Genomic DNA, 60,948 nt, shown 5'->3' with positions numbered 1-60,948 from the left:
AAACTTAGCCCAGCCACCCAAGCTTGGACGGGCTTTAAGAATTGGAACGTGAACGTGAAGAAGAAGCCTATCAAATGACTTAGCGGCCTGAACGTTTTAAACCCGGTCCGCCTCAAGCAATATTTTAAATTAAACTAGTAAAAGTTGATCTGTCAAAACTTATTTTAATTTATTTAAATAATTTTTAAAATAATTTTTTTAAAAAAACCTTTAGATAAATTCAAATCAATTCTCTAACCTTTGGATTAATGACATAATTTACCCCTAAAATATTAGGGTCGTGACAAAAAAAACCTATTGTACCTTTCATTTGTTTGTTAGTCTGACATATTAGAAATCTTGATTTCAAGATTTTTTATTTAAAAATATATTAAAAAAATTTTAATTTTTTTTAAATATTAGTATATTAAAATATCAAAAAACACTAAAAAAATATTAATTTAATATTTTTTTGAACTAAATACACTTTTAAAATATAAAATCAAATATAATTTACTGTGAAATTATAAATTATTTGGGTTGTGTTAAAAGAAGCCTATCATGCCTCTTGCTAATCTAGTATGTCATAAACTCATGCTTTTGTGTGAGGATTTATTTATTAATTATCCATGGTTGGTTTATTCTTCCTTCCATTAGATAGGATAAAGTATGAAACTCAAGCATGTTGACTTTCAAGCTTTGTGATTGAGTTGGATATTTTGTTTATGTACTGTAAAAAAAAACATTTATATTTTCTTCCATTAATTAGGATTCTTTTATCGTTGATTTTATTGAAAATGGATATATACATAATTTTTTCCTATTTTAAATGTTAGCCATTGAATACTGTTATAGCCAGAGATTATCTATAAGATGTGGATTTTAAAATATTTTAAACTGATATCTGAACATTTGATGACTTAGTAAAAAAATCTTAAATTAAAAACAAAATTATACAATAATCATAATTACAATAAAGCCAAAAGAAAATCCATCAAAACCAAAGTAAAAGAAGGTTAGGATCTCCTAAAACAAAGACGCAAAAAATATCTAATCGATCAAAAGTTGAGGCAAAAAAATGGGAAGTTCGTTCTGTTTTTTATGTGGCTGTGTAGACCAAGCAAGCGTTGGTGTTATTGAAAGGTGGGGTCGTTTTGAGCGATTAGCTCAACCAGGTTTCCACTTCTTTAACTGTTTTGTTGGTCAATGTTTAGCCGGTGTTCTGTCTACCAGAATCCACTCTCTTGATGTTCGATGCGAAACCAAAACCAAGGTTTTTTCTTATGTTTTGTTTTGTTTGGTTTGGTTTCTTGGTGATTAAGGAATGTAAGATTTGTGGGTTTTGTTTTGTTTTGCGTTTTTTGGACGTGGGTTTGTGTTTTGTTGCATTTTGTGTATGATTATGGGGTTTTATTGGATTTTTTTTTTTAGTGATTCAGGGATGGAGAATTTGTGGGTTCTGCCTGGATTTGTGTTTCTTGGATTTTTGCATGTGCGTTTTGAGGGGTTTATAGGGTTTAATATATTAGTATTATAATATTATTAATGGAGTTTGAGTGCTTCATCCCTTGATTAAATTGCTCTGATCTGTTTAGCGTGATCAAATTGTTGAATATGTGACATGTTTTGCCTGCGATGGTGTTTGGTTGGTGAGAAAAGCTTGTAGAAGTTAAAGAGATCAGGAATTGAGTCACAAAAGAGATTAGAAATTGAGTTTTCAGGGTTTGTATTGTTTTGGTTATGAATGAGATTATTAGGTGATGAAATAAAATTTTGCCTTTGTTTTTTCTGTTGTATGATTTAATGTAGTTCTCTAATGGCTTGTTTTGAGTTGAGATTTTGTATTCTCTGTTAGAGAAAAGGCTTACATGGCTTTATGTTAATGCAGGACAATGTCTTTGTGCATTTGGTTTGCTCGATTCAGTATCGAGTAGTCAAGGAAAATGCTGATGATGCATTCTATGAGCTCGCAAATCCCAGGGAGCAGATTCAGGCTTATGTGTTTGATGGTAATTCATTTTCGTAACCTGGGATATAGATTTTTATTATCCAAAAATGTCTCTGTGTTACTGTTCTTTTTTTGGTTTTTTAGTTTTTTTCATTGTGGCATATTTCTTGTTTCTTAAGTGGTTCGAGCTCTCGTTCCAAGAATGACATTGGATGATCTTTTTGAGCAGAAGAGTGAGGTTGCCAAAGCTGTCTTGGAGGAATTGGAGAAGGTAAGTGGATACCTATCACTTATGTTGAATCCAATACTTTAGAAAGTTTGTGGCGGTGATTCTTTGGATTATTCGAACGCACTCTTCCTGATACATTAGTCTTCTTCTTTTTTAGATCAGTTTTTTTCTTAGTATTGCCAAAGTCATGTCACTGCTATTGTTCTTATCTTATGTACATAATGGATCAGGTGATGGGAACCTATGGCTACAGCATAGAGCACATTCTGATGGTTGACATCATACCTGATGATACTGTTCGCAAGGCAATGAACGAGATCAATGCAGGTACTCATCTTCTATACATTCTCCCCTTGCTTTATTGCATAAAGTTGTTTTCAATATAATTTCTTGGATATCATGTGAAAGATATAGCTGATTTTTGGAAGGACATGGATAACCAAGATAAGTTGCCTACTCGACTTCTACTTTTAGCGCTGAGTTTGCAAGATGTAATAGACCAACTATAACTGAAAGTTCCATAACCATTAACCACTGTGAATTAATTTTTGTTCTGACTCGTGTCCATGTAACCAGATGGTGTGTATTCCTGCTAGTGGTTACCATTCTAACAACATCCTGATTATTGTTTAATGAAATTTGTCATCAACACATGTAAAGTTTTTTCTCGGTAATGTCGTTAAAATTTAAATTTTTGGTGATGTTTGATTTTGGGCAAGCCTTCAGTTCCATGAATCCAATACTGGGGTCAAATATTGCTTGCTTGCTTGCTGTTGATGGCAGTTAATTATGGCCTCAACTTCATCTGCAAACAAATAACTATCGCATATCGATTCTGTATTGCAGCTCAACGACTTCAGCTTGCTAGTGTATACAAAGGCGAAGCTGAAAAGGTGTTCCTAGTCAAAAAAGCTGAGGCTGAGGCTGAAGCCAAGTACCTTGGTGGGGTTGGTGTGGCCAGACAGAGGCAGGCAATCACAGATGGTTTGAGAGAGAACATACTAGAGTTCTCACACAAGGTGGAGGGAACGTCAGCTAAGGAAGTGATGGATCTCATCATGATCACGCAGTACTTTGACACCATCAAAGACCTCGGCAACTCATCAAAGAACACCACTATTTTTATTCCTCATGGCCCTGGTCATGTAAGGGATATTAGTGACCAAATTCGCAATGGGATGATGGAGGCATCCAGTGCTCAAATTGATCAGCAGTGAACCCATTTCCTGGGCATCATCCGAAGCACGTTTTCTTGAACTTGACGGCAACTCTGGTACAATATTATTTAAGTAAATAAGATGAGAGAAAATATACGTGGGGATGATATTTTGTGTTTAACAATCCTTTCAGCATTATCAAATCGCAATTTTCTTTACTTTCTTTCTTGTTTTTTCTTTTCCCAGAAGGATGTTGCAAATTTGTTGATTGCAAGCTAGGTTTAGTGTCTATATGGTCACAAGTCCCTCTTCTCTTGAGTTTTCCCATCTTTCATTAAACAATTGTATTTTAGATGATTTTGACATGAGGGTATCAAAATTAGTAAAAACATCAATTTTATTTTATTTTTTTAAAATATTAACTTTATGTTTTTCTTAGACGAAAATCATCTTAAAAAACACCCCATTTACCATAGATAGGATGAAAACAATAAAAAAAAAAAAAAGAGTTCGAGAAGAAATACACGTTAAGTCATAATGGAAAAAAAAGGTGAAAGAAACATTAAAAAAAAAACGAGGGCAATTTTTTCTAGAGATGTCTTCAATTGATTTAGGATTTAGTCCAATCATGATTGCCTTTCCAAAATTATTTTGTTCCATTTCATTGCAGCTTTTTCTTCGTGAAAATTTATCAAAAAGTGAAATTCTTATTCACAATTAGAGACACAATCACTGAAGATCTAAACCTAAATTTGCTCGTCAAAGAGGAGATTGTTACAGTTATTGAACCTCATCTGATTGAGTGTAACACCTGGTCATTGATCTGGTGAATTGATTTATCTATTAAAAAATTATTTTTTAAAATTCAAATTTTTTTTTTAATCAATTAGGTTTTAATCGAGTTGATATAATTACTAATTGACTCACTAGATCAATTAGATCAAACTAAATTAATTTCAAACTAGATTAATTATATGTTTTTTTTTATATTTAGTTTAATCTAATAATGAATGGAACCAGGTTAATAACAATGGAAATTATTGTGATTTGCTTGATCAAGTTAAAAAAAAAAAAACCGATAATAACCTGATTTAGGATCTAAAACCTAAATTTGCTCTGCAAGAGCATACTTGCCCCAATGCATGCGCCGAATGAAGTACGAAATGGGTACAAAAGAGCACGAACATGTGCAGAAGCTTCTAGCCAACGTGATCCAAATGTATCCATCATCCATGCTCCAATAAATCTTAAGAAATCAGCAACTTCAAAACTTAAAATCTCTTAAAATTCAATAATCATTTCTTTTTATTCAATAATCTTAAAAGCAAGTTTTTAAACTCGGCCGATAGTCGACTCGATCAAAAACTCAGGTCACGAGTTTTGCCTGGATCATCAGGTCACACAGATCAACCCCAATATTTTTTTATAAATCAAAACGACGTTATTTTAATTAAAAAAATAAATAATTAATATATTGCAATAAGATTTTTGACCGAGTTGCAACCAGATCAACCTATCATGTCGCCGGGTTATTAAATTTTTTTATTTTTTTAAAAATCTAATCCAATTCTAGTTTTGAGTTAATCAGATCTTGAATTGATCTACCGAGTTTAAAATTATAATTAAAAATATGATCATGTGAGCAACCTCATAAACCAACACATATCCATACATGTACACGCACGAGCACACAGATACGCAAAAATCACAGATACACTATCGATATCTCTTCTATTTAATTTTTTTAAATATAGAAATCAATATGATTTTTTCTCGGAGAAAATAAAAATAAATTATACAACGAAACATACATAAAATACAAACTAACTAACATTGATCCATGCATACATGTCCCCTCCAAGGATGCATTACCAATTAAGCGGAATCTTTGAACCCACAACTTGTTTATATTACACTCTTCCCCATTTCTGAACAAATTCTGACCCCCACGTTCTCTAATTATTATTTTTCTCTCCACTTGTTAATTTTAATTATCTAATTGCACCCAAGCCAACAAATTAATTAATTAATAGCTTAGAAAATATTTCAAAGAATAAGTTGCAGCATCTGCCTTGGAGAATCAGACAGAGAGGACCTCTTACAGTGCATGAGGGCCAGAAGACAAAAAAAAATGTAAATGGGGATTGATTTGTTTTCTGTGCGTCTTGGAAGGGAGCAGCTTGATTTGGATCTGGATGTTTGTTTAGCCTTTTGGGGACAAAAACTGGACCTCTTGCGATGTAGCTGACCAGTTTTGCTGTAGTGTCCATGTTCATAGCCGGCCATTGAAGACCTCTTCGTTGTGGAAAATCAAGATAATTAGGGTTCGGAATGTGTCTGTGAAGGTGACTGCTGCTACTTTTATGAGACAAAGGTTGCCATGATTAGACTGTACAGGTCCTCAAGATTCAAAATATGTTTCGCCTAAGAGTGATGGGCTCGATCCTTGTCAAATCAGGGAGAACATAAGATATTTGTTCAACTATTTCTTGATGGTGAAAGGATAAATATGCTTCCTAACTATTCTTTCGATCTCATTTGAGTTCCTCAACAAATAAATTTCCCAATTGAGTCCCCCATCTAGTTGATGCTGCCCAATCATTGAAATCCAAGCTAAATTTAGGATTATATATAATGGGATGGAAGGAGTTAATTAGGTAACGTATGATTGAATGAGGACTCAATTGGAAAACAATCCTTTGATGGGAGGCTCAATCAAGAATGGGGTAAAAGTTAGGGGGCCATATGTGTCCTTTTCTTCTACATTGTTTTGCCAGTCTTGCTGTCGGCTCTCAATCCTGTTTGTTGGGTTAAGATTTTTTATTGTTTTATTTTTAATGGAGCAACCACTCTTCTCACCCGGTAAAAAATAGGTTAATTCATGCAGAATTAGGATATTTATGAGAATTTTTACTTTTAGAGGTTAAGAATTTTGTTATTATTAGTGTTTAGATGCCATTGATTGTCAATATTTGGAGGAAAAAAAAAATTCAAGCATAGGTATAAAATCCAGTTCATTCTATCTATAAATTCAAGGCTTTAATTATAATTTAAATTGATTAGCTCGGGTAAATATAGTTAAATGTAAAATGATATTTTGTTAATATTTTTTTAAAAAATTTTAGATAACATTATTTTAACTCTTTTAAAGAACAAACTGATGAATTTTCTTTTGATTTTAATCAGGTGAATCAAACCATAAATTAATTAAATTTAATTAAATCAATTACCACTTAATTTTACATAAAATCTAGTCAGAATTAAATTCCGGGTCAGCAGAATACTAGGTTGACCCTTTAATATTTTCAAGACTCCACAAATTAAAAACACTTTGCTTGAGCCATCCAACACCTCCAAGAGCCATATAATATTTATCTGATTAGATTCCCAGTAACTTAGAAACTCTAGAGTCCCTAGACAATCCGTACACAAGAGGACCATCAACAAACTGTATACGTTGTTTTTGTTCCATTCTGATAATTCATCAACAAGCTTGTCGCTGGCTTGCTTCCAGGTACTAACATGGGTGTCTTGTTGGATTTGTCTCTAAAAAATCTCAACAACACCTAATTCATTGCCGCAAATTTCTAATTATTGTTCACTACATCAGAGGACAGAACAGCTAATCAATGAATTAATCCTTGTAATTAATTGACGAGCTAGGGAATCTCATGCCAGATCTCATTAAAAATGTTACAACTATCTCAGAATTATAGCCCTAAAATATAATACTATCTGAAGGGGGTGCCAAGAAGCTCCCTCATAATCTTTTTTTATCAGTAGGAAGTTTGATAATCACATTACAGGCAAGCTTATAAGTTGCAATCATGGGTCATGGCAATGTGGTGATTTTGATTGCTACAAGTCTGGGACCAGTGAAAAGATGCCCATAATTTTGTGTCTCGAAAAATTATTGAACCTTATCTTAGTTGATGCGCCTTTTCGTTGTCATAGTATTTTTAACCTAGCCACTTGGATTGACAGTCCCTTTACCATCCAGCCTTGATTGTACTATATATATAGGTCCCTCTCTCTTGACCAAGACATCATCAACTCAACAGAGTTCAGCTTTAGAAACCCTAATCCTCTAGTCATATCCAAAGCTTGAATCAGAAGAAGAAGAAGAAAGAAAGATAACATGGGTTACTGGTCTGCTGAGAATGCTACTAATGCCTACCTCAAAACTTTGAGAATGGTAAGTCCAAGAACATTTTTTGCACTTGTCATTAATTGTAGTTTCAGTTCGTTATCTGTAGAAGTATTTATAGCAATATTTTCTAACTGGGATTCTGAATTGATCTGATGCAGGGCCAAAGGGCAAACGAGCCAGATGTAGCTGAATTCATTTCGGCACTAGCGGCTGGTAACAATGCACAGCTAATGGTTGTAGCATGTGCCAATGCTGCTGCCACCACTTCATTAGCCTTGGTAGCTGCAGCTCATCAAACTGGTGGCCGTGTGGTTTGCATCCTTCCTGGACATCAAGAATTACAATTGTCTAAGAAGATCCTGGGCTCTGATGCCTGTCATGTTGAGTTTGTTATTGGAGAAGCTCAAAGTCTACTATTAACCCACTACAGTGAGGCAGATTTTGTGCTTATTGATTGCAACCTTGAGAACCATGAAGCTATTCTTGGATCAGTACAAGCTAGAAAGAAAAGAAATGGAGCTGTTGTTGTGGGGTATAATGCTTTTAGCAAGGGATCATGGCGGTCTGGTGGGTCGAAAACACAGTTGTTGCCGATTGGAGGAGGATTGCTAGTGACCAGAATTTCTGCCAGTGCCAAGATTGCTGATGGCTGTGGTTATGGAAAGAGGAGTCATTGGGTTGTTAAGGTAGATGAATGTACAGGTGAAGAGCATGTTTTCAGGGTCAGATTTCCACAAGGAAAGCAGATTGAAGCTTAATTTTCTCTTTTAGTGCTCCAATTAGTTCTAATCTAGATAATCATCAAGATGTAAATACGTACCAAGTTACTGTACTGTAATGCTCAATTACTCAAATTTTGAGAATGGAAAACATAACTCAACAGGGACTGAATGTTCGAAAGAAAGATGGACTAGAACATGACCAAAACTAGTGAGCCTAGCAGAATTACCTAAAAATCTCTACTGTGCTGTAAACCTATAGATCATGATGTTCTCATAAATATCCCCAGGATTAACAATCTGGGAAGGGAAACGAGGGTGATTGACTGCATCAGGAAATCCTTGAGTCTCTAAGCAAATACCAGCATACCGAGCATAAACAAATCCACCTTTTCCCTTAACATTATCCAACATGTTACTTGTATAAAACTGCACTCCAGGCTGATTAGTCCACAGCTCCAACTTCCTCCCAGAAACACCTTCTTGCACCACAGCAACCTTCATGAGGTGTCCAGGATTAACGTTATCTAGAACATAGTTGATGTCATATCCATCAGGCAGTTGAGTGAACATGCTACCAATCTCACGGGGTTTGTGGAAATCATAAGGTGAATCTTTAACGGCGACAATCTCTCCGGTCGGAATGAGTTCTTCATCAACTGGAGTGATTTCGGATGCTAAAAGTTGGATTGTATGAGATAAGATGTCACCACTGCTGTGTCCACCAAGATTCCAGTAAGCATGCAGAGCCAAGTTCACTGGGGTACGCTTGTTTAGAGGCATAGCCCGCATTTTCACCGCTAGCTTGTTTGTTTCAACTAGCATGTATGTCACAGACACAGCAACATCACCAGGAAAACCTACTCAAAATCCACAACCAATCAATCAATGCAAGTATTACATAATTAAGAACAGATACAAAGTAATAGCAAAGGCATATGAGATTGCATTCTTGCTATATATGCATATAGCAGCCGATCCGGCTGGAGACTGATTAGGAAGGTTTTCTTTCAAAAGGTTTTGAAAGTTAACCTTGTTAAGCTTGAATGACTCTACAGGGCACCGTTAACTACGGATTGACCGAAAAACACACGACTCGAGCCTTGGATCAAGTGAGATCCTGGGCCGGGGCCGAGTGTAGTATCTATGTAAGAAACAATGTACTTTCTCACGTATACTCTCCAAACACTAGTTCTTGTAAAAATTAAGCTGTCGTGGCTGTAATTTAATTTACTCATCCAATTTCCCAACAACTTAATTCTTTAAACAAATTGCATTTGATTAAGAAACATTACCTTCCTCTCCATCGAAGCTGTTGTAGGTGAACGTTACGTGGTTATCATCATGGCTGCCTACACCCCATATAACTTCACTAAAACCTTTTGGGCCACCTGAAAAATATATTAAACAATGAATTAGCAAATGTATACTCTCTAAAGTAATTAGATTATAAACAATTCTAAAAAAAAATACTGAAATTAAACAATGAATTAGCATATATATATATATATATATGCACCATGTAGCATGTTCCTTCCATCATTAGGGACCAACTTATAATCAGTTCCATCCAAAGTAAATTGAGCTCTTCCAATTCTATTAGCAACACGTCCAACTATAGCTCCAAAGTAGGTGGTATCATTCTGCAATATAATGTAGATATTCAATCATAATAAAATGAAAAATCCAATCAATATATATATATGAATGAATGAAATAATATTTCTTTGGTGGAAATATGAAATTAATAATAAATATAGAGAAAAAACATCAATGGCATAACTGAAAAAAGCTAAAAGACCTCGCAAAGTAAATAAATTAATGAGTTTTACCTTGTAATCATCAACTGAATCAAATCCAAGAACAATATCATCTAATTTTCCTGAAAAAGAAAAAAAATCAGACAAAATTTATATTATTGTCAATATCACTATCATGAAATCTAATATAGATAATAAATATGAAATAAAAAAAATCAAACCATTTTTATCTGGAAGAATGACTGAGATCACCGTGGCACCATAATTAGTCAATTTAACAGAGAAATCTCCCATTTTCAATTCATAAATTCCAATATCTTCGTTCACAGCTTCAACGTCATTAGCAAAGAACAAAATAAGGTAAACAAAGCAAGAGAATAAAAAAATATTAGCCATTGTTGTAAATCACTGTTAGAAGAAAGAAAGAATTACATCTGAGTAAGTGGGTGAGTGTGTGTCTATATATATAGGGATGTAAGGATGTAGATGACGAGGATAGGTGTGGTTAGAATTAAATTTCGAAGATAAATCTGTTCAGATTTTTTCGGTTTAGATTTTGAAGATAATTCTTTCAGATTTTTTGGTTTAAGATTTACTTCAAAGATTCTCAAATTTCTTTTTATAGTTATTTATAAAAAAAATCAAATTTATTTCTATTGTAAAGTTACTCGGGAATGCATTATTCACACACACAAAAAAAAAATGTAATTTTTTTTTAAAATTTTGTACAAGATCAGTAAGGATACATAATAATAATAATGCAACTCGGCCATGCTCTAGGTTATTGGTTGGCTAGATTAATTTGGATCAATCAAGACAATGTATTTTAATATTTTTTATTTAAAAAATATTATTGTGAAAAAATAAATTAAAAAGTGAATTTTTATTTTAATTGGGGGTCATGAGTCAACTCTTAAATATAATTTTTTTTTATTTGGTTTAAGCTCAATTTTAAATCAATCTCCAAAACCGAATCTAATTTAATAACTATAAAGTAGTTCAACACTTCAAAATGTTGGGTGATTCCGGTACCCCAATGCGCGGACCGGTGGTGTACTGATAGTTGCTCATATGGAGGGGAAGCACACTGTGACACAATATTTTACGTGGTTCGGCAAATCCGCCTACATCCACGGGAGAGGTTCATTTTATTAGAGATAGAGAAAGGATACAATAAATACATGTAGAGGAGGAGGATTACATCCACTCTACTCAACTCATCAACTCTCTTGCTGCATTTGCAGCTGCTGCAATGGCAGCAAGGTTGCTGCCATTGCAGCCCCTCACTTTCTCTCTTCTTCTCTACATTTCTTACAACTCTCACTCTCTCTTCTTCTTCAACAAAGGTGGCTGCCAATAGTCAATGGTTGGTGCCAACCATTTGCTGCACATGCAATGGCAACCAACCTAACAATCACCCCCTTTGCCATTCATGTGGGGCAACTGTCCTCTTGCTTCTTCAGCACAGGCTTGCATCTTGCAGCTCTTCCAAGCTTACCATTCTGAGAGCGTCTGTGGCCGAGTTTACAGGTACTCGCCAAACCTTTCAATCATCAGAGTTACCAAAGCACACCTTTTCTCACACAAAAGGATCACTACAACCAGATGGTCTGCCACTTCACATCTGAAGAGTGTTAACGCTTGTCTCTGGTACACAACATTCCCCTTCGAGCGTATCAACCATGCTCGGTCCGGAATGATTCATCAAGCCTTATATCAAGGCTTACAACACCCCCTCAAACGGAAATTTCTATTTCCAAGTGCGACAGTCATTATCTGAGTATCTCAATATGATCACGAGCTCACCACTCTTCCAAGAGTCTACTCATCCAGGAGTTGCGCCTGCCCTCTGTTCCACCCTAGGAACCACGCCTTACTTCTCCGTGAGTCTCTCGCTCTTAGTCGTAAGAGTCCAGGTAGCTCTCCACCTTCACCTATGGGGGCAGCCCATTAAAGGTTGATCCATATCTGTCTTCATACTCTGAGTATTACAATGCCATTACCGAGCTCACCACCTTGACAAGAGTCAACTCATTCTCGGAACCTGCGCATGCCCTTCTGCTTCTTCATAGCAGCCGCGTCTTAGTGCTCCACAAGTCACACACTTATTGTCCAAGGCAAATGTCTTCTAGCTCATTGATCTTTAGCATGGGGGCAATATCCATGAAAGTCAATCCTGCATTTGTCTCCATACTCATCATAGCCACTTCATTGGCTATACACATGTCCACTCATATCTAGCCATCACATTGGCTATGGGGCGTTCTGAATTGGGCCTACATCGTGGCCCACACACCTTCTCCTTAGGTGTCTCCGCTCGTCGTCATGCGGCGGTCTAAAACTGGGGCTTCTATCACGGCCCTCACACACCTTCCATCTAAGGTGTCTTCACCTTTCATAGGTGGTCGCATCCTCCTTCAGCTGAGATGCTTCAAAGTGGCTCCAAAATTCTCTACCACCATGTGCACTATGGGAGAGATAGCTGCCACTAATCACATAGAAAGAGAAACTTGCGGTATACTCCTCGCAATCCTCCACCTCGATTTCTATGTTTGGAGCTTCTATGCCTTTCTGCTTGACAGCTCCACCTACACCAACTCTCTTTGGTGTCTTCGCCTTTCGTCATAAGCGGTCGCCTTTTATCACAGGCGTTTGCACCCCTTTAATTAGATGCCTCTGCAACAGCTCTCTTTCCATCCTTGCATGCATTGGAAAGGTCTTCGCCTGTTGTCTTCATTAAGAGCACAAGAGACTTCCTGTTGTACAAACTTTAACAGTCTCTGCTCTGAGCTTCATCTGGGAACTCTTCTTCTCCTTGCACCTGTTGTCTCATTATAGTACCTCGTTGGATCCTACGGGTACTCGTGCACAATCTCTGCGTGCCCTCGTGCAATTTCTGTTCTCCAGATTTCTCCCTATTCCTTGCGTATGTTTGACAGTAGCTCATCCTGTCACAACACCTGTCCAAGGCAAAATAGGGTGCCAATCTTTATCCCCTTGTTGTATTTCTCTTCTATTATCAGAGTCTTCATCAATTCTCCCTCGAGAAATCACAGTCACCGAATCTAACTTCATTGGAGAAATCACCACTTCATCAGATCCTTGAACATACGGAACCCAACTGTTCCTTTGTGCTATCGTCTTGCTAGTCTTCAACCGTTTCATTACAAACTGCTATATATACGAAAATAGTACCGTATGGATAATCCTTCCACTAAGCAAGTTCCTAGGAAAGATTGGAGGGGTCACATTGGTCCCGCTTAAAACCCAATCTCCTAGACAGAACTTCTCAGGCCATATCTATCCATCGTACTGTCTTTTCGTATATACAACCATTTGCTAGCTTTGTTGCGGCTTTCCTTTACAAGTGATCTAGAATATACTGGTTTAATACATGATTTCTCAACATCTGGCGAGACTACCAGTGCTTAGATTCGTCAAGATTGGTCTTCGTCAATTTCACTCTACACCTCAAATTGTCCATATAACCGGGTGTCCAGAGTGTCCCAATTTTGCCTTCCCTCAAGTCAGTTAAAATTCTCCCCACTTAGCAGTTTAGCACATGTAATTGGGTAAACATGTGCACCTTTTTCTTCTTCTCTTCAACGACCACCATGATGACCTTCAGATGCCTCCTGATCGGGCAATCTCTCTTTAATAATTCACCACCACCACTTTCGGTCTCAAATCTCAATGATCGGACCGTACCATTGCATCCGGAACGATCAAATTAGCTGGAAACAAGTCTGAAATCGTTCAAATCGCACTTCAGACGGCTAAGATTTGATCAAAACAATTCTGGCCTGATCAACGGCTCTGATTCAATCTCAGATCCGGTTGCACATAGGATCAGCTACACTGAATCCTGTCCCTCGGCTCGCGGCTCGGCTCGGCTCCAATTCGGCTCGGCTCACTCGGCTCGGCTCGCGACTGATGATGTGGCAGGTGGGTCCCACTTTGCTGACGTGTCTGTGACTGGTCGATGATGTGTCTGTTGACCGTCGCTGAAGTGTCTGCTGACTGTCGCTGACGTGTCTGTTGACTGGCGCTGACGTGGCACGCTGACTGGGCAGTCTCTTCGCCGGCTCGTGCGGCTGTTTTCCGACGTCCGATTTTGACGCCGTTTTCACCAGTGGCTTCGTCTCGGCCTCCTCTACACGGTGGTATGGTCGAAACATAATTTTGACAACTTTAATTTTTGAGCAAAAATCAAACACCACTTTAAACCATCAGCTCTGATACCAATTGTTGGGTGATTCCGGCACCCCAATGCGCGGACCGGTGGTGTACTGATAGTTGCTCATATGGAGGGGAAGCACACTGTGACACAATATTTTACGTGGTTCGGCAAATCCGCCTACATCCACGGGAGAGGTTCATTTTATTAGAGATAGAGAAAGGATACAATAAATACATGTAGAGGAGGAGGATTACATCCACTCTACTCAACTCATCAACTCTCTTGCTGCATTTGCAGCTGCTGCAATGGCAGCAAGGTTGCTGCCATTGCAGCCCCTCACTTTCTCTCTTCTTCTCTACATTTCTTACAACTCTCACTCTCTCTTCTTCTTCAACAAAGGTGGCTGCCAATAGTCAATGGTTGGTGCCAACCATTTGCTGCACATGCAATGGCAACCAACCTAACACAAAATGATTAGAATCATTCCATTAGAATGAACAAAAAGCGTTGATAATGGCATTTATAAGATTGCTTGACACAAGTAATTAATGAAGCATTGCACAGTTTTTATTGTTTTAATAAGGTGATTAAAATGTTGGAGGAAATAATTAACTATAGATAATTACTAAATAGTTAGAAATCAATTCAATGAGGATGCTACAAATTTGTGTGTAATATTGAAATAACTTATGATTTTTAAATTTATTTTTATTTTCACAGACATAATATTTTGATTTTGATTTTTTAACTCAGTTACAATTGTGTTCTTAGCAAACAACAGTAAAATTAAAAATACAAATTCATTTTGATTTGTTTTTCAATCTAAGCTTAACTAGCTGGCTTGTGTTAAATTGCAAGCCAGATAAAAAAAATAAAATTGTGAAGGTATTTTTAGCATGTAATCTAGCACTAAGAAAAAATTTCACTGTCTATTGAAAATCTAATGTTTGTATGTTTAATAAAAAAAAAATAAAGAACTATATATACACATGGATAAATATTAAAAACAATTGTTAATATTATTTAAAAATTAAATCAAATAGATATAGATTAAAATATTTTATTTTGTTTCTCATGTAGCCTTCAAACTTTTTTATCTGCAGATATGGCAATATATATATATATATATATTATTGCATACCACCGAGCGTGTAATGATGATTAGCTGTGGACAAGGCACAATCTAATCCTTTGAAGATAGCTTGCTATTTTATATATTCATTCTAAATTGAGTTTTAATTAATCTATATTTATTTATATTTATTACAAAATTTTCAAATCGTTCACGTACAATCTTGTCTTTCTATTAATATTTTCGTCAAATTTTCTTCAAATTGAATCCATTTGAGCACGTTAAATATATATGCTCATTGGAATGAAAATACTAATATCCATCACATTTTCTTGCAATAAACATCATCTTCGTGAATAAAATATGCATGCTACAAAATGGACAAAAATATCTATTGAGAGATGTAGAAAACACTTGGGACCTAATTGATGAAATTTATAGAATTGGGATGCAATTGACAACAATGTATTTAAGTTTAAGACCTCATTGAGGTTTCCATCTCTGGTCTACAAGAAAATCACCATCCCATGACACTTGCGACAAAGCTAGCTAGTCCTCAGCAAGAGGATATTGCAATAAAACAATGAACAAAAGTTCAGTGAGTGGTTAATGCCACTGCCATTTTTCAGCTTGCAATTTCCTATTTGAAAACTTCCCAGGCAATGGTAAAAGAAAACACTCATGGATACTAGAGACAGCTACTGCAGCTACCTAGTTCATGAACAACTGCTTCCATAGATGGTCTTTCCATGGGAGACTCGAGAGTGCAAAGCCAAGCAATTCTTGCAAGCTTAGCTGCTTCGTATTCAAAGAATCGGCCATGGTGATTGGGGTCAATATAATCTTGGAATCTGCATGCATCTGCTCCAAGACGCACCAAGTTACTCACCTTTTGCTTCCCTGAGAGAACTTGGAAAACGATTACTCCAAATGCATACACGTCACTTTTGTCTGTGAACCGGCCTGTGGTAGTGTACTCAGGAGCTAGGTACCCCATGGCAGCACTGGTCTTGAGTGCTGAGAACACGATGTCATTCGTAAGAAGGTTCTGAAAGCCAGAATCTGCGAGCAACGGATTGCATCGCTGGTCGATGAGGACCTTTTCAGCAGTAATGTTTTGGTGGATCAGAGAAGGTTTGTTTGCGTTGTACCCATGCAAATATGCTATACCTGTTCATGTAATGAAAAACAGGATCAAAATAAAATCTCCATCAAAAAATCCAATATGAACTTTAAATATCATAAACAGAATTCAGCACCATTTGATTTGTTTTCTATTCCGTAAAATCTGTTATATGACAAGATAGCACCTATAGCGAGAGAATTATACAGTTTCTGGACAATATTCAAGCCTTCTTAGCTCATGGAGACAGAACAAAGTCATTGGCTTCCAGATCTCATCCGACCTAATCTGTCCTAGCTTGGTATTACCTTCAGACAGATAAAGTAAATAATTTCTTCTGGTGGGTTTCCGGTCCCTGAGGGTGGCCGCCCGCACAATGAGCAAAAATATCATTTGCAGATAAATTCCTCCAATACTAACTCATTAATTTTGACTATAAAATGCACTGGCAATGCGCGAGGGACCAGAAGGGATTAGAAACTGAAGTAAAATGAAATATAGCAAATCTTTGATCTGTTCTTCCTAGAATCTTCATAAGACATTTTGATTATCCTTCGTAACCAGCCTAGTATAGTTTAATAATCCTTTCCATGATTTCTCAAACGTTTGAAACTTCAAACCTTCAAAAGTGACAGAAAAAGATTCAGAAATATTGAGTCACAGAAATCACAAGGGAAAACTGACCTCTGGCAATACCCCTGACAATTGAAACTCTGGTGGACCATTCAAGCACATGGCCATCCCCATCCTTCACATCAAGATATCTCAGCAAATTACCATTGGGAACAAAATCATAAATGAGAAAGCACTCCCCTCGGCCCCTTGAACAGCAGAATCCTCTCAACCTCACTAAATTCTCATGCCTCAGTGATGTCAAAGTATTCAACCCCTTCAAGAACTCAGCTTCCTCCGACTTGCAGCTGCTTTTACTAATGCTTTTAATGGCAACCGTGGATCCATCTCTTAAAATTCCTCTGTAGGTTGCAGAAAAGTTAATCTTACCTAACAAATTCACCTTGGAAAAGTACTGTGTGGCTGTCTCCACCTCTTCCAAGTTGAACCTGAAGCTCTGGAAGACATCCTGTGCGTTCCCGCTTAAAGTCCTGCCATCAGCCAAAGGGTCCCATCCATTAGGATACTCAAGACTGATTAGAGGAGAGCCATTCTTCCTGTATACCCCCTTTGCCTGGTCAGTACTAAGGCGGCTATCAGAAATTTCATATGAGCTAGCAAGCTTCTGTTTCCGGCGGCGATACTGAATAAATGTCAGAATTCCTATGGCTGCCAGTAAAATAGTCACAACAAATGTAACAACAGCAGCTGATGCATGATGGGCCTTGGACTGGTTCGAACACTGACTTTGGTTGCAAGGCAACCGCAAATTTGCTGTTTCTGGGATCTCTCTTGGCAGGCCATTTACTTTTGTTCCATAGGGTTCAGGTCTGCTTGGCATAAGACCCGATGCATTGCAAGCTTTCAGAGACATAAACCCAGCTCCACATAATCCCAAGTTGTTTTCATACAAGAATCCATCATCCAATCTCTTAAGAGCTGCATCAAACAGTTAAACACAACATTGAATCAGATTAGGTCATTTCCAACAAATCAAACTAGTCAATAACCAGAAAAGAAAAGAAAAGAAAAGGCACAATCTGATTGATAAAAACCAATACCTAGAGGTACATTGCCAGAGAGTGAGTTATTTCGGATATCTAGAAATTCAAGCAGAGGAGCATCTGCTACTTTTGTTGGAACTGAACCAAAGAAGTGATTGTAGCTCAAATCTAGCCTCATTAACATCCCCAAATCCCCTAAACTCGCAGGGATTGCTCCAGTGAGATGATTTGACTGCAAAGCAAGAACACTAAGCCTCTCCAGGGACCCCAGCTCAGAAGGTATACTTCCAGTGAACTGGTTATAACAAAGCTGCAAAACTACAAAGACAACACAAAAGCATGGATAAGCACAACACAATTGATAAGACAAAAGATCATTATCCAATACAAGACAGTATAAAAACGATCAGCAAGTTTTGATTCTTTGCTAAGAGAAACTTGTTAAAGCATAGCTGCTGAATCCAACACATAATCAAGGAATATGTTCAAACTGTTCAGGAACCCACATGAGTGAACTTGCAGAAGAGCATTAATGTAAGGGAGTTCCAGTTTTGGAAGTTATAGAAAAATGGAAATAAAAAATGGAACGTTTCAAGTAAATAATCTCTAAATCAGAAATTTAGAAATTTGAACACACACATTTGAATCCTAAGTTCACAAGGTTTTGATTTCCAAAAAATAAAAGAGCATTTCACATATAGCTGTATGAGGAAAAGTTAAGAGGCATTATTGTCTATCAATCTATCTTCTTCTTCTTTTATGTTTCTTGAAACACCTTAAAAGCCTTATGAACTACCTATTTTCAGTGAAAGGCAAAGAAAATCCATATCATAGATAGAGACAGAGACAGATAGTAATGAAACAGATCATTGTAAGGAGATAATGACAATTAGGAACAGACTATAGCAAATAACTTTCAAAAAATTTCAAAGAAGGCTTTTCAAAGAAAATCAAACTAGCTGCATGCATGATAAAGCTCAAATTTTTCCTCAAAAATAAGCGAACCAACCTTGTAAATTGGCCATGTTTCCAATCTCAGGAGGTATCTCCCCGGACAGATTATTCACATTCAAGTACAAATCACTTAGCGCGGTCAGGTTAGCTATTTCTCTTGGTATCTCTCCATACAAAGAGTTGTAATGCAAGTACAAACCAGTCAAATACTTTAACCCAGCAATAGCAGGGGACACCTTCCCGTTAAGCCCTTTTCCTTGCAATGAAATATTAGCTATTTGACCTTTCTCATTGCAGGCAACACCTTCAAATGAACCATCACATGGGCTACCATTAATGTTCCAAGAACTCAGGTACCTGGCTTCTGGGTCTAGAGCATCTTTCATTTCCATGAGTGCTCGAATCTCAATATTTGCAAGAACCCATTTTGTTCTTGACAGGAAAAGAAAGAAAGCTAAGAGAAAAACAGCAAAACCCATTTCTTGGTTTTTTTGGCTCAAAATGTTGGAGGATGACCCTCTTTAACAAGGGTTTTGGACCATTGGTCTGGTTCTCAAACCTCACTTTCTTCTGTTTCTTTATTTTGACTGTTTGTGCTTGTTTTTACACTGCAGAAAAGCAAAAGTGACCCCTCTCTCTCTTTCTTTCTCACATAACACAAATTCTCTTTGGCATTTGTCTTTTATGTTATTCTGTTTCAGTATCTTGGGCGTGGCGAGGAAGAGACAAAGGTGACGGGGGTATATATCCATGCTCATTGGAAGTGTGTCCTGTATGGGAAGACTCGAAAAAGAGGAAATCTTAAATGTGATTTTGATTTCTGACCGTCGGATTAGTTGGATTTCTTGAATGAGTATGGTGTCTTATGGAGGCTCAGTTGCATTCTAGTTCGTTTGGAGCGAGAGATTGTACTGGTGATTGGCAACAGCTGTTTCATTCGAGTGTGTTTGAAATGATAGTTATAATTTTTTAAAAAACTATTTTTATTTTAAAATATATTAAAATAATATTTTTTATATTCACGTATTAAAATGATTTAAAAATAAAAAAATAATAATTTAAAATTTTAAAAAATATTAATTGATTTTTGTGACTCCATTAAGCTAGTTACTTGTGTTAGGATCATTGTTTTCGGACTCGGTTTAGTCTAAGGCTTGGGTTTTAGGTTTTGACCGAGCTATTAAATCACCCGAGTCAATTTTTTTAAAAATCAAAATAATGTCATTTTAGTAAAAAAAAAAAAAAAAACAAAAGTCAATGGGTTGTAACTGAATTTTTAATCAGGCCAATCGGGTCACACCAATTTTTTCCTTTTCTTATTTTTTCTTTAATCTAGCCCGATTCCAGCTCTAGATTAGCCGGATCCCGAGTCAACCTGTCGAGCCGGACCGTATTTCAAAACTATGGTTAGAATAATGAGTGTTGCCTGGTTTAGATATTCACATGTCTTTGTTTGTATTAATTTTTTTTTCTTGAACGCAAGGTTGAGTAGCAATCAAAGGAAAAAGAAAAGGTTATTTTTTTGATGTTTTGATATATTAATGTTGAAAATAAAAATAAAATTTAAAACAAATAAATTATTTTAATATATTTTTAAATAACAAATTATTTAAAAAAAATCATATACAAACTAATCATCTTTTATCCATTTTAAATTCTTAGAAGCATATATGGTGTGATTAGCAAGCGGCACTTGAGAATCAAATTGCAAGAGTGCAAACAGTAATAACATAATTATTGAGAGTGATTAACACGCATGAAAGAAGAAAAATAATGGAAATGATTAGCATGCATGTGAAAATGTTCGTAATCCGTTAATCTTCACAGAGAAAATATGTCTCCTAATTAATAAAATATTAAAAAATAGTTGCCAAATAATAATTACTCATTGGCTGATTGTCTCGAAAAGAATGAGATGCTAGAGACAGACATGACATATCTTCTTATATTTTATATTTTGAAAAGACAGAACATTTATTTTAAAATTGTTCATGTATAGATAATTTTATTTTATACAATTATTTTAATTTTTATAATCAAATATATTTTTATCAACATATTAAAATTATTTTTAACATGAAGATATTAAAATGATTTTAAAGTATAAAATAAAATTAATCTTAAAAGATCAATATTATTTTTAAAAAATCACAGCATTGCTGCAATAACAAATTTAAATCTAGCTCGGTTAGGTTTTAAATTATCAAAGTGTACTATATCAGTTTAATAATAGAAAATATTTTTGAAGTGGAAGCTAGAGAGATATTCTTAATAATAACTATGATCAGACGTGTAATCGTGCCATATTTTATACTGATAAGATTCGAAATTCGAAATTTATTGGATGAGCAAAATTGTGAGAAGCTACCAGACCTATGCTGGCATGCAACCTCCTGATTTGACGGTCAAGAAATCTACTTCTTCTTCTTCTTTTTAAATATAGAAATCTAAATCAATATTTTATGTGTAATTTAACTAATTTTATGAATTTTAAAATTAAAAATTATGTAAAATTCTGACTGTTTAACAATCCTGACTGTAATTTAACTCAAAGATTAAAAAATAAATTTAAAATTTGACTATTTGAATTATTCTCTAAAAATTTATTTTTTTAGATTAATGTGGGTATTCGTACCAGTGTACGCGCACCTTAATTAATTTCATGAGTTCTGAATTTCACGATCATGTAAATTTTCAATAACTCTGAAATTTATGAGACTTAAATTGATGATCTCTGAAAAATAAATTGAAAATCTAACCAGTTCAACTGCATCCTGTTCCATAAATCTATTTTTTTTTTAGTTTAACATGGGTGTCCAGGCTAGACTTCGCGAACCTCAACTAATCCCACAGGCCTTGAAGTTAACGACCATGTAAGCCTCCAGTGGCCATCATATAAACAATCACAGAACTCGAACCTAAAACTACAGAAAAAAACAAACTTTTTAATTTTAAAATTTTATTAATAGACTACCAGTTTATAAATATATCTTAACTGTACAAGAAATGGGGATATCAAAGTAAAGGTGCCACGTGGTAATTTATGAGTTGTCAGTTACGGTACTGTTCAGGCTCGTGGTAATTGCTGTCTAGAAATAGTCAACGTAGTTCAACCTCCCAAGGCAAAACCAGTTTAAATTCAAAAAATCATAATCCTGTAAGCACAAGCCTGTAGTAAGCAGTAGTGCACCCTCAATTTAACTGGCTTGAAATAAAATAAAAAAACATTGAAATATAACCCATGGGTGCTCAATGTTTAAATTTTTGTGGTGCTCCGACTATTTAAAAATTTAAGTCTATCTTAAAATAAAATTTATAACCTATAAAAATTAATATAAATATTTTTATTTGTTTTTTCTTTAAAATATATGAAATAAATAACTTATAAAATACCATTAATTACTCTCTCCCACTTAATTTAAATTTACATTTTCTTATGAATCCTCTTAAGTAATTACTAGAAATTGAAAAAAAAACATGAATAGTTTTTTTTTTTTTAGTGTACTGGGGAGTATTTTTTGATATATTTATAAAATCCAATCCGCATGCCAATCTAATAACCTACCGATTGAGAAGTTGCCTTGGATCTAGTTTAATTATAAACTAATTTTATTTTTATTTTTTATCAAAATAATATATTTTTGTTTTTTTAAAACATAATTTGAATTCACCTGTGACTCAAGCCTTTTATATATCCGGATCTGATCTCATAATTATGTTTTTTCTTTTTCAAAATAATATAACATTACTTGATCTTGTGATCCAGCCTTAATTATATATCCAGATTTGATATCATAACTATGTTTTTTTTAATTATTATTACTGTGTCTGCTAATTGTCATATATACGTGGGAGTACTGCCAACTCTGTCTCAATGCTATTTTTCTTGCTCTCAGACCCTCTTCAGGCATATCTTCATTTCTTGGTTTCTTGAGCTGCTTTTTTTTTGTTCGATGTTTTATTACTTTGTTTTCTTTTTCTTTTTTTATCAAATTTTCCGCGGAGCATTTTTGGGGCTGTAGGTTTTGTAATTTGTTGAGAAAGCAACCAATTAGAAGTTTCCTGCGAGGTGAAACTATGGAGAACAGTCTGTGATTGCGTAGCAATCCACATTCATGTCATGGAATAATGCTATAATTAAATAGTTAAGGTTAATATATATGCCTTCCACGATACCTGTTCACGTGTGAACTGTCACATATACAGCTTGTGCTTTTCAGCCTTTGGTACAAAACTAAGTAAAAGAATCAATGTATTTTTGAAAGTGCAAAGAACGTAATAACTTGAAGATCATGATCAGCTGGTGCTTCAGCAATAAAAATATGGCAAGGGGCTATTGACCATGGTTATAAAATTCGATTTGAGATCGACTCAGCTCATTATTTGAGTTATAGATGAAGTAGATTAACTCGAGCTTAGAAAAAACCCCGAAAAACAACGTTGCTGCGATAAAAACTGCAATTTTCACTAACCATGCACGAGCCAAGCCCTAAGTGAACGGATCACTGAATTGACGATAGGTTTTATAACAGTGCACTAGCTTTTAGTCTCAGACAAAACCTTGTTCTGTTCCCGTACCAAAAATTATATAGTATAGACCAAAGCAAAGCTCAAAAAATAATCGGAGAAACAGCACAAGTCAATGAGTTAATTATGCTACCGAGAATAACACAACTCGTAAGATTTAGCCAGTGCTAAAGAAATAATTTAGCCAGTGCTATTAAAAAAAAAAAACCCCATAAAAAGTGGTTCCCAGCACTGATGCAGAATGGTGCTTTCCATATGCTAGATGCTTCAAGGAATAGATTCTGCCTACCTCGCGAAGAAGTGAAGAAGCTGATCACATGATCGATCTCACAACCATGTATAGAAAGCCAGGCACAAACTTTATGCTGTAAAAGACAAGTAAAAAAACCAGTGGAAAGGAAGAATCCAAAGAAAATCACATGATAGAGGGGGGGAAAGGAAGATTTTGCAGATGAAAGTTGGACCCTATATGGCAGAAAAGACCACTCACATACTTGCTTTTGCGACACAACTACATCATTTTACTTGGTGGAAACTAGGGCACCACACAGCAAGGTTACAATTACATAATCCACTACTGTTTAATCAGTGCTTCTTTTGTCATGGTTTGCATACCTTGCTCGCGTCTGTGAATTAATGGCCTCCTGACATCACAATGAAAACATGTGCAAGTCTTCTTCTGCATGACATTTTGCGACTAGCAGGACCACGTGTACCCGAGAGTTTCTGCAAGCAATGTGCCAACAAAAGGATGAGTTTCGATAGTTGCTAGAACGTGGAGGTTTTTTAGTGACGCACCAATTTTTTTAAAATATAAAGAATGTGCTTTTTGAAATAAATATATAATCACTTCAAAAATTTTAAATTACATTGTTACAAATAGAATAAAAAAGACTTAACAAGTTACTTTGTTGACTTTCTTATTTTTAATCTTGAGGTTACATTGTTGGGAATAATATAACCTAAATATTTAGTTGCTAATGTAATCGGGTTAGTATAAATTGGGAAGTTATATGACTATTCGCTATAATCAGATTAATGATGTAATAGGTATTTTTATAAATTAATAAGATATGTCTAGATATCTAAAACAAAATTAGCCGAGCTTGACCAATATATATAACAACTAAAAGAGATAATAACTTTTGATTATATTGTTGGATTGAACTTAAATTAGCATCTGAAAACCCTATTTAATTTATTTTTGTTTTTTTCTTTGATTTTTCTAGATTTTAATGATTTTTAGTTTTCTTTCCTTTTAGTTTTAGGATTATGAGTTTTTATACTTTACAAGGTTGATTTCATATCTATAGACTTGTAAACCTTACATAAAAATAGACTTTATCAAATTAATATTTCATAAATAAAATAAGATTTTAAGAATTTTTTTTTTGTGTTTTAACTCTATTTCAATTTTTTTTGTGTTTTTCATATTTGTTGCCTTTTGTTGTGCTTTGTCTGCATCAATTATATTGCTAGGAATAATAAAGTTTTTATGGGTTGTGTTTTTCCCAACAACTCAATCTAAAATATTATTTATGATGTGCTAGTTTGTTAAATAATTTTTTTATTAACTATGATGTTCGGGTTAATTTGTGTGTACCTCAATTAATTTCATGAATATTAAAAATAGCAATCATGTAAGTTTCAAGTAGCTCTAAGATTTATAAAACTTAAATTGATGATTTGACATTGAATCTGATAAATTAAACTATATTAGGAGTGTTAAGTATTGATTTGACAAGTATTAGTTTTTTTTTTTATTATCGTGGGTGTCCGGGTCAGCTTGCGCGCACCTCGACTAATCCCACGGGCCCTGAAGTTAACGACCATGTAAGCCTCCAGTAGCCATCATATAAGCAGCCATAGGGTTTGAACCTGAAACCTAAGAGGAAACAAACTCCTTAGTTCCAAGCTCTTACCACTAGACCACGTATATAAAAGAAAACACTCTAGAAAGTGAATGTGACCGATCTTTGTTCAAAATGCATGTACAGTGATTCTCCATTTTTGTAGAGTTTGATCATACACTTGTCCTTTACACCATCGAATGGGCGCATCTCTCTCTTGACCTATAAGGATAAAATTGATTGATTCCTCTTTCAAAGACAAACACTTTGGGATAATTTTTTTAAGATTGGAATCCATGGGGTTGCACAATCTATCTAGTTGTAATCCTCGGTTTAATTATTTTTTAACTTCACTTTATATCTGATACACTAATCAAAATCGCTACATTTACCCATAAAATCATGACATATTATATTAAATTGTGTTATTTTCTTAGACATGAATAGATACAGGTCTTCTTCTTGTTTAGTCTCTGTCCACACCTGACCAACAATGATATTGGCTATTGTGTTGGGGGCTTGGGGCTGTGAGAATTCTTTGGCCAGAAAATATTGTAAACAGAATCGTTACTTATACACTATTTGTTCATGTGGCCATATCCTTGTGTTTTTTTAAGAAAACTGATTTTTCTTTGATTTAAATTATTTTTCTTTGATGTTTTTGAATTATTTGATGAGTTAATATTAAAAATAAATTTTAAAAAATAAAAAATATATATATTATTTTAATATATTTATAAATACAGAACACTAATATCTTCAACGATAACAATGGCATTAGTTTTATCTTTGAAGTGTTCTGGGAATTTGTTATCTGCCTTGGAACTTTTTGCAGAGCTTTCCTAGCCTATTTGCAGGAGGACGTCTAGGCATCTTTTTTTTTTGGAAATAGGCACTACGTTACTTCCATCCGACAACATGGTCTGCATAACTTTTCTTTTTAGGTTTCATAATAATTAGGTGGCATTTTCTAGTTAACTTTGACCCCTACACGAAGATTAACTTTTTTATTTGTCGGTGTAAAGATTAAAAAAAAAAAAAACATCAAATGACATGAATTTAGTCTCTACTTGAAAGAACAGTAGCCTTGCTACTAATAACGAGAAAGAAAAAGTAATGCTCACAGAACAATATGTGCTGTCTCGAAATAAAAATAAACAAGTGAAACAGCCTGGAATGAATAAAGCTACGTGACATTAAAATGCACAAAGACAAGTAGAATAAGGAACATTGAAGAGCCCAATCCTAAATATATCTTATACCAAGGTGCAATTTTTATTAGCCCCGTTTGTTTATAGAAAAGTAGTTTTTTTTTGGAAAATGAATTCCGGAAAAGTATTTTTTGATGTTTGGTAGTGTAATGAAAAATAAGTTGAAAAACACTTTCCAGTGTTTGGTCATGTTATGAAAAATAAGCTGGAAAATAACTTATTAATATTTTATTTTTTCAAGTATATTAAAATAATGAGAAATAAATCTTACAAATTAAAAAGTTGAATGAAATTGAAATTGAAAAAAAATATAATTTCATAAATTATCTCAAATAAAATAAATAATAATCAAAATAATAGAGATCAAATCTAAAAAATTAAAAAAAAATGAAAGGTGAAGAAATTAAAATAATAATAATTAACATTTCATAAATTATTTCAAATAAAATAAGTAAAAATCAAAAGAATGAGAACTAAATTTGATAGAGAAAAAATTTTAATAAAAAAATGATAAGGAAAAAGCAAATAATAATTATAAAAATAAGGACCAAAATTAGTATAAAAATTAAATTTTAAGAGATGAAATTGAAAAATAAATATTCAAAACAAATTATATATAGCAATCAAAAATTTAAGGATCAAATTTAATATAATCAATAAATAATAACATTTTTAAATTTTTTATACTTTTTAAAAAATATTTTTCACCTAAATTTTTCAGGAATGCATCGGTGTCAACATCGAAATGAAGAGTATCTACCTTTGAGACGAAGAACATGACTAAGGAGATGTTGAGAGCGTAAAGGGGCGCGGTGGCCAGCAAATTACCAAGGGGAAAGGAGTTTGGGAAGATTAGCAGCTAGTGGGGGATAAAATTATGTTTTTGATGGCAATGGCACGGCCATGCAGAAACCTTGAACCCCAGAAAGAAACTTTAGAGCCCACACTCGTGGGGGGACTAGCATGAGGCAGCAGGCCCTACCACTCACAAAGGTTCACGAACATAGCAATTAGGGCACTAGCTATCCTAGGTTTTAACATCACCTCATCATCATGTCCAGCATATAAATCTGATTGCTACTTGACCTAAACCAGCATGTGGAATTTTCAATTACTTTCATGGAAAGTTCCAACAAGAATATTTGAAAAGCTTTGCCAATTTTCGGGGGAGGCATATATTAAAGTAGAGCAAATATTTTCATGTTTGCTATTCCATTGCATGATGGTTTTTAAAAATATATCATGTATTGAAAAGATTTTTTATTATTTTTAATATGAATACATTAAAATTATCAAAAAACATAAAAAAAACATTAAATTAATGATTTTCAAGCCAAATACACTCTTAAAATATATCTAAATACATTTTAAAATGCGAAAACAGTAAATATATAAAACTGATTTTATCTTCAAATTACACTCATAAAAAAGAAATACTTTCAATATCGAGATTGAAACCCACGAGAAAAAGGTTTAAATCATAATAAAATTATGTGATATTGAACTATAATAATCCACAAATTCTTTCACTTTATTTTTTATTCTAACATTAAAATGAAGAATTGCAATATAGATAATCAGAACCTTCAACAAAATACTTAATGCCATTGACCTTTACAACATCTTAAATGATCTACTTTTATTAATTTTTCTATTAAAACTAAAACATCGTTTTAATCTTAATTTATTCAACAAGTTGGTGAAAATCGCGATTCTAATCAAGTGATTAACATATATATATATATATAGGGTGATGTTGATCATTGATGCAGGGTTATGTCAGCCTTTAAGCCCAAATCACATGGGCCTAGACTCCTTATTTCACCTCAAACCCAAAACGTATAAGACAGGTAAAAATGTTGATCATTGATGCAGGGTTATGTCAGCCTTTAAGCCCAAATCACATGGGCCTAGACTCCTTATTTCACCTCAAACCCAAAACGTATAAGACAGGTAAAAAAGGCGTAGGCCCAAACGTTAAATTTCGATCAAGATTTGCTAAGGCCCATTTATCTGCTAATTATGTATAAAGTGCAAACCCTAAATATGCAAACAAGAAGGAAGCTCTAGGGTTTGCGGCTAGTTGCAGAGGAAGCTAGGCACAAACACACAGAGAGAGCTCCACCTTCATCACTGTCACCATGGGTCGTATGCACAGTCGAGGGTATCTCTCATTCACTCAAATATCTTTCTTTCTCTCTTTAGGGACGATTTTTCTTGGTAAAAAACTGAACGTTATGTGATTTGTCTTGCAGTAAGGGTATTTCAGCTTCAGCCCTGCCTTACAAGAGAACCCCACCGAGCTGGCTGAAAATTTCTGCACAAGATGTGAGTTTCTTTAACCTCATTTGTTGTTTTCTCTTTTTTCTTATTGAATCATTCAGTTTTGGAGATTAAAGGTTTAAGCTTTATCCTCAAGTCACTTGTTTTTGCTTGGTTTCGTAGTTCGTAATTATTGTAAAAACATTTTCTGATTAATCTAAGCTTTCGTATCTGTATATTTTAGCGCATTGTAGGGATATGTTTTTAATCATAAGCATTTTGTTTATTTTTATATTGTTTACGGGTAGCGAAAGAATTATTACTTTAACGAATCAAAGATATGGTACTCGTACTGTTTTAGTTCATTTTGTTGGTGGGTTCTTAACTAGTTTTGGTTATACAAGGCAATTATTTCAAATTCTTAGGATTTTCATAGTGGGTTTTGAAGGAGAGGAATTATTGGGGTGATATGGTTTCAGGTTGATGATAGCATCTGCAAGTTTGCGAAGAAGGGTTTGACTCCATCTCAGATTGGTGTCATACTTCGTGACTCTCATGGTATTGCTCAGGTCAGGAGTGTTACTGGAAACCAGATCTTGCGTATCCTTAAGGCTCATGGTATGTATCTCTTCGTTATTGTTGGGATTTTGTAGCTGATTTGTGTGTAGGGAATTTTATTGCTTTCTGAAAATGGATAAAATCCATACTGAATCCATTGTTTTTGTTGCTGTGGCTATACATTAATGTTAGGTCAAGTGAGGGGAGCTCAAACTGAGCCTATTTTAGTGTATGTTTTGATTGTTCTGGTGGTATTTGTTTGGATAGGTCTTGCCCCTGAAATTCCTGAGGATTTGTACCACCTCATCAAGAAGGCTGTTGCCATCAGGAAACATTTGGAAAGGAACAGGAAGGACAAGGATTCCAAGTTCAGGTTGATCCTTGTTGAGAGCAGGATTCACAGGCTTGCTCGCTACTACAAGAAGACAAAGAAGCTTGCTCCTGTCTGGAAATAGTAAGCCTGCTTGCTTTGTCAATACCTGCATCTCCAGATTTTGCAAATTACTAGTCATTGCTTTACTTGGTATTTGTGCATGGTAGTTTGTTCATCCTTGTAGAAATCATTTGATGTTTGGTTCATGTCAATGTGGTATGGTATTTATTTGGAGAAACTAGTTCCATTAAAATCATGTAATTTGAATCGGCAGCTAGCTTTCTGAGGCCTAGTTTCTCATCTGTAATCTCAGTTAATACCTTGCCCCTTTGCTTATATTTCCAATAAAGATAATTTGAATAGGCACTCATGTTTTACTGGAAATTTTTAATTGCTATCCTGCACCCACTCCTTTTACCAAACTTTAATCAAGATTCCAAGATTTATCTGTAGTGTTTTCTTGCCACAAATAATGTTGGATACCTATCCACTTTATATTCGTCATAGTAACTCTGCATTCTTTCTTGCAGCGAATCAAGCACTGCCAGCACTCTGGTGGCTTAGGCTAGTTATGTTATGCGGCACAGTTTTGGGACATCCTGCATAGTTGTTCTTCACGTGTGGAACTCTGGCATGGTTTCATAAGCATTAGGAGATCATGTTAGCTGGGAAAAAAGGATGTAGTGGATCCTAGATTTCAATTTTTTCTTTAAATTTTTGTTTTGGCCTTGAGCTTTTGTACTCCATTTTAACTTTTTTTCTATACTGTTTGTTTTGAGCTATAAAATTTGCAACTTTTAGACCTATCATCCTTGTCAAGTAGGTTGCAGAAACAATGTATGATCATAGTTTGACGTTGCTACCCAATCTACTGCAAATTTAAGCTGGTAATAGTGGCAGATTGGTACATCTTGCCAACTCCATGATGTAGAAGAGCTTCATGTTGGGCAGTTAGAAGAGCTTCAGTGTGTATTAACATGAGGTGTGCGATTGCACATTTGAAGTCCTACGATTGGGAAATTTTTGAATTTTTTCTAAATGTTTTTGTATTATTTTAATTCTAAAAATAAAAATATTATTTTAATGTGTTTAGGCTAAAAGTATTTTGAAAAATATTTATAACCCTGACCTCTTCCTAATACAATGAGGTGACACTGGTGGGCGTCCAATACGCTGGATCATGCTTTGTGTGGGTGGAACCTCTGAACGTTGAGAGCTATCATGTTATAAACGGCCTTCACTACCTAACAGTCTGACATGGTTTCTGATTTGATCAGGCAAATCAACTATATAACAGGGAAAATCTGTAAATGATCAGCATCGGATATTTAATCAGATCGGCGACTATAGTAGTAGCGGTTATTAGAAGGGGACTGAGTTTTTAGTAAGAAACGTGAGGGATGCTTTGATATTCACAAATTTAAAGAGTTGTAGATGCTAACAGCATCACCAAGGTTTTTTATATGTATACTTCATTTCATGGATGTTTTTCTCCAAGCAGCCTGGAGATCAATTTAAAAACATTCCCAGCTTTCGTTCATCAACACGACTGGAAAAGAAGACAGGCAAACAAACCATATATCTTCCCTTCTTCCCTTGAGCTTTGACTTTAATGGTAATTGAATTTGTTTCCCAAGATCATTATTGAATTTGTCTCATGTTATTATTTTGAGTTTAAATTTAAAGGAGATGCGAAGAAGTAATTATAAATAATACTATATCTTGGTGTATAGTCAATTAACGTAGCTCAACTTTACGAGTTGACTCAAAAAATATAAACTCGGAGTTTAATCTAAATTAACTAAATAAAATATTAATTTGACGAGATCTAGTTGACTCTTTCAGATTTTTAATGATTTAGCCAAAACAAAACGCTGTCGTTAGATTTAATAAGTATGAGACGATCATGCTTAGGAGAATAATCTAGATAACGAAAGAAAAGAAGCCTTGTCTTGGTTATTGCGCTTTAACCTCTCGAGTTTCCATCGAAGCCCACTACTAAGTTACCCCTAACAATAAAACCTAAAAAAGGCCCAAACCAAAACCTCGATAAAACCCTAGAAAAACACCAGAAACCTTGACAACTAGAAATCAAACCCAGACAAGAACAAAAAAAATAGAAAGATGGCACCAGGTTTAAGACAATTCACCGAGAGAAGAGGAGACGGTGCTGGACAACCAGTTATTGACACCGAAAATGGCGAGGAGCTTATGCTCATGTGTCGTGAAGTCTCCATTGTCATCGGCAACGGGTCCCCTGAATCTCCAGGCACTCTTTACATCTCCACAAAGTAAATAAATACTACTAATCCATTACTCTCTCTTTTTTTCCATTCTGCTATGAAATTCTGCTTCTTTTTTGAGTTTATGAAGTTTTTATAGTAAAAAGGGAAGTGGGGTTTTGTTCTTTTTATTGCAGGAAAGTTGTGTGGTTAAGTGATGTGGATAGAACAAAAGGTTATGCAGTTGATTTCTTGTCTATTTCACTTCATGCTGTTTCAAGAGATCCTGAGGCTTACCCTTCTCCTTGTATCTACACTCAAGTAAGTTTCTTTGTACTAATTTTCAAATTAGATTTTGAGTTTTTTTTAAGTAGTAATTTTGATCATAATTCTGTGTTGGATTGAGTTTAAATTTGACTGAAACTACCAGTGGTTTTTATTTATTTTATTTTCTGGGCTGTTGGTAGGTGGTATTGGTGGTAAACATGTGTATTCAATGCAACTATGGGGTCATGGATTTGTATTGACCCTTTGTATCAGATGTATGCATGCAGATATTTTAAATTAATATTTCTCTATCTTTGGTGGATAATGAAAAGCTATAATTTTGTGGGTGTTATTCATCATCATTATGATTCTAAAAGTGGACTGGTTTAGTTTAGAAGGAATTGAATGGTGGATGGTAGAAAAGGCCTTTTGTTTTGTCAAGTTTGGAAGGGATTTTTTTTTTTCGTTTTCGGGCTGTTGCTAGTTAGTTTTGATTGAATACAACTGTATGGTCATGAAGGTAACAGCTAGACTTTCTCAGAATCCTTTTTTTCCCTCTGATAGCATATGGTGGCATCTCAATTTTTTACTTTCAATTTACTACTTGGTGCATTGTGTTTCTGATCAATATTGTTTTATTTGAAGATTGAGACTGGAGAGGATGAAGATGAATTAGAAGGATCGGATTCAGAATGTAGTGATGCTTTAGACTTGTCGAAAGTCACGGAGATGAGACTTGTTCCTTCAGACCCTAGCCAATGTATTTCTGCACTCCTTTTCTAATAGACTTATCATATTCAATATTCATGTCACATTACTGCTTTACTTGTTCTTGCATCATGTTTTTTGGCATAGGTTTGATGATTGAAGATCAAAAATTAACTTTTTTCTTTTGGTTTTTAGTGGATACTTTGTTTCAGGTATTCTGTGAGTGCGCTGAGCTAAATCCTGAACCAGTTGAAGGTGGGAGCTGTCTCCATTTTTGCAATTGTCTTAAACAGATGATTTTTATTTCTATTTTGCTTTTCAATGCTTGCTATTATTCTCCAATAAATCGCTACTGATTCATATGCGTTTGATAATGTTTATTTAGATAACGAAGAAGAACATAATTGGATCTTTAGTGCCGATCAACTGGCAGATGAAACTGCTGGTATGAGAAAGAGCATTTAGCATTCGTACCCTCGGAAAAATACTTTTGTTTCATTCATACTGACCCATATTTTCTTGCAACATTTTTGTGTCTACAGAACTGGAAGATTCTGAATGGAATTTCTCTCAAAATCCAACAAGTTCAATTGGTCATTCAAATGGGGATCATGACCTAGCTCGCACGGTGCTTGAGGTATCCTAGTGCATGTTCATTCAAACATGCATTAAGTCCCATATTGATTTTCACTTTTGGCATCACAATTATGGATGTTATGGATATATTAAACATCATTATGGTACTTAAATTGCATGATGAATTGACAAGAGTTCTATGTTTGGTTTTTCTTTCGGTCTTTTGAACATTTGTGCCTGATGAAGTGACAAGAGTTCTATATTTGTTTTTTCTTCCATTCTTTTTGACATTTGTTCTTTATATGATTGAACTTAGGAACCTGAGAACTTGTAAAATATCGAGCCAAATATTTGATGACACTATCTTTCAGTATGTTGAGTGTTATGGTGTGAAATATGAGCATTAAATATTTTGGGATTTTCATGGTGACTGTGTGCTCGAGTTTAAAATGGGAAATTGCATTGCCCTTAGTTGTAGCTTGTACGCCATTTTAACTCTCTTGTTGGCTTCTTTTTAAATCTTGATCATCTTCTGGTGATGATATAATTATGCACATGCAGCTCCAAATCAATGATCACCGGTTTGAAGACGCAGAAGAGATGGAACATGAACATGAAAGCAAGGGTCGCCATTAGTGGTAGCATATTTGGGTGCATTTTCCTATTCCATGTCCTGAAATTTGCTGCACATGTATATTTTTGTTCTCTCTAAATATTCGATGATTGGCTGGGGAGTGGAAGGATTGTTGTCCTTTCGTGTAACTTCTATGATGTATTGTCAGACTTTTAATGCAGTAGTAGTCAATTACATGGGGATTAATGTGTTAGTTCCGTTAGTATCAGCATTTATTCATCTTAAAATCATCGGTAAATTTCTAGCATGGTCCTTTCAAGGAAGGTTATAACCTTCCTCTGCCCCTGGAACTTTCTAGCACGGAGATGCCAATCATACGTGGTTTCTCTTGTTTGTGTCAAAGGGCAGAGGAAGGCTATTGCAGTCCACCAGTGGCATGGTGGATCTCTAGTTCCGGGGCATAAGTTTGTATACCATTGGCAAATATGGTTGTGGTCAGTCTCGGTTGGAGTGTATTGACAGTGGTTTTATTTTTTCCTCTGTCATCTCTAGATGAACTCTTTGATTACTACGAGAAAGAGGAGACGGAAAATGAGATTTCTAGTCAACAAAAGCAGAACGGAGAAATTTACATCCATTGATATGCAGTCACAACGGAGAAATTTACATCCATTGATATGCAGTCACAGGCAGCTCAATGATTGCAGTTTAGATGAACCCATGCCTCTGTATTGGACTGGTTTCTTTTACCTTTGAGTCAGAAATATTTGTTCAATTGCGTTGCCGTGCCATTAGAAAGCATGAAGTAAAACGGGTTATCTATCAACTGTCATCATGGAAATGAAGGAGCTGTTAAGAGTATGGGTCCAGACGATTCTGTCATGTCTCGTTTCATCCCATCTCCATTAAACCATAGTTAAAGTGAGCATTTTCTTCGGATAAAACAAAAGCAGGAACCGAAGATGAAGTGCTGTCTGGCTAACGCCTAACAGGTGCTAGATATCATAACAAGTAACCATGGCTCTTACAAGCTGCTTGCTTTACAATCGAAATGGCGGTACAGTGAAGTACCTTAGCAACACAACTTCGAACATCAAGCCATGTCTGTGAAACTTAGGAGTTGATTCTCTTTTTGAAAAAACAAGATACAAATCCCATCAACTTAAGTAAAACAAATTTAATTATAATAATTTTTTTAATCTTGCTAGAAACAATACCTGAACACTTTCAAATCATAACAATTCATAATGAAATAAAGAGGAAACAAAATTCAATCTCCTTCACCGAATCTTTAACATGGAATGGGGAATGAACATACTACATTGAATTCTTTTCAGTCACAAGGCTGATCAACGTCTTCGATCAAAAAGATCCTGAAGTGTTCTAGTAAAATAAATAAAACAGTCCAAAAGAAGTAAATAGCATCTCTCTAATCTGCAATGGTAACTTCAACCTCAACACCAGGTTCAATTGTAATAGAGGTGATCTGCTTGACAACATCGGCAGAACTGAAGAGATCAATAACACGCTTGTGGACCCTAAGCTCGAATCTGTCCCATGTGTTGGTTCCTGCAAGATGACAAGATATACATGAAAAACCCTTTAGCTTAACAGATGTACTGGCAAAAGAGGAGAACAAGCCCCTGAGAGAAATGGCAGATAAAGTAACAAAAAACTCCACACAACAAATTTCAATCTTTCATGGTGTCGGCAGCTCATATATTGTGTGCCTTTACAGGGACAATCATTTATATCATATGTACCTAAAAAAATCATTCTGAAGTAAATATCAACTTTGTAAACTCGCATGCAAACACCACTAGGAAAACAGTAGAGCAAATTATGACTTGTTTTCTCATTACAAGACCAACTAACATGGTCTAACTGATCCACCCTGGGTCCTATTGCTCAGACTAGAACACCTAGAAAGTTAAATAAGTAGCATTTTAATCAAAAGGAAGTTATTTCACATGCACCAACCGATAATACTACTGAATAAGACTGCATATGGCGCGCAAACTAACATTTGATTATTGTAGTGGTTGTAAAGGGTAACAAACAAAAGAACATATCTATAAAGAACTGTAATGTTGCTAACCCTTCTCAATTTCTCCCTCGAACTACTCTTATCAAATCAATCAAATCAAACAAATCAGCCATTCAAACATTACCCAAAGACGAAGAAAAAAAACAATAACAAACACGTGGAACCCATGAAGTGATGTGTTAGAAGAGAGCACAGATGAAATTAAAGAAAGAAGAATACTACATGGATTTGAAGATAAAGCATGAAGTAAATAATAAAACAAAATGCCAGACACTGCATATTAATCTAACCATGATTATTTAAGCAGTTTTTTGAGATGAATACCTTCACCACAAGGGGATTTCCTGGTGGTAATGTTAAGAACCTTGGTAGGGATTCTCACTGGACCCTTAACCCTCAGTCTCTTATCCTTGGCACCACGGACCAGGTCAGTGCAAACTGTTAACACAAGTGAAAGAACAATCAGGACAAAAATAAAGGATACAACTCAAAATAACAAATCTTGTTGTATCAATTACAAATACATTGTACGATAGGATTTCCAGAATAGACCTTTCTCAAGGTTTTTGACATCCTTGGAGGAAAGAGTGATCCTGATCTTGTGAATCTGCTCCTGAGTCTCCTCCAAACCCGGCTTTTGCGCCTTCATAGCTCCATAAGCTGCTGCCATTTTCTCCTTTCACTTTTCTATTACACAATCAAAATGCACAAAAACCATTCAAAACCACATTTCCACTTCATACTCATTAAAACAAACCAACAACAACAACACTTCCATTTACTACCATATCTCAATCTTTTTAAATTTTCTCATACAAACTAACAAATATTAAACTTCTCAAACATAAAGCAAAAACGGGTTTCACACAAACTCAAGTAGTCATTCACCAAACACAAAATCGACAACCTTTTTTTTCACCAACCTACGCTTTCTAGTTCTTCAGCTATTAGTCTCTAAAATAAAAATGATTCATTATCTCCCATAAACCATCAGATTTTGAACAAATCATGCATAAATCAAAATGGGTTTTAGCTAAAACCAACTATGCATTGAACATGAAAAACACAAACTAAACAAAGTGATTATTAGTTAACAGCTTATTGTCATGGATCTACGTTAGAGTTAATAGCTTCAAAGTTAACAAGGGAATATCAAGGGAGCAAAGGTGGGGGGAGGGGGGGAGGGAGAGAGAGACCAGAAAGCGAGCTTGGAAAGTGAAGATGCTAAGGCAGAGACGGCTTTCTCTACTTGGAGCGATGGATGAAGCGGAGGTGAAAATTTAGGGTTGTAATATACATGGAGCTGCTGAGTTAGGGTTTTTGTTGTCTGGTATAACTGTTGGGCCGGTCCGGGTTTAGACTAAACGTTTTTTAATAGTATTATTTTTGTAGTCTTTGGGCCTTTCAGATCTATAAAACATAGTTATGACTGACGGGCTAACCTAAGAGAAAAGGAATTGATCCACTTTATTTTTTTAACAAAAACAAACTTGTTTTAGATTTTTTTTATAGCATAAAATTGAGTTTTTTTTTTATTCTTATTTACTAGAACATAGAATGGGAGTTTTAAATTCATGTTATAAGCAAATTTTAACACCATTATTTTGTTCCTTTTTTTTCCTAACAGTACGCTACTTTTTATTTTAAAATAAAATAATTTTTTAAAGGGTAATTATAGATGGATGAATGAACTTGCTCATTTACATGAAAATATATATATTTTTTATTTATATGAATATTCATATCAACTTGTATATATATCAATTAATTTTCAGAAAACCTTAGATAATAAGATTGGAAGTTAAAGCACTTCTCTGGATCACAAGAGATCGGCGACGCAAAATAATTATGAGTGGAACCTACTGTAACTTTTGCTGGGATGGAACATGGAATGTTAGCACATTATTTTACTGCCACGACAAATTAGAAAGCTGAAGTTCAAGTCGGAAATCAGGTAACTTGAAGAGAAATGACAAATATGTTGGAGATTGCCTTCTTCGTTAACAAATCCAGGCAATATAAAGAAAATAAACATCAAAACTTGATGGTACAAGAACAAAGATCAGCAACGGATTAACCAGACTCATCATGCTCACCCTGGTATCGACAACAGTGATTTGATGTCATTCTTCCGACACAGTGTTAGAATCAACATATGAACAAAAAAAAATAAAAAACTAGAAGAATCAAGGTCCTTATTCATCCATCCGAAACTGACAAACATTCTCGGTGCTTTCAAAAAGAGCGATCTAGCCAAAAATTATAAGAAATTCTTTGAAACAAACACAGCTTAATACAAGGGCACGGAACGTGGAAACACAACCAACGCATCCAGGCTCCAATGTGAAACCCTAACACACCGTTGCATAGGCACACATGAGGAAGATGGCCAAAGCATCAATAAACACAAGGTTCAAAGATTCTTGAGAACACAAGGTTTAAAGATTCTTGAATTGATATTAGACTTTGAGATATTCCCTCTCTTTGCTCTATTTGTGAGTTCATATCGTTTTAGTTACTGGGATTGTTCAACTTTTTCCAGCTGAAGCTGAGTGTACACTATTCCATTCAGACACAAGATCGTTTATGTCGCTTCTCTCAAATGATGTTTTGTAAAGTTTTAACATTAAGACCCCATATCCAATTGGTTAAGGTTATCGAAGTTTTCTGCTTAGGAACATCAATTACAGAAATTGTTTTTCACTGTGACATCCTGTAAATCGCAGGTTTCAACCAAAAGAGAGACACAAAATCATTATAAGTAGATTTAACTAGGCCTTCTTCCAAAACATATCATGACGTTGACAGTGGAAAGTGAAATGGAAAGGATTATGTGAAATCCGGCCAAAATGTGACTCATCAACCTGTTATAAGAATGTCGAACAGTTACCCAGAAAGAAAAGGAGAAAAGGAATCGCATACAAAACACCCATAATTGAGAACCACAACAAGAATTGTACCTAACATATTAATAATTCATGCAAAACTGAGGAAAGTAGACAAGGACATTACTATATCTATCTACTCTTATCATAAATTGACATGGACAACACAGAGTAGGTAACAGAAGATTAATGAAACCAAAAATAACAATTGCAACAGAATTCTGAATGAAAAAAATCCTAAACTAGGACTAAAATCTTGATGGAAAGAAAAAACAACGAAGAAGAGAAAGGGCAATGCTTCCGGTTTCTCATCACAGTTCTAGAGGCCCTTAGCATGCACATAGACCATTAAATTCCTATATGGGGACAGAATGACCAATCCCTTTGTGTCACAGCAGCGTGTAGCTAAATGAACGATGAATAATTAACAAATGATAAAGCGTGTAAAATCACATAAATTGAATCAAATATGGATTCAAATGATCACAACATAGATCCACCAATTTAGACAGAACTCTTCTTCCCGGATGGTTTATAGTAATCCAGATACCACGCCACAAATTTCTTCAATCCTGATTGCAAGTCAGTAGTGGGCTTATAACCAAGCTCCCTCCTTGCTAAACTAATATTAGCATGAGTAAACAGCACATCCCCATTTGCAGGCATTGGCGACACTACCTTATTAGCCTTAACCTTCAACAACTTCTCCAATATATTAACAAGCTTACTAACTGGCACCGGCGAGGTATTCCCAAGATTATAAACCCGCAATTGCGCGGGGCCTTTCTTAACCCCACCACTTCCAGTACTCTTGGTAGCAGTATCCAATGCACCTAAACAGCCCTTCACTATATCATCAATGTAAGTAAAATCCCTCGAAACAGTAAACCCATTAAGCCCTTCAAAAACTGAAATCTGCTTCCCTTTCAATATGTCCCTAGTAAAAAAGAAATAAGCCATATCCGGTCTTCCCCAAGGACCATAAACCGTGAAAAACCGCAGCCCCGTGATTGATAAACCATGAATATGATTATAAGTGTGTGCTATAGCCTCACCAGCCTTCTTAGTAGCAGCATAGAGACTAGAAGGATTATCAGTCCTATCAATCTCTGAAAAGGGTACTTTTTTATTGAGTCCATAAACAGAACTAGACGATGCCCACACAATGGCAGGCTGTGGATTCATTAATTTACAAACTTCAAGTAAACTAACAAAACCACCAATGTTACTATGAACATAAGACCCTGGATTCTTCATTGCATACCTTACACCAGCCTGTGCTGCTAAATGCATTACATGTGTAAATTTCACTAATTTAAAAAGCTTTGTCAATAAAACACCATCATTTATATCACCTTCAACGATAAAAACATCTTTACTTTTCAGCAAATCCTCTCTTGCTCTCTTCAATGATTTTTCATAGTAGCCATTGAAGTTATCAAGGCCAACAACGCCATCTCCTCGCTGCCTAAGTGCAGTGGACACGTGCATTCCAACAAATCCAGCAGCTCCAGTGACCAAAACCCGGAACCCATTTCTTGATTTGGGTCGACCCGAATTGAGAATCTGATACTTCCAATCAGAGTCTTCTAAATACTTCAGTCTGTTACTGGGACTTGAGTGAGGGTAGTGTAAAGAGAAGAAGAGGATTAGGCCAAGGAAAATGCAGGTCCAGGCTATTAATTTAATGAGTGAAAAATGGGTTCTCAACCTGTTAACATTCAATGGTTTGTCCATTTTGGTGGCTTTGTTTGTTTGTTTGTTTCTTGGGAAAATCTTGGCGGGAATGTGGAGGAAAGTTTGAGACTTCGGTGGCTTTTGACGGAAAGCGAAGATTTTGAAAGAAAGTTCGAGTCTTTGGTTGGAAAGTGAAGGAAAGTTTCAATCTTCAGTGAGTTTTCTTAAGTTACAAAATGTTGAAGGAAAGTTTGAGTCTTTGGTGAATAAGTAAGGGAAAAATAGTGAATTCGGTTCGAAGATGATAATGTAGAGGTGGGTTTTGTAGGTTTGTGGGTTTGCAGGAGAAAGAAAGAAGACGGTGATGGAAGAAACCGGATTGGTGTTATCTCTTTATGGCTAAACTTGGTGCCTTTTTTCTTTATATATATAATAGTGTGTTTTTATTCTTCTTGGTGAGGTAAATCTTTTAGTTGATGGGTTATGATCTTTTAGATTTTTGGAATTTTATCTTTTTAGAAGGGATAAAATATTTGTGCTTTATTATTTGAATATTAATTTGCATTTAAAAAAATCATCTAAATTGTCTTATTTTTGTGTTTAAATTCGAAAGAAGTTATTAGCATAAAAACTTTGTGAATTAGGTAATTCTAATATGAGTGTATCAAATACTTATTGCTTGAGAATAACTTTTTTTTTAATTTATTTTACATGTAAAAAACCTTCTCATGATAATTTTGATCAAACATATTTTTCTAAACTTACTATTTTTTTTAAATCATAATTAAAAATATTTTTTAAAAATCTTAACTGCAAAATCTATAATATCTCTAGAGACGTTGTCAAAACAAATCCCTTGAATAGACTGAAGAAAAACGGATCTTCGGGTACAAGACCCGAAAGTAACTCTCGGCATTTTTTTGCGGATTAGACTGAAGAAAAACGGATCTTCGGGTACAAGACTGGCTGAAAAAGGGCGTCCATATCTACGGACGAAGAACAATCTGGAGTGAGTTCGTCATATTGTTGGTTAGCCAGAGAACTTTATGGCTTAACGGCACTCATATCCCTTCCCCCAAAAGACATTAATTTCAAGTCTTCCCTCCACAGAACAAATTGTTGATTAGCAGAGGCTGATCCCTCCATGAATGGGCATTCTTGGACTCAACCAGCTTTGGCTGAGAGTTGAGACAAGTACCGAGGAGATGGGTGCATTGTTTAGTCTAATGAGTACACTTGATGAACCCTAAATTGTAATATTTTAGGAGTATTATTACTGATGCAAATATCATGCTGAGAGAATCCTTGGTAAGACCACCGCCAAGTCCATGTGGAAGTGGAAGTTTGCATAAAATCTGATAAAATATCTTACAAGTGCGAATACCCATGGAGTGTTTGCTAGCAATAGAATATTTGATTAAGAACTAGAGAGTGTACATGGAAAAGAAAAAAAAAACATTAGAAATCCACAGAATCCAGTCATCCTTGTTGGGACATGAAGGTATAACAACTGATTAATCACATAATCTAACTTAAGCATGTGTGGCACCTTAAAAAAAGTTAGAATCATTGCTGTTCTGTCCGTGTGGTCTAGTGGGGTATTTCTTCACACCGATCCAACCATTCTTGCTAGTTCTAGCAATGCCAGTAGCTTGTAACATGTGTAGCACCTTAAAAAATGTTAGAATCATATGCCATCCAGGATCCCAGCATTATCCGAGGCTTATTGTTTTGGGCCAGGAAAAGGGCTTTTCTTAAGGCTGGGAAGTGTGTCTCCTAGTTCAAATTATGGATAAGTTTTCACAAGAATCGAAGTCAAATGGTGCCCACATGTGAATGAAATCGGAGGTTCCCCTAGCCATGCATGAAAATGATAGCCTTGGCATTATGGAATGGCTTGAATGCTCCACTTAGATCCGTTCTACTACAGTATTTTCGAATATGAAATTATATGTGTATCCTTGAGGATTAAGTAAAGGGAAAGAGGAAAGCGAAATAAAATAATATACAGTATAATTGAATTTGATTATACTATATATTATTTTATTTTAAACATAAAAATTATAATAGACTATCAATTCAATTTAAATTTACTTTTAAAATGAATTTAATTTGACATGTGATTTGATTCCAAATAAATGTCAAAGTTAAGACAACAAATCAAGACAATATATTTAGATTATAATTCAATCAATATAATTGTCAATTATGAATAGTTATTTATTTATTTGAGACAAGCAAGAGGAAACAATTACTCCCTGTGAATAGTTAGAAAGGGATGAAAGTTAATCGTTTTTGCTGACAGCACCTGCAAGCACATTCGATCTTTATTGCCTGTGGTAGCATACTGCCGAAATCAGTGAAGCAGAATAGTGTTTTGGTTTTGGCGTTTGGAACTTTCTGATCTCGATCATGTTTGTTCTCGAGTCAATTTCTAAGGCGTCGTAGCCTCCGAGCCCACCATCTTCAACTCGGGCAGCAAAGAGGAACATTTGAGAGGCCTTTTGGGCTTGAGACGGTTCTCTTAAAGTATTTCCTCCCATATATTTTCATAACTTTTTTAAATGGGTAAAGAGTTTATTGTTTTTTAAAATGTTTTTTTATTTAAAAATATATTAAAATAATATTTCATAACTTTTTACTTTTTAAAGTGTAATTTTAATATATAAAAATGATACAGATTTTTTTTTTTTAAAAGTAATTTTAAATAATTCAAGGGGTAGTAGTCTTGAATTCACATGCTTGGTAACAATGTAAGAGCTAGCTGTTCACCCTTGTCCTTGCATACACGAAACAGTAACATTTTGCAAAAATGGTGTGAAAACTGCATGGGATGTCAGGCCCTTCAAGGCCAATAACTGAATAATGAAGTTGCAAGTAGCCGGATAGCGTTAACCCAACTATATTTGTCCCGTTTTTCCCCTTATGTGGATAGATAAGCACTTCCACTTTTGCAGGTGCTGTGGCCATCTTCTGCCAAGCAATCTCTTTCCAAGCGACCTCATTGTCATGTAACTGATGAACAGTTGTGTACAGAGCAGACGAGCTTGACATTTAGGAAGAAAGCTCTGCTACCCGCCAAAGTCCATCAAGGCCGAGATTTCTTACCGAAACACATGCTGAGTGCTGACCCACCTTTAGCATGAAAGTCCAACCATGTAAGCCTTGACCCATTAATTCTTACTTTGTCGGTCGTCTATCTGTGTTATTTTCAAACAGAATCATTGATCATTTGCAATAATTTGGTCGTTGTGCAACCATAACTAGAGAGGAGAAGCTCAGTACTGTAGCTTCACTCATCAAATTTCTTACCACATCTTGGCTCAAGAATTATATTTCTCGTTTCTTTTTTTCTTTTTTTTAATCTTGCCCCAGTTTTTGGCACCAGTTGTTAAGGTTGAATCCTTAATTTTCAGAGAAAATCGTTGATGTTTTTTCATATGAAAGACAATTTGAAAAACAAAAATTACCGCGGTGTTAAATGAGCACTTGAACCAGAAACAAGTGAATTCGAAACAACCTAACCCGACTGGATTCCCAGCCCTGTATAGCAATTCATGGATGGGATTTGAGCTTTTAAATAAATTTTTCCACGGTTATGTTGCGAGTCTTTCAGGATTCTTGAAGTCTAATGAACAATGGCTCACTACATTTTTTCATTTCTCTATAAGAAAACAGGGACAGACGCCACTCGCAAAATCCCATTAATTAAATTTAAATTGTAGAAAAGAGAACGATTTCATATCAGTAGACGATGCCCGAGATTGAAATAGCATGAAAATGTTTTCGAACATGATAAGACAACTTGATGGAAACTACCCCGAGTCCAGCCAAGTGCTCATGTACCGTAAATTCAGACAAGACCACAATTTAGAAAGATAAAAGAAAGAACGCCGTAAAAGGACCACTCATTAAAATGAACTAGAAAATATCAAGAGTTCTCTGGGATTCTATCCTAGTAAAATAATACAGTGAAAAAAATAGTTAGACAAGTAATATCGTTTAGAGAGTTGTAAATAATTCTAACTACATTATTTTTTAAAATAATTTTTGCATGATATTATCATTATTATTATTATTATTATTATTATTATTATTATTATTATTATTATTATTATGCTAGAATTTAAAAAAAAACTCCAATATTAATGCTGTGGTATAAAAAAAAAGACTAGATATATGAATATTTCACAATCTCCTAAGAAACATTTTCAATCACCTATTCAATCAACAAAGACGATGTACGGGTGTATTTTTTTTTTATCCCTTAAATCACTCAAGCAAAAACAGAAACATTGACTGGACTTTTGTTTTGTTTTATAGAATCATGATTTGTTGGTGATCTTTCGGTTCTTTTTCACTCACAAGATTACAGTCTCTTCTGTCTGTTCTTGTCAAGTTGCATCATTATTTGAGGTTAAACTATAATACTGTTCCAATTATTAGCTTTTTTCAATAAAGAAACCATGCTGATTTCCAATTATCAAGAAAAAGAAAACTGCTGAAGCATTACTGTTATTTTCCTCATAATCAATTCTGGGACTTGAGCTAATTATAAGTCCAGCAAGACCTTGTAATTCAGTCGGGTTTATCTCGAGTTAACATTGTTTCGAGCTCGGATTGTATTCGGATTTGGCTTAACATGCACCTAACCCTAACCTAAATTTATCGAGCTTGAGTGAGTTTTGATCAATCCATGGATTTGAGAGCTTTTACTAAATGTTGGTTTTATAAGATAGTATTAATTTCTATACGTGTCTAAGCTATGAACACCTCGTAAATTTATATATAATAAATAGTTGGATTTAATAAAATTAAAGTACACTAACTAAAAGATGTTAGAATAATTAAAGAAAACATCCAAGTTCTAACATTATAAAATAATCATAATAAAAGTAAATCTGGCTTAAATGAAATAATTAATCCATATGAAAGTGAAAAGGAAAATAACAAGTGAGGCCTAACCCTTTGGATCTTCAAATAATAATTTCTTGGCAATGTTTTTGTTGGGAAAATGAACCGCAAATCCTATAGCGTTTTAAGTCTCATTTGTATATATTTCTTCGCTGCATAATCTAACAAAGTTGAATTTTCATACTCATAGGCAAGCATACACAGGGTATTTATATATTAGGGTTCTTATCAGCTGATTGACGAAGGGAAAAGCTTAAAAACGTAAAAGAGAAGGAGGCTTTTTTGTAAAGTTAAAAGTTTTACATGATGCGAGAATCACCGGTTACCCAACTCAATGTGTTTTTTTTTATTGGACCATGGCGCCGAGTATTTAATGCTGTGGCCAATCGAGCATGTTTCTGGTCCCATTTTCTCTCGAGTATTTTTGCAAAGCTGATACTAGAGTTGTGCATAAATTATATGGGCATCTGACAGCATGTGCGCTGCCATGACTGCCACATTTTAATTTGTCTTTATTCAAAATTTGTACACCACTCAATTTTTATTATTATTATTTATTTTGAAACATGGGGGTTTTCTCTGATTAATTCCTTGTATAATAGCAATGATACGCGGTTGCACGGTGAATTTCCAATCCAAAAACATTAAAATATGTTTTTGAATAAAAAACACATATTGTATTATAAGCGCAACCGCATTCTCAACTTTTTTTTTCCCATGCGGCACAAATAAATGAGCCCTTGGTGAGTATTTGTTTTGGGATTATAATCTGTTTTTTTTAATCTTTTATAAATTATTTTTTATTTGGATAAATATTAAATTATTTTTTTTAGTTTTTTAAATAATCTTAATGTATTAATGTCTAAAATAAAATAAAATATATATCATTTTAATATATTTTCAATCAAAAATATATTTAAAAAAAACCTTTCATCACAATATCAAAAAGAAATCTCCACAATTTAATCTATTTAGATCCTATTTGTTATTATAATAATAGTTATTTTTCAAATTATTTTTTATTTTGAATTATATTAAAATAATATTTTTTATTTTTTAAAATTTATTTTTGATATAAAACACATAAAAAAAATTTAAAAAAATTAATTTGAAGAATAAAATTACAACATTAAAATAATTTAAAATATATATATATATTTTTTTTTTGTTACACCTATGTTTGGCGGCATTTACAAACGGTGGCTTAATCTCTCAGCAATCTAATCCAATCTGAAGGGTACCCTCCTGATTGGGACGTGGGCCAAAGGCACTGACGAGAGTGAGCAAGAGACGGCATGACCTTAACTTACCAACCCTGTACAGATCAACTAGCCACTAGCTCGAATATATATGCCTTCAATTCTCCATTGCTCAAGCAGTCAAGCTCATGTGCACTGTACGTAAATATCCACAAGAAGTCCTTCTCATAACCATCTTTTGAGGATGGAACTGACAGCCTAAAGGGATACCCTCCGATAGATTCTCCCACCTACGACGTAGGCCTTTCTTTCTCGATCTCACTGCCTTGTGTTTTGGAGTGTACAATTCTCTCGGTGGTTTTAAATGCTCCATACCTGAAACATGGAGTGCTACCATTGTGGCTCTTGTGCTTATGCAGGCTACAGACTTCTCATTTATGCCGCTTTACAAATTCGGTGGAAAAGATCGGATGCGCATGGCCATAACTGTGTGAATGCATTTCTTTCATGAGCTAGCTGCTGTCCTCGTGCCATTTCACTGGTGGGCCCTTTGTAGATATCCTTTGGTAGGGGAGGAGGAGGACACCTGCGTCATTCATGATGCATCTCGGCCAAAGGTTGAGAAAAGTGACTGGTGAATATTTCATCTCAATCACATTTTCACCTGAATTTCGCCATGAACAGTGAGGAAACTGTGCTTTTGAAATGGATGCTCCGATATATCCTGCGAGTTACAGCAATATTTAGATTGATGCTGATTTACATACTACTTTGCCAAGATTTAGCTATGATTCCCTTTATGGGTGGTTCAAAGTTTAGTTAAAAAGGAAAAGGAAAGAGGAGACAGAGGCATAAAAACTCTAATTATTAATAATTATAACCAAATCTTTCATTATAATTAAAAACAAAACAACTATTCTAGAGGGATTGGTTTATTTTTCTTATATACCAAAATCCTATATTTGGTCAAATATGGCTCACGAAATCATGCCAACAGGATACTCAATGAGAATGTTCATAATAATATAGTAAAACCTAATCGAAAGCGTAAAGTGATGATGACAATTACAAGTTTTATATGTTCAACTATTTGGGTTGAAGATTCTCGCTCGTGTCTTGATCTTTTGAGGACTTTTACCCATGCTTACTTAATTGTGATTCGTGATTTTTTTTTTTATTTCTAAAAGATTTGATTATTAGTGGATATTGCATGTAGGATACAAAGTTATTGATGATATCATAATAATTATTATTTTTTAAATATTTTTTATTTTAAAATATATTATAACAATATTTTTTTAAAAAAATATTTTTAATATTAATATATTAAAAAGATTCAAAATCATAAAAAAAAATTTGGAAAAAAAATTCAAAATTTTTTAAAAACATTTTTAGAATACGAAAATAAACACATTCTAAGTTTACTTGTTTATTTTTTATCTATGACTTTCTAATTAAGGGAGTTATTAGATAAATGTTGTTTGCTTTTGTTTTAATTGTTTTTTAAACCATAATATTATTATAAAGAGGCATCCCTTAGTAATGAAATTGCATTGAATCTAATTTGCTGTTGATAACTATCCATAATTAATGACTAATTATAAATACATATATGAATGTAATACACCTTGTACAAATAGATTACTTTGATATATTAGACATTAGCAGAAGAAAATTGACTCGCAAGATACACAAAAAAGAACTATTTGAGAATGTGGTCTAATCCGTGTTTCTAAAAATTTTGAATTTTTTATTTAAAATTAATATTTTTAGTGTTTTTGGATCGTTTTGATGTGCTGATATCAAAAATAATTTTTAAAAATAAAAAAATATTATTTTAATATATTTTCAAGTAAAAAATATTTTTTAAAACAACTTAACTATACTTTCAAACACATCCTAAAACATACTGATCATTGTCATTAATGTTGGTATAATATCGGAACATGTAACAAGACTATGAGAGAAAGAAATTCCATTAAATAAAAGCCAAACACTTTATATATATATATATATATATATATATATATATATATATATATTAAAAAATCTTATTTGATTTGAATGCAAAAATATTCAAACCTGAAGAAATTGCAGGAGACTATTGAGTATCAAATAAGGGCATGGAAATTTACCAAACGGGCTGTCAAATACTAGGATGTAACACACAAGATCTAACAAGAACAGTCAATTAGAGAAATCTAAAAATCTCAATGCTCGAGTAATAATTAAAAATAAAAATTTATGATTCAAATACAACGATTTTTTTATTTGTCCCCTAAACACATATTCCATGTTGATTTAGTATATTCAAAAAAATAAATTATATCGAATCATGGTTGCGAAACTCCAACTTGAAAAGTCAAGGATACATTACTAATTAAATAAAAAATCCAGATATTTATATATTATTTCTTGAATTTCAAGTATTCATAGGAATATTTATGGTCTGATTATTATTTATTATTTAATAAATAAATAAATAGTAATTTTATAGGTTATAAGTTACGAGTCCGTTATAATAATAATCAATTAAAAGAATCATCTTAAAATAACCTATTTATTTTGAATTAAATTATCATCAGTACTCCTCAACCCTGTGCATAGCAAATTCTTATTAATTGTTAAGGAGGTATTTGAGATTTTAATAAATATTTTTTAAAAAAAATATATTAAAAAATAGATTTTATTTTATTTTTATATTAGTACATCAAAATTATAAAAAATATTAATTTAATATTTTCAAAGTAAAGACGATTTTAAAAACATCTAAAATATGGATTGGCGCAATCAAAATATTGAATAAATACAAGTAGGCCCCATGACCATCAACGTTTTCCAATAGAAAATATCGCAACATTCACGCGCCTAGCCGAAAGCCATCGAAGCCTGAACTCGTAGTACTCGTCGACATGTGTCGCCTCACTCCCCCACATAGACCCCAAAGTTTCCGCTGCATTGTCGCACCCAAATGTACTCGTGATTGATGTCAGTGACATGCACGCGTAATGCAAGTTCTTGTCATCCTCTTGTTTCTGTCTTTATTTTTGGTCTTGTAGCCAATCTTCTCCAGTCCAGTAAAATATTGATATTCACACCGAAACTAATAATTTTGTGATTTTTCATACCACTTTCATCTTAAATAGAGATTACAATTCTTCATCGTTATACACGGAAATGGATATACAAATCATAATAAAAAGAATTATAAATATATAATTACAGTATAAATAAAAAAAGAATTATGAAAGAGAAAATCACAAAACATTATAAAAATAATATCTCCCCTAATCTAATCTAAAATTTAAAATTCAAGATAAAAATATAAAACAATCATGTGGGATCCACCGATTCATTTCTTGGCTTGAGCTGGCTGTGAAAAAATTCACTTGAATAAATTTAATCTGACCGATTCAATAACATCATTTTAATTTTAAAACAAAATTATTAATCCTATCAAACTTAGATCAACGAGCTGAACTCGTAACTTCGGTTCTGCATCAAGTTCATCCCTGATTCGAGTTTAGAATCATGCTTAATAACTATGGTTTTCTGGGTGCCAATTCAAACCTGCTTCATCACGGTTTGTTTGTTTGTTTCGTAGTTTTTTTTGGTTGAATGTTTAATTATTCATAGCTTCTCGTTTTCATGATTGAAAATCTTGACCCCACAGAAACCATGTCCCTTTCAATCTCGGCTGTACAGTTGATGATGGTAGTAGGTACACTATTTTTCTTGATATTTCTTCGTTATCATTTTGAGCAGCGCAATTTACTCCGTGATTAGCAGTACCATCCACTATTCCTACATTCCTCTCGAAAGTGTAGCTCATTTCCTCCACTGCTTGTCCTTGCATTACACGGCACGAACAAGTCCTGCAATTGTTTCAACGTCTTCAATGTGGTGCTCTTTTCGCCCTCCCAGTCTTTATGGACATTGGACAGTTCAAGTTTTCAAGCTATTAATCAAGACTGAGTGGCGAGTAATGATTCTGGTGTTGCATCAAACTCCCTTTTGTTTTAGTTGAGTTCTTTCGGCCATCGAGTAAAGTATGCTTCGAGTTAGCATGTTATATAGATTGTTTTGAATTATTTTAGATGAGAAATTAAAAAATATCATAAAAAAGCTTGATAACAACATAAAAAACAATCTCTAGCTATAAAATACTTTGATCAAGAATCAGTAAAAGAATATATACATTGTCGAAAAGTTGAGGAACCTGAGAGTTTTCATCAGAGTAAACACCCCCACGTATCTATTAGCTTTAAGGATGTGTTTGTCTAGAGAGATTGAGGAAGTGTGAACGAGAAGAGAATGATTGGAAGGCAGGGATAGAGTGTTCAACTTGTTACACACAAAAAGATGTTTACACGTGAAATAACCAAAGTTGCCTGGTTGAATTCGCCTTAGTTTTTACTTTTTAAATTATTTTTTAATTAAAAAAAATATTAAATTGATATATTTTAAATTTTTTCTAAATTCTAATGACTTGATTGAAAATAATTATTTTTTCTCAAAGAGAAACTTACTCTCATATCTTTTTTATTTATAATTTTTATTTCTTTAAATTTGAATAAATTGCCATTCTCTTTTTAGTTATTCAGACAGTTAGATAAATAATAATAATACATTCTTATTTACTCGTTTTCATTCTTTCATTTTACTCGATTGAGTCTCGAGTCTCAAATCGATTAATTAGACTAAACCGAGTTTTAGTGCACGTGTCAAGAGCCCAACTCGTCATCGTTAAGAGCTAAAACCAAATTATGGATGATTTCTCTGCCGAGGCACGAGTTATACGGACCTTTAGCGTATGGAGATTAGGAAGGAACAGTGAATGTGCAAGAATGCCCTCGTTTTAAGGATTGTTCGGAAACCAGAAGACAGCTTCAGGGTCCCATCCTTGTCACCCTTCTTTCTGCACTAAAGGACATAAAGGCTATTACCGTAAATAAATAATTTCAGGGAGCCTTTTGGTCGGTCTGGCCATAGGGACCAGTTTCAAAGATTCTCTGTTTTATGGAGCCTCGCAAATAATTCCTAGCCGCTTGTTATGTATTTCTTTTTTCATATTCAAATTAAGCTAGCTGGTTAAAAGAATTTCCAAAGGGTGTTTGTTTTTTTGGGTCACCGTGTTTTCGAGACAAAATATTTTTATTTTATTTTAAATTAATTATTTTTAATGCTTTTTGATTATTTTAATATAATAATATTAAAAATAAATTTTAAAACTAAAAAATATTATTATCATAATATCAATTACCATTAGAAAATTGATGTTTCTCGGTATCTTAATTTGAGATTTGTATTTTGATGATTAAAAAAAGAAGAAATATATATAGTCTTATGTAACGCATAGTTAACATGAATGAAAGATTGAAAATTGAATTAAGAAAATGAAATGAAAACTAAGGAATCGAAAGTAAATTTTAATTCCAGTGATGCGTTTGAAACGATAACAAAAAAATAATTTTAATATTTTATTTTAAAAAGAAAATAAATAATGATTTCATTGCAATTATGATAATCTGGTTAATAAAGATGATGTAGAGATAGTAATTGCGGTGAAAAAGAGAGGAGGAGATGGTAATAATAATAATAATAATAATAATAATATATTTTCTAGAAAAAATCAATGCAACTGTCATATGAGGCAACAGTGGAAGAAAGGTCATGTTGTCAAAATAATAATAATAAAAATAATATATACTTTTTAAAACATTGACATTACTCGCTAAATGATTGCAGTAGCAATGGTTGAAATGATAAATTAATTATTTTTAAAATAATATGCTTGATTTAACCCGGTTTTTATGTCAGGTTAAATTTAATAATTATATGTGTCAAAGGTAAGAACTAATTACCTGAACACTTAAAAAAATAAAATTTCTTACTATTTATATAAACAGCAGCAGTATTTATTTCCAAGCATCATTAAACATTTTGTTCAGCCCTTATAAAAACAAATTACAAACCTCTGGCCATTTTATATCCTTTCCTTTTTATTTTAATTTTTTTGGATCCAATTTTTTTTTTACTAAATTTGCTTATTTTTCAGTTTTAAAAGGATTATTAATACTATTATAATTTTTACTTGAATTGTAATGTTTTTTTTAATTATTATATATCTAATATAAAAATAACAATGCTAATAATAAATTGACTATAAATTCAATTTTAATATTTTTTTTACTCTTCAATATTTTAAATAAATCATTAATATAATTTTATTATATTTATGATATTCTTAGCTTTTAATCACAAGTAAAATATGAATATGTTATTTTGGTATTTTTTATAACTCGATCATAAAATTACTTTTTTAACAGAAATAATAATTTCAATTAAAAAAATTATATTCATTAAAGTAAATAAGATACATTAATAAAAAATTTAATTTAATTAAAAAAATAAAAAATTATATTTTCAAATTTAATTGTCAAAAAATTATTATGGTCACCCACGTACAAACTAGTCCTTCTTGAGAATAGATAGTCTTCACTGTGCACCATGGCCCATAGAAACCCCTATCAAATCCCCAAAATACCCGTCCCCAAAAACTTCCCGCGCAATTAGAAACAAACGGTGTTTGATGAGATAAATATCAGAAAATCTGAGGATAACCATCATGATCATCTCTGACCTGTAGGTCCCACTCCCTCCCTCTTCCCTTTTAAAACCCACCTGTCTTCCATTACCCACAAATCAATGCCACCCTTCTAATTTGTTTCGAAAATTCACAATCTTACAGCACAAGCCCGTCCTACCTCACCTTTTATGACATTTGAGAGAATGCAGTTAGCGTTGCTTTTTCAAATTATTTTTTATTTTATAATAATTTAATTTAATTTATTTTTAACACCAAAACGATATAAAAATATTATTATCATGAAGATTTAAAAGAAAAAAAATTTAAGATTTAAAAAAAGCGCTTGTTTGTAAGGGAATGCCAAACGTTGTCTTAGCTCCCTCTATATAAGCACAAAAACCAACTCCTCTCCCAATTTGCCTCACTCCCATCACCATGCCCGTGTAACATAACCTCCCCTTCACCCCTCCTTCCCTACTCAATGGCACCAAGCACATCTCATGCTTCAGTGCTCCTCATCGCCACCATACTTGCCCTGCTCCTTGCCGCCACGCCCATCACTTGCTGGCGTCCATGGCCTCACCTAAAACCCAACAGCTCAGACCTTCTTTATGATTCCTCCAAAAAATTTGAAGGGTCATCAGAATTTGTTCACCTGCGTTATCACATGGGCCCGGTCCTGACCGGGAACATAACAGTCCACACAATCTGGTACGGTAGATGGGAAAAATCCCAGAAAAAGATTATTCGAGAGTTCATCAACTCAATCTCAACCGTCAATGCACGGCCACCGTCAGTTTCTGGGTGGTGGAGAACTGTGCAACTCTACACAGACCAAACTGGAGCCAACATCTCACATACTGTCCAATTAGGACAGGAAAAAAACGACAGGTTTTATTCTCACGGGAAGTCTTTAACGAGGTTGTCTATACAGTCGGTGATCAAGAGTGCCGTCACGGCCAAATCTAAGCCGCTGCCTACCAATCCGAAGAACGGTTTGTACCTGTTGTTGACTTCCGATGACGTGTACGTTCAGGATTTTTGCGGGCAGGTTTGTGGGTTTCATTATTTTACATTTCCGTCGATCGTAGGGTACACGTTGCCTTATGCTTGGGTAGGTAACAGTGAAAAGCTGTGTCCTGGTGTGTGCGCCTATCCGTTTTCCGTGCCTAAGTATATACCTGGGTTGAAGGCACTAAAGTCACCGAACGGTGACGTGGGTGTTGATGGGATGATAAGTGTGATTGCTCATGAGATTGCGGAGCTGGCGACCAATCCATTGGTGAATGCTTGGTATGCAGGACAGGACCCAAGTTTTCCCGTGGAAATAGCTGATTTGTGTGAGGGTATTTATGGAACTGGAGGTGGTGGGTCCTATACAGGACAAATGTTGTTGGATCATGATGGTGCCACGTATAATATGAATGGGATCAGACGGAAGTTCTTGGTTCAGTGGGTTTGGAACCATTTCGTTAGTTACTGTACTGGCCCTAATGCCCTTGATAAGTAGTGGTATTTTCCTATTTTGACCTTGTTTAATTTCTGTAATTTGGGGTTTTATCGCTCTTGTTTTTTTGTTGGGTTTGGGGTTATTAATGCATTAAGGTAGTTAAGGTTGTTAAATCTGTAATAATCTCTATTATACTATTTTTGCACACCACTTTGCTGTGTCTTCTCCCATCATTAAACTTTTGTCTTTTCCCATCATTAAAATAATTTTGTAGTCTTGATAAAGATATTTTATGATCAGATATTTATCTAGACGGGGCTAAGTGTTTATTTGTGAACTCGGTTTAATTAAAAATATACTAATTAAACGTTTTTTTTATGATTTTATATATATTAAGAGAAAATGTCGTTTTTTAGCAAGTGGGATTAGAACTTGTTTAATATTTATAGTATAAGATACAATGTGAAATATAATTTTTTTTTTAAAAAAACAATCGCACTTTAATTTCGCAGTCAAAACAACCTGTGCAGTGTGCGCTTAAGGTGTTTTTCCGAAGCCAATAAGGCTATCAAGGACCCCACACTGTCTTTATCTTCTTCAAGACTTGATCAAGAAAACTTTGTTGGGATTTGAGCTATAAGGCTGTGATATGATGGTATGGTACTCTATTTCCCTTCTTTTCCACGACAATTTTAGATGCTTTTTTCCTTCTCTTTTCCTCTGAGATACGCATATATCACCATGTACTGAAAGCATGGAATTAGCCCATCAATGAATCATGGAAATATCAGCTCTTAGGGTGTCTTGTAATATTTTTTAGATAAATTGATATTAAAAAGTAAGCGAAAGTGATTGTCAAAAAGGTTTTTTTTTCATGAAAGTATATTAAAAAATATATATATTTTTATTTTAATATTAAAACATTAAAATTATTAAAAAAATAAGATTTTATATATTTTCAAAACGAAACATCTAAAATCAAAATTTACCACACTATCAAACAACAACGGGTATACGAGTTACCAAATGCATGGTGGAATTAATTTTGTTTTTTATACTAAACACTTTTGACACCGTGGTGGGTGTGAACGAACCTCTCATCATATTACCCAAATGGTGATTTTAGAAAATGATTTTTCTTTTAAAAAACATTAAATTAACAATTTTAAACTATAAAAATTGCTTAAAAATATTTTAAAAATATTAATTTGATATTTTATATATAAAAAACAATTAAACAACAATATCAAACGGTGTTTTTCAACTTGTAAATGATAAACCTATTTTTTTTTTTTATGTTATCAAAAGGATGATAAACCTAAATGGAAGCCATGTTCATTGCATGAGATGAAGGATCGGTGCTTAATTAGGGTTGGTTAGCCTATTCGGGCCATTTGCAGTCCACGTGCATCAATAGAATCCACCAACAAATGTGTGTTTGTGCCACGGACGGCTAAGATGGGCCAAGTCTCAACAGGTAACAATCCTCTAAATCTAAATAGTTAACCCTTTATTTTATTTTATTTTATTTTTTTCATTTAAAACTAAACAGAGCACCACCAATTGATGCTTAAGCGTTTAACAAGGTTTCTTATCTTCTCATGATTAAAAAAAAAAGCGAATTTTTGTTTAAAATAAGGATAAATATGTAAAATAAATTTATATCGAAAAGTTTTAAAATAAATTTTATTATTATTAAAATAAAAAATACATGAGATATGTCATCTTAATCTCTAATCAAACGCTACATGTAAAATTTTAGAAATTGATTTTTATAAGTGCTTGAAAGTATAGTAATTTTCACTTTAGGGTACATTTTAAAATTATGTTTCACTTTAAAAAAAATTAATTTGATATTTTTTTATAATTTTTGATATGATAATATTAAAATTATTTTTTAAAAAAATATATTAATATATTTTCAAATAAAAAATAAATTTTAAAAACAATCCCACTAAGTTACCAAACTTATTAATCATGTAAAAAACCTCACAAAAAGAATTATTTAATTAACTACTCCATAGTCTACACTAAGGGAGTAGGGGGCCTGTCATTCCTATGTTCAATTCACCATTTTTTTAATAGCTAGACAAAGCAGCAACAAGATTCAATTTTGGGAACCAGCTGGCTTTGGTTTGAAGTGCGATCAATTTGCAGGCAAAAAAACAGATTTTTTTCTTTCAAATGAAACAAGTTGCTTTGACTTCGGTGGGGATTTGTAGCTTCTAAGAGTAGGTAAGGTTCGATAATAAAGTCATGCTAAAGCACAAAAGAAGAAATAAATTATTTAGCAAAACACCTTCTTTATCCTAATTATCAAACGAAAAGTTTATGTTAATCAGATTCCTTGAAACATAATTAGCTAGCGATGGTAACACTCATCAATATCTAGTAGTCAGCACTCAGGCAGCGGTGGAAAAGTAGTTGCCGCGCCTGAACCCTTGATCTTTGACCTACAAGCACAAAAGTCATGCCTCCTGTCTCCCATAATCTATTTTTTTTATATATAAAAAAACACAGGCCCAAGCAAAGCATCCTGAGATCTAATTACACATTCCTATTAGTTCATCACCATGCTTTAACGAGCATTGGACTATACTATAAGGATTATATCTATGCCAATGGTGATCGCGATGGTTTGTTGAGTGCTGGACTGTACAATAAGGATTAAGAACCAATTTGTCTACGTGGGAAAGCTTTTTTCAAACCACAAAATATAAAAAATGATTTCTTTTGGCCTGAGACGAAGACAAACGCACAAGCAGGCACTAAACCGGTGTTAGTGGCGCCCGCTCCAATAGAACCCACTAATGTATGTGGGTCATGGACGGTTTAGAAGGGGTAGACGATCGAGACAGACACGGCTGACTCTGGGTGGGTGCAGTCCTCCAAAGATTGAGTAATCACATATTTATCAAGTATGAGTGAGGTTCAATAGTAGTTACCTCTTCCTTGGCAGTTTTCAGCATGTCTACAAATTGTTTTTTGGGCTTGCGCTGTGTTTAATTCATCTGTCAACTAAGCTGATTCTTTACCTAAACGAGGAGCTAAATATTGCACTGCCTACGTGTTTATCATCCAGCTGTTGTAACATTGCTTCGAAATTAGCTGTATTCTGAACTACGCCAGAAAGAGGGCAATGATGTTTACAGCAGCTAGCTGCTTGTTCTAAATCTTGAGGTCGAGGGCAAGCTTGTAGTGACTATCTCTCCCTTTCTCTACATCCTGTAATATTAGCTAAAAACAAGCATGTCACTGTCAATATCACTATAAAGGAATAAATGATGATAAAAAAAGAAGGAAAAGGAAAAGAGAAAAGAGAAAAGAAAACAAATTCCCTGAAGGCTGTCCATATCATAGTCCAGCTCTTTTGATTTCCATGTAATAAATTCTAAACAACCAATAAAAAGAAGGGAAAAGAAATGAAGAAAAGCCATAAAGAACTTTGGTGCAAATTGATTATAGCATTAAAATGAAAGGTGGTGTAAAGGAAGAGCAGGTAATAATTAGGAGAGTGGGAGGGGAGGGGCCTCTGAGGATCATGTCATCTATTTTTTACACAAATTTGTTGAAGAAGTGACACAAAGAGAGCTAGCAATTAAGGATTGAAAATCTGAAACCAACTGATACGCAGAGAACTAATGATTCGATGGCCCATTAAGGATTCCCCTGAGATCTACTCGAGGGACACCAGATGCATGATCTTCCAGTACCTATTATAAAGCTGTCGAGATTCATGACGTTCTTACAGTATCTACTGCATAAATCTTCAGTGCAAGATGGCGAACAAAATAGGGCCATCATGTAGCCCAAGCATGTCTACATACTCTTTAATCATGAGCACACTGCAAGGATATTAGCCCCAACTGGTAGATTGTATATGCAAAATTAAACCATAATCATAGTATGGAATTCCCAGTTCATAAATTTCACCTAATTCCCTTTATTGCCTTCAACCTGAATTGATCTTTCCCTTTTACTGCTATATAGTACTAATTGATCTTTACTGCAATGAAGAAACTATCTCTATATATAAGCTAGAATTGATCCTCACAACCTTGTTTCCTTGATGATTTATTGAGACTAAGAAGGGAAATATAAACATTCAAGATAGATCATGCATGATATTTTTAGAAAAATAAATATCTTTCTTAGTTGTTTTTTTTCATTCAATTTAAGAATTTTACTTTTTTTTATTCAATATTATTAAACTTTTTAGTTTTTCTATTTTAAAAGAATAATTTTTCTATTTAGTATTATTATGATTTTGTATATTTTTCATATTTTTTTTATTAATTCAATTTTACTCTTTTTTTTTTAATTCAATATCAAATATTAAACGGGTTATGTAAGTCGTTTTCTTAAGACGCGTAATTGTTAAAGTGAAGCCTAAAAAAAAACCTAGAAACATCAAATAAACTTTATGATAAAAACTTTATTTGGTTTCATTTCATTAAATTGATCGGTTTTAGCGCTATATATTATTTAAACAATTTTGTATTATTAAGATTATTGATATTTAAAACTTTTCAGCTCAAGAGTTCTCTCTACCGTTTAGTATCAGTGTTTTTAGAATCAGAGAAACTTTAATTTCCATATGCCTATTTTTGAAGTTAAACCACATTTTAAATTTCTAGCATTTTCTGATATCTTGTAATGCCGAGACCTCTCAATCGGACCGCCAATGTCATGGCCGGCTGTAAAGAATCAGTATTCTGATAATGTTCTTAATATTTACCCTACTTGTTCCAAGGAAACTATCAATCAGAAGCCGGTCCAAACGCAACGAACAAGTCAACCTTTGAAAATAGAACTACAAGCATTGATTCATAATGCTGGCAACACTATATACCATGGGGAAATGATAATTAAAACCCTGTTATCTAGATCATAGAAGCAAATGCTAGACAATGTGAAAAGCAGCAGAATATGACATGCAGAGTCAGTCAAAGAACCACCAGCAGAATATGATCTGCAGGTGGCTATATTAATGCCCTTGGAAAAAAGATAATCTTTCTCTCTCTCATTTGATCATGCGTCTTCATCAATTCATTAAAGATATGTCACAATACTGCCCAAGGAAACAGCATTCAATGATCACTCATTGTGTGTAGATTGCTCCTAATTTAACATGGAAACAATTTATAGTTTGTGTTCGCAAATTATCATTTTAGGTCTTCAACATTCTTATTCTGCAGATTCTTCAAAACTCCACATGCAACCGTTCCCGCCACAAACAAGCCAACTACAGGGATGAAAGATGGGTATAGACTCTTCACTACAAATCTATCCCATTCTTCTGGCAGCATGCCTGTTGAAGGAAAATGCCGAGTTATTGTTATTATTATTATTTTTATTATTTTCTATAGGAGTTAATTAAGGGTTGATATTCATAAATAATACGAGTAATTAATCACTAAATATAAAAACAAAATAGTCATTTGCAAAAGTAAACTACCTTTACATAACCGTACGTGCCTATACTGTTAGCCTATTAATTAGAGAGCAGAGTGATGTAAATCCATTTTTGTGGCCTCACCTTATAAGTTAAAACTTGTGAAATAATTATTTTACATTCTATGAAAATCTTAATAACCTAATTATGAGTTCAAATCTTGAGTCTGTACAAGTTTTTGAATTTTCAACTGAGAAAATATATTAAAAAATAATGTAAAATTATTTTTAAAATCTTATTTCGTTTTTGAATTGAATTCTAGAAAAAATTAAGTATTATTTTTTGATGTTTTTTAAAGTGGCACCGATCCGTGAAGAATTTGGTGAGGCCAAGGGGAAATGTTTGGATGCCCTGCGTGCACTATTTTTCTTGGGTTGAGTAAAAAAAAAAAACTACAAGAAATTTATACATCAAAATATATTTTATTGTGAATTATAACAATAAAATGGTTATTTTGTTATTTTCAAATAAAATTATTCAACTAGCTATTAGAAATAAAATAATATTTTTCACATGATTTATTTGTCATTATTATAATTATTAAAGATATATTGATCTTTTTACATTTAGATGCACAATGAAATTACTTAAATATCCTTAAAAACAAATAAAAATAATAATTAAAATTGTGGTTCATGTGCTTTTCTATCTTCTACTACTTTGATTGCATAATATAATGACTAAATTATTCTTAAAAAAAAATGAAAATATAAATCA

General features: G+C 33.9%; 9 protein-coding genes across 9 annotated transcripts; 5 read left to right on the top strand and 4 right to left on the bottom strand.

Moving 5' to 3' along the window:
* The first annotated feature begins 888 nt into the window (after window positions 1–888).
* Window positions 889–3,631, top strand: LOC133678242 (hypersensitive-induced response protein 4-like). Its single transcript, XM_062100505.1, has 5 exons — window positions 889–1,252; window positions 1,868–1,988; window positions 2,107–2,198; window positions 2,387–2,483; window positions 3,003–3,631. Exons 1-5 carry the CDS (start codon window positions 1,058–1,060, stop codon window positions 3,371–3,373), a joined length of 876 nt encoding a protein of 291 aa, XP_061956489.1. The 5' UTR covers window positions 889–1,057; the 3' UTR covers window positions 3,374–3,631.
* Window positions 3,632–7,110: 3,479 nt separating this feature from the next.
* LOC133678409 (uncharacterized) lies at window positions 7,111–8,367 on the top strand. The gene is made up of 2 exons (XM_062100703.1): window positions 7,111–7,508; window positions 7,622–8,367. The coding sequence occupies exons 1-2, from the start codon at window positions 7,452–7,454 to the stop codon at window positions 8,219–8,221; spliced, it is 657 nt and encodes a 218-aa protein (XP_061956687.1). The 5' UTR covers window positions 7,111–7,451; the 3' UTR covers window positions 8,222–8,367.
* Window positions 8,351–10,338, bottom strand: LOC133678408 (uncharacterized). The gene is made up of 6 exons (XM_062100702.1): window positions 10,164–10,338; window positions 10,015–10,064; window positions 9,702–9,825; window positions 9,478–9,573; window positions 8,602–9,042; window positions 8,351–8,571 (listed from the first exon to the last, which is right to left on the bottom strand). Exons 1-6 carry the CDS (start codon window positions 10,336–10,338, stop codon window positions 8,423–8,425), a joined length of 1,035 nt encoding a protein of 344 aa, XP_061956686.1. The 3' UTR covers window positions 8,351–8,422.
* A 5,270-nt stretch (window positions 10,339–15,608) lies between these two features.
* On the bottom strand, window positions 15,609–19,610 carry LOC133678049 (probable leucine-rich repeat receptor-like protein kinase At5g63930). Its single transcript, XM_062100206.1, has 4 exons — window positions 18,943–19,610; window positions 17,991–18,251; window positions 17,002–17,868; window positions 15,609–16,364 (listed from the first exon to the last, which is right to left on the bottom strand). Exons 1-4 carry the CDS (start codon window positions 19,364–19,366, stop codon window positions 15,883–15,885), a joined length of 2,034 nt encoding a protein of 677 aa, XP_061956190.1. The 5' UTR covers window positions 19,367–19,610; the 3' UTR covers window positions 15,609–15,882.
* Window positions 19,611–28,501: 8,891 nt separating this feature from the next.
* On the top strand, window positions 28,502–30,474 carry LOC133678146 (small ribosomal subunit protein uS15-like). Its single transcript, XM_062100360.1, has 5 exons — window positions 28,502–28,639; window positions 28,731–28,803; window positions 29,217–29,355; window positions 29,563–29,749; window positions 30,199–30,474. Exons 1-5 carry the CDS (start codon window positions 28,617–28,619, stop codon window positions 30,230–30,232), a joined length of 456 nt encoding a protein of 151 aa, XP_061956344.1. The 5' UTR covers window positions 28,502–28,616; the 3' UTR covers window positions 30,233–30,474.
* Window positions 30,475–31,695: 1,221 nt separating this feature from the next.
* Window positions 31,696–34,261, top strand: LOC133678378 (chloride conductance regulatory protein ICln-like). The gene is made up of 7 exons (XM_062100667.1): window positions 31,696–31,959; window positions 32,088–32,211; window positions 32,803–32,917; window positions 33,061–33,120; window positions 33,251–33,310; window positions 33,408–33,502; window positions 34,003–34,261. The coding sequence occupies exons 1-7, from the start codon at window positions 31,793–31,795 to the stop codon at window positions 34,075–34,077; spliced, it is 696 nt and encodes a 231-aa protein (XP_061956651.1). The 5' UTR covers window positions 31,696–31,792; the 3' UTR covers window positions 34,078–34,261.
* Window positions 34,262–35,233: 972 nt separating this feature from the next.
* Window positions 35,234–37,404, bottom strand: LOC133678007 (small ribosomal subunit protein uS10z/uS10x-like). The gene is made up of 4 exons (XM_062100153.1): window positions 37,259–37,404; window positions 36,615–36,749; window positions 36,387–36,500; window positions 35,234–35,584 (listed from the first exon to the last, which is right to left on the bottom strand). The coding sequence occupies exons 2-4, from the start codon at window positions 36,730–36,732 to the stop codon at window positions 35,445–35,447; spliced, it is 372 nt and encodes a 123-aa protein (XP_061956137.1). The 5' UTR covers window positions 36,733–36,749; window positions 37,259–37,404; the 3' UTR covers window positions 35,234–35,444.
* Window positions 37,405–39,228: 1,824 nt separating this feature from the next.
* On the bottom strand, window positions 39,229–41,046 carry LOC133678105 (UDP-glucuronate 4-epimerase 2-like). The gene has a single exon (XM_062100303.1). The coding sequence runs from the start codon at window positions 40,682–40,684 to the stop codon at window positions 39,452–39,454; it is 1,233 nt and encodes a 410-aa protein (XP_061956287.1). The 5' UTR covers window positions 40,685–41,046; the 3' UTR covers window positions 39,229–39,451.
* A 12,620-nt stretch (window positions 41,047–53,666) lies between these two features.
* LOC133678678 (protein EXORDIUM-like 3) lies at window positions 53,667–55,042 on the top strand. Its single transcript, XM_062101115.1, has one exon. The coding sequence runs from the start codon at window positions 53,808–53,810 to the stop codon at window positions 54,834–54,836; it is 1,029 nt and encodes a 342-aa protein (XP_061957099.1). The 5' UTR covers window positions 53,667–53,807; the 3' UTR covers window positions 54,837–55,042.
* The last annotated feature ends 5,906 nt before the right edge of the window (window positions 55,043–60,948 follow it).

The sequence above is a fragment of the Populus nigra genome, chromosome 18 (genome assembly GCF_951802175.1).
Source record: "Populus nigra chromosome 18, ddPopNigr1.1, whole genome shotgun sequence".
In the NCBI taxonomy this organism is placed as follows: domain Eukaryota; kingdom Viridiplantae; phylum Streptophyta; class Magnoliopsida; order Malpighiales; family Salicaceae; genus Populus; species Populus nigra.
The sequence above is the reverse complement of the archived record's forward strand: the minus strand, read 5'-3'. Positions and strand labels throughout refer to the sequence as shown.

What these genes read in the sequence shown, in the direction of transcription:
- LOC133678049 (XM_062100206.1), bottom strand. Translation starts at nt 19,366, where the DNA reads ATGGGTTTTGCTGTTTTTCTCTTAGCTTTCTTTCTTTTCCTGTCAAGA. An exon ending in AAACATGGCCAATTTACAAG is followed by an intron (nt 18,252 to 18,942) that starts GTTGGTTCGCTT and finishes TTGTCTTTGTAG; the next exon opens with TTTTGCAGCTTTGTTATAAC. An exon ending in CTCTGGCAATGTACCTCTAG is followed by an intron (nt 17,869 to 17,990) that starts GTATTGGTTTTT and finishes TGTTTGATGCAG; the next exon opens with CTCTTAAGAGATTGGATGAT.
- LOC133678146 (XM_062100360.1), top strand. Translation starts at nt 28,617, where the DNA reads ATGGGTCGTATGCACAGTCGAGG. An exon ending in GCGTATCCTTAAGGCTCATG is followed by an intron (nt 29,356 to 29,562) that starts GTATGTATCTCT and finishes TTGTTTGGATAG; the next exon opens with GTCTTGCCCCTGAAATTCCT. An exon ending in CTTGCTCCTGTCTGGAAATA is followed by an intron (nt 29,750 to 30,198) that starts GTAAGCCTGCTT and finishes TCTTTCTTGCAG; the next exon opens with CGAATCAAGCACTGCCAGCA.
- LOC133678378 (XM_062100667.1), top strand. Translation starts at nt 31,793, where the DNA reads ATGGCACCAGGTTTAAGACAATTCACCGAGAGAAGAGGAGACGGTGCT. An exon ending in AAATCCTGAACCAGTTGAAG is followed by an intron (nt 33,121 to 33,250) that starts GTGGGAGCTGTC and finishes ATGTTTATTTAG; the next exon opens with ATAACGAAGAAGAACATAAT. An exon ending in ACTGGCAGATGAAACTGCTG is followed by an intron (nt 33,311 to 33,407) that starts GTATGAGAAAGA and finishes TTGTGTCTACAG; the next exon opens with AACTGGAAGATTCTGAATGG.
- LOC133678242 (XM_062100505.1), top strand. Translation starts at nt 1,058, where the DNA reads ATGGGAAGTTCGTTCTGTTTTTTATGTGGCTGTGTAGACCAAGCAAGC. An exon ending in GATGCGAAACCAAAACCAAG is followed by an intron (nt 1,253 to 1,867) that starts GTTTTTTCTTAT and finishes ATGTTAATGCAG; the next exon opens with GACAATGTCTTTGTGCATTT. An exon ending in AATGAACGAGATCAATGCAG is followed by an intron (nt 2,484 to 3,002) that starts GTACTCATCTTC and finishes TCTGTATTGCAG; the next exon opens with CTCAACGACTTCAGCTTGCT.
- LOC133678105 (XM_062100303.1), bottom strand. Translation starts at nt 40,684, where the DNA reads ATGGACAAACCATTGAATGTTAACAGGTTGAGAACCCATTTTTCACTC.
- LOC133678409 (XM_062100703.1), top strand. Translation starts at nt 7,452, where the DNA reads ATGGGTTACTGGTCTGCTGAGAATGCTACTAATGCCTACCTCAAAACT. An exon ending in ACCTCAAAACTTTGAGAATG is followed by an intron (nt 7,509 to 7,621) that starts GTAAGTCCAAGA and finishes GATCTGATGCAG; the next exon opens with GGCCAAAGGGCAAACGAGCC.
- LOC133678007 (XM_062100153.1), bottom strand. Translation starts at nt 36,732, where the DNA reads ATGGCAGCAGCTTATGGAGCTATGAAGGCGCAAAAGCCGGGTTTGGAG. An exon ending in TGTCAAAAACCTTGAGAAAG is followed by an intron (nt 36,501 to 36,614) that starts GTCTATTCTGGA and finishes TTGTGTTAACAG; the next exon opens with TTTGCACTGACCTGGTCCGT. An exon ending in GAAATCCCCTTGTGGTGAAG is followed by an intron (nt 35,585 to 36,386) that starts GTATTCATCTCA and finishes GTCATCTTGCAG; the next exon opens with GAACCAACACATGGGACAGA.
- LOC133678678 (XM_062101115.1), top strand. Translation starts at nt 53,808, where the DNA reads ATGGCACCAAGCACATCTCATGCTTCAGTGCTCCTCATCGCCACCATA.
- LOC133678408 (XM_062100702.1), bottom strand. Translation starts at nt 10,338, where the DNA reads ATGGCTAATATTTTTTTATTCTCTTGCTTTGTTTACCTTATTTTGTTC. An exon ending in TGGAAGGAACATGCTACATG is followed by an intron (nt 9,574 to 9,701) that starts GTGCATATATAT and finishes TATATTTTTCAG; the next exon opens with GTGGCCCAAAAGGTTTTAGT. An exon ending in CAGCTTCGATGGAGAGGAAG is followed by an intron (nt 9,043 to 9,477) that starts GTAATGTTTCTT and finishes GATTTTGAGTAG; the next exon opens with GTTTTCCTGGTGATGTTGCT.